Source organism: Erpetoichthys calabaricus, chromosome 10, assembly GCF_900747795.2.
Source record: "Erpetoichthys calabaricus chromosome 10, fErpCal1.3, whole genome shotgun sequence".
NCBI classification, from domain to species: domain Eukaryota; kingdom Metazoa; phylum Chordata; class Cladistia; order Polypteriformes; family Polypteridae; genus Erpetoichthys; species Erpetoichthys calabaricus.
Genome location: NC_041403.2, coordinates 158621575 through 158682169, shown reverse-complemented (window position 1 = coordinate 158682169; position 60595 = coordinate 158621575). Strand labels below are relative to the sequence as shown.

The 60595-nt window shown below is 43.4% G+C and overlaps 1 protein-coding gene across 2 annotated transcripts; it reads left to right on the top strand.

Moving 5' to 3' along the window:
* The first annotated feature begins 3781 nt into the window (after positions 1–3781).
* unc93b1 (unc-93 homolog B1, TLR signaling regulator) lies at positions 3782–60131 on the top strand. Of its 2 annotated transcripts, XM_028812228.2 has the most exons (13): positions 3782–3947; positions 29873–30043; positions 36357–36498; positions 40247–40400; positions 42744–42905; positions 42999–43128; positions 43245–43338; positions 53120–53244; positions 53322–53504; positions 53596–53869; positions 57950–58068; positions 59505–59627; positions 59711–60131. In XM_028812228.2, the coding sequence occupies exons 2-13, from the start codon at positions 29876–29878 to the stop codon at positions 59927–59929; spliced, it is 1893 nt and encodes a 630-aa protein (XP_028668061.2). In that variant the 5' UTR covers positions 3782–3947; positions 29873–29875; the 3' UTR covers positions 59930–60131. The 2 variants fall into 2 exon arrangements, with proteins under 2 accessions (XP_028668061.2, XP_051788526.1); XM_051932566.1 differs by lacking the exons at positions 3782–3947; positions 36357–36498 and having other exon boundaries at positions 29903–30043.
* The last annotated feature ends 464 nt before the right edge of the window (positions 60132–60595 follow it).

The window sequence follows — 60595 nt, the reverse complement described above, 5'->3', positions numbered from 1 at the left end:
CGGTACCCCATACTCTCGGAGTACCCCCCACAGGATTCCCCGAGGGACACGGTCGAATGCTTTTTCTAAGTCCACAAAACACATGTAGACTGGTTGGGCAAACTCCCATGCACCCTCCAGGACCCTGCTAAGGGTATAGAGCTGGTCCACTGTTCCGCGACCAGGACGAAAACCACACTGTTCCTCCTGAATCCGAGGCTCGACTATCCGACGGACCCTCCTCTCCAGGACCCCTGAATAGACTTTTCCAGGGAGGCTGAGGAGTGTGATCCCTCTGTAGTCTTTAAGAAGGGGGACCACCACCCCGGTCTGCCAATCCAGAGGCACTGTCCCTGATGTCCATGCGATGTTGCAGAGGCGTGTCAGCCAAGACAGTCCTACAACATCCAGAGCCTTGAGGAACTCCGGGCGTATCTCATCCACCCCCGGGGCCCTGCCACCAAGGAGTTTTTTGACCACCTCGGTGACCTCAGTCCCAGAGATGGGGGAGCCCACCTCTGAGTCCCCAGGCTCTGCTTCCTCATTGGAAGGCATGTTAATGGGATTGAGGAGGTCTTCGAAGTATTCCCCCCACCGACCCCACAACGTCCCGAGTCGAGGTCAGCAGCGCACCATCCCCACCATATACAGTGTTGACACTGCACTGCTTCCCCTTCCTGAGACGCCGGATGGTGGACCAGAATCTCCTCGAAGCCGTCCGAAAGTCATTCTCCATGGCCTCCCCAAACTCCTCCCACGCCCGAGTTTTTGCCTCAGCAACCACCAAAGCCGCATTCCGCTTGGCCTGCCGGTACCTATCAGCTGCCTCCTGGGTCCCACAGGACAAAAGGGTCCTGTAGGACTCCTTCTTCAGCTTGACGGCATCCTTCACCGCCGGTGTCCACCAGCGGGTTCGGGGATTGCCGCCACGACAGGCACCGACCACCTTACGGCCACAGCTCCGGTCAGCTGCCTCAACAATAGAGGCACGGAACATGGCCCATTCGGACTCAATGTCCCCCACCTCCCTCGGGATGTGGTCGAAGTTCTGCCGGAGGTGGGAGTTGAAGCTACTTCTGACAGGGGGCTCTGCCAGACGTTCCCAGCAGACCCTCACAACACGTTTGGGCCTACCACGCCTGACCGGCATCCTCCCCCACCATCGAAGCCAACTCACCACCAGGTGGTGATCAGTTGACAGCTCCGCCCCTCTCTTCAACCGAGTGTCCAAGACATGTGGCCGCAAGTCCAACGACACGAGCACAAAGTCGATCATCGAACTGAGGCCTAGGGTGTCCTGGTGCCAAGTGCACATATGAACACCCCTATGCTTGAACATGGTGTTCGTTATGGACAATCCGTGACGAGCACAGAAGTCCAATAACAAAACACCACTCGGGTTCAGATCGGGGGGGGCCATTCCTCCCAATCGCGCCCTTCCAGGTCTCACTGTCATTGCCCACGTGAGCATTGAAGTCTCCCAGCAGAACGAGGGAGTCCCCAGAAGGTATGCCCTCTAGCACCCCCTCCAGGGACTCCAAAAAGGGTGGGTACTCCGAACTGCTGTTCGGTTGCATACGCACAAACAACAGTTAGGACCCGTCCCCCCACCCGAAGGCGAAGGGAGGCTACCCTCTCGTCCACCCGGGGTAAACCCCAATGTACAGGCTCCAAGTTGGGGGGCAATAAGTATACCCACACCTGCTCGGCGCCTCTCACCGGGGGCAACTCCAGAGTGGTAGAGAGTCCAGCCCCTCTCAAGGAGATTGGTTCCAGAGTCCAAGCTGTGTGTCGAGGTGAGCCCGACTATATCTAGTCGGAACCTCTCAACTTCGCGCACTAGCTCAGGCTCCTTCCCCTTCAGAGAGGTGACATTCCACGTCCCAAGAGCCAGTTTCTGTAGCCGAGGATCGGACCGCCAAGGTCCCCGCCTTCGGCCACCACCCAACTCACACTGCACCCGACCTCCTTGGCCCCTCCCATAGGTGGTGAGCCCATGGGAAGGGGGACCCACGTTGCCTCTTCGGGCTGTGCCCGGCCGAGCCCCATGGGTGCAGGCCCAGCCACCAGGCGCTCGCCATCGAGCCCCACCTCCAGGCCTGGCTCCAGAGTGGGGCCCCGGTGACCCGCGTCCGGGCAAGGGAAAACGCCATCCAAAATGGTTTTTCTTCATAGGAGGTTTGTTTAACCGCTCTTTGTCTCATCCCTCACCTAGGACCAGTTTGCCTTGGGTGGCCCTACCAGGGGCATAAAGCCCCGGACAACAGAGCTCCTAGGATCATTGGGACACGCAAACCCCTCCACCACGATAAGGTGACGGTTAAAGGAGGGGATTTTTTTTAAATCATTTTTCTAAACTGTAATGGTGATATTTTTCACTTGGATGTTTTAGGTTGCATTGAGTAAGTAAAGCTGGGAAGAAATATTTTTTTGTGTGTGTTTTCATTTAAGGCGGTAAAGCAAAAAAGAAAATGGGAATATTTTGAAGGGGGGATTCTCTTCTATACCCACTGTGTATCTCACTGTGTTTCACCATGGAATGGGACCGTCAGACATTGGTATGGTGCCAGGTGGTGCTTTGTGTCTTCTGCTAAACAGAATTGCAGTTTTCTTTTTTTTTCTGGGTTGATGCTGATTCTCCTTGTTTGAAACTTTTGCTCCAGGTCTGCGACTACCCAAGTTTGGGTGGACTTGTAAAGGACTGCAGTATGGACTCAGGGCCGCTGCTGGCCAAATGGGTGCCCTAAACAGAAATTTACTTTTGTGCCCCCTCCCCCAAATATTACGGAAGTAAAAATAAAATAATAAAAAAAACACCTACTATAGGGGCCAAAATAGAACTTTATTCAAATAAAAGTAAATACATAATTTCACAGGATTATGAACGTAGCTGAAAGTGATGCACGGGCTTCATCTTGGGCTTTTTTTTTCTTTCGTTTCTCGGCGCCGGACTGTTGATGTCTCTTTCCAGGACCAGGCATATTGTTCAATTATTATCATTTTTGGCCAAATAGGCAGCCGTAACAGAGGTGAGGGCGCGCGCATCATCACGTGTGCTTAGCCTACTCTGCGTTCACCGTAAAATGCAATACAGTATATACGTTTATATTTTTGTTTATTTGTATATGTATATTATTAATATTAATTTATTATTATAATATATAAAAACGATTTTTTTGAGCAGCTGGGATGGTGCCCCCCTGGGAGTTGGTGCCCTACGCAGACTGCGTACTCTGCGTATAGGGAGCGGCGGTACTGTATGGACTGCATATTGAGCCAATATTGGACCGCTTGTTTTGAGTCTCCTTCTCCTGCTGTCCATGGGGCCGCTGTATAGCCGACTTCTGCAGGTATTCCTGGCCCACCTGAGGAGCGTGTCTCACATGAGGTCTGGTGCCCTATCGAACCACGCATCCTGTCGAAACCTGCTCCAAAGCTGTTCTGCGCAGGCGCAGTATACCTTTCGCCTCATGCGTCACCGCACCCATCGATTTGTGCAACCTTAGGAAAAAACGTTGGCTGATGGTGTGTAATACCATAAAAATCTTATGATCATTTCGACGTTTTGTCTTTCAAACCTGTAAATGTTCGCTACGGTAGCATATTTCGACAAGGCAGCACAAATCGTCCGAACACCGGACCCAGAGGCGTTGCAGTATTGATAGATAATACAGAATAAAGAATTATGTACAATCGGAGGCACAGATTGAAGTGTGTGGCAGGAAAACAGCGCGGGGAGTTTCTTAATGACTTCCTCAAAGGTGATGGATCAGATTAATAACGAATAAAAAAAGTAAAAGAATAAAACACGCCCTCTCTCGGACGCGGCTGCTTCCCCCGAAAAGAGGAAGTTCGATGGTGTCGTGCTGCCAGCACAGCCTCCGGTCAGACAGCACACGCAGGGACGCAGCTGCGCCTCCGCCTCTTCGTGGTTCTTCTCGGGCATTGGACGGACTCGAGTGCCAAAGGTAAGCGGTGCTTGTGGAGGAGCGAATAGGGGAAGGGGGAAAAAAACGCGGTCGCTTTACTGGGCGATGCCAGGCTTCTCCCTGCTGACTACAGCGGGCATAAACATCAGCCCCGTCACCTGGAGCAAGCGCTCCTCGTCAGCACACCGCTGCCACTCCCGATTTCAACTTCTCTGTCGTTTTTAAAAGGGACTCGCCGTGGCTACTGTTGTTGAATCCTGCTGGATGTAGATCGCACCCTGTATCTAAACGATCGGCCTACTCAGAAATCTGCTTACTATAAAGCTCGGGCAGGTGAGCAGGAATTCCTGGCGTCTGCGTGCACGTTTATCCCCGGTGGATGTGAGCTTTCGCGGCGCAGTAGTTAGTGCGAGGACTTTGCGGCTCGTAGAGACTGCGTCCGAATGCCGGGCTCAGGCGCTTGTTCTGTGTCGCCTGCATTTCATTTGCTACAAGTTTTTTTACGCTTCTCATAAGATTTCTGGGAAGAGTCCGTAGTACTAGGGTGTTGTACCGGCTAACACGGTACAGCACCCTAGTACTGTAGACAAACAAGACACCGAAATGTTCCGCTACTACATGGAACTGAAGACCCGGTGGAAGAAACTGGCACACATGGACAGCGACATCTTCTTCTTACCAATGTTGTTACTTGTCCTAGTGTGTATATAAACACAGGGAACTCCAGTCTCTGTATTACATCTTGCCTGAAGAAGGGGCCTGAGTTGCCTCGAAAGCTTGCATATTGTAATCTTTGTAGTTAGCCAATAAAAGGTGTCATTTTGTTTGGCTTTTCTCTGGGAAGAGTCCTGAATTTTCACGACTCCACTGGTTCCTGCTTTCTAAGTGCAACCCCTGTGCCAGCAGAGATAGACAGAACTTTATTTGTTCTTTGGGGGAATGTTGGCTTTTTGCAGAAGCAATTCAATACACATATAAATTGATACATGTATATATACAGGTGCTGGTCATAAAATTAGAATATCATGACAGAGTTGATTTATTTCAGTAATTCCATTCAAAAAGTGAAACTTGTATATTAGATTCATTCATTACACACAGACTGATGTTTAATCAAATGTTTATTTCTTTTAATGTTGATGATTATAACTGACAACTAATGAAAGTCCCAAATTCAGTATCTCAGAAAATTAGAATATTGTGAAAAGGTTCAATATTGAAGACACCTGGTGCCACACTCTAATCAGCTAATTAACTCCAAACACCTGCAAAAGCCTTTAAATGGTCTCCCAGTCTAGTTCTGTAGGCTACACAATCATGGGGAAGACTGCTGACGTGACAGTTGTCCAAAAGACGACCATTGACACCTTGCACAAGGAGGGCAAGACACAAAAGTTCATTGCTAAAGAGGCTGGCTGTTCACAGAGCTCTGTGTCCAAGCACATTAATAGAGAGGTGAAGGGAAGGACAAGATGTGGTAGAAAAAAGTGTACAAGCAATAGGGGTAACCGCACCCTGGAGAGGATTGTGAAACAAAACCCATTCAAAAATGTGGGGGAGATTCACAAAGAGTGGACTGCAGCTGGAGTCAGTGCTTCAAGAACCACCACACAGACGTATGCAAGACATGGGTTTCAGCTGTCGCATTCCTTGTGTCAAGCCACTCTTGAACAAGAGACAGCGTCAGAAGCGTCTCACCTTTGGACTGCTGCTGAGTGGTCCAAAGTTATGTTCTCTGATGAAAGTAAATTTTGCATTTCCTTTGGAAATCAAGGTCCCAGAGTCTGGAGGAAGAGAGGAGAGGCACAGAATCCACGTTGCGTGAGGTCCAGTGTAAAGTTTCCACAGTCAGTGATGGTTTGGGGTGCCATGTCATCTGCTGGTGTTGGTCCATTGTGTTTTCTGAGGTCCAAGGTCAACGCAGCCGTCTACGAGGAAGTTTTAGAGCACTTCATGCTTCCTGCTGCTGACGAACTTTATGGAGATGCAGATTTCATTTTCCAACAGGACCTGGCACCTGCACACAGTGCCAAAGCTACCAGTACCTGGTTTAAGGACCATGGTATCCCTGTTCTTGATTGGCCAGTAAACTTGCCTGACCTTAACCCCATAGAAAATCTATGGGGTATTGAGAAGAGGAAGATGCAATATGTCAGACCCAACAATTCAGAAGAGCTGAAGGCCACTATCAGAGCAACATGGGCTCTCATAACACCTGAGCAGTGCCACAGACTGATCGACTCCATGCCACTCCGCATTGCTGCAGTAATCCAGGCCAAAGGAGCCCCAACTAAATATTGAGTGCTGTACATGCACATACTTTTCATGTTCATACCTTTCAGTTGGCCAACATTTCTAAAAATCCTTTTTTTGCATTGGTCTTAATTGATATTCTAATTTTCCGAGATACTGAATTTGGGACTTCATTAGTTGTCAGTTATAATCATCAACATTAAAAGAATTTGAAATACATCAGTCTGTGTGTAATGAATGAATCTAATATACAAGTTTCACTTTTTGAATGGAATTACTGAAATAAATCAACTTTGTCATGATATTCTAATTTTATGACCAGCACCTGTATGTGGCAGTGCACTACTTTCCCCGACCTGCTGCTTAAAAGCCCCCCTGGATTGCAACGGCGCCTCAAATTCCCACAGGGCTGTATGGGAATTACTATTTGTCGGCACAGCCCTGTTGGGTTCCGTGAATGCCGCCAGGGGGAGCTGTGGGAGCTGCAGGTCGGGGAAGATAGGAGCCTTCAAAAGTCATCTCCCCAGTCCTACCTGTAAGGAGGTGTCCCGGCCAGGTAAAGATGCTGGCCATCCCTCACAATATATGTATGTATATGTATATGTGTGTGTATGTGTGTGTGTGTGTGTGTGTGTATACGTACATGTGTGTACAGTATATGTGTGTGTGTGTACAGTATATTGGTACAATATATATGTGTGTGTGTGTGTATGTACAGTTTATATATCTATATGTGTGTGTGTGTGTGTATGTATCTGCATTTGCCGGAGATGCGTCACAGGGCAGCAGCCAATCAGCAGCAAGGAGAAATGAATAACACTCTCGGATTGGCTACTTTCAAGCCTCCCGCCTCTGAGTACAGGGTTATTTCAACATCCCAAGCCGCGTTTTCCTCTATGGTTGCTTTGTGTTCTCTGTACAGTACTAAAAAATGTACTGTATACAATATTCTATTTTATATGAAAATTTAGCTGAATTTACATTAATATTTATGTTACAAAATTAGTAAATTAGATAGATAGATAGATAGATGCTTTATTAATTCTATATTCTATATAATTCTTATATTGTTCTTAATAATTTAGCGTTAAAACGCATGAAATATTATATAGAGTGGAACCTTGGATTGCGAGTGTTTTGCCAGACGAGCTAAAATTTTTAATAAATTTTGACTTGATAAACGAGCGAAGTCTTGCAATACGAGTAGCACGTATACGCTTTGTCTGCTGAGCGTCACATGGGGATTGTGGGTAATCGTCTCCCATGCTCATTCTCAGTCGGCGTGCCTCACTCATATAGTCAACATCCGTATAAGTGTATACCATTTACTATAGCAAGGTGACCCCGAACGTGTGAGTCCCTGTCTTGCACCCCAAAACACGAAGCTGAGTCTCAGTACTTTAGCAACACCAGCTTTATTCAGCATGAAACAGGAACAGCAGGGTTGGACTGGCTAGAGGCTCCTTCTTGTGCCATCTGAAATGTCATCCTGCGTGACAGTCCTGTTATTTGTGCTGCTGGGGTGCATGAAGTGACGGCGTCTTGAAGTTGAGGTCCGGCCCAGCGCATTGTCAGAATAATAAAGTGACGTTCAGCTCAGCTTGTGTCTTTGTGAGCTGCGGTGCCAGTGCTCTTGTGGCCGATGTGTGAAAAACTGAAATACAGTCACGTGAAGATAACGGAAGACGTTAGACAGCAAAAGAAGACCATGAGGGTTATTTGGTTTACTAATATAAAAAAAAAATCTGCATGGAATTAACTTTTACCAAATTTGACATTTTTTTTTAGAACATTAGAACAATCTAAACGACAACAGGCCTTTGAGCACAGCAAAGCTCGCCAGTCCTATCTGTTTAATTCATCTAAAATAACATCAAGTTGAGTTTTGAGAGTCCCTAAAGTCCTGCTGTCCACCACACTATGTGATCACTGATTCCAAGTGTTTGTGGTTCTCTGTGTGAAGAAAAACTTCCTAATGTTTGTGCAAAATTGACAAGTTTCTAACTGTGCTCTTGATGAGCTAATTTTAAAGTCACCATCACGATCCACTGAACTAATTCACTTCATCATTTTAAACACCTCAGTCAGGTCTCCTCTTCATCTTCTTTCGCTTAAACTGTAAAGGCTCAGCTCTTTTAATCTTTTCCTCATCACTCATCCCCTGTAGCCCTGAATCAGCCTAGTCGCTCTTCTCTGGACTTTTTCCAGCACTGCTGTGTCTGGTGGGCCCAAAACTGCAGACGGTACTCCAGATGAGGTCCTAGTGAGTTAATAAGCTTCAGCAGACCCTCCTTGGACTTGTGCTACACACATCAAGGCGCTATATAACCTGACATTCTGTTAGCCTTCTTAATGGTGTATGAATACTGTCTGGCAGTTGATATTGTCGAGTCCACTGCGACTCCTAAATCCTTCTCATAAGGTGTACTCTTGATTTTCAGACCTCCCATTGTGTATTCGAGATAGATAGATAGATACTTTATTAATCCCATGGGGAAATTCCCATACTCCATCAGCAGCATATTGATACAAAAAAAACAATATGAAATTAAAGAGTAATAAAAATGCAGGTAAAAACAGACAATAACTTTGTATAATGTTAACGTTTACCCCCCCGGGTGGAATTGAATAGTCGCATAGTGTTGGGGAGGAACGATCTCCTCAGTCTGTCAGTGGAGCAGGACGGTGACAGCAGTCTGTTGCTGAAGCTGCTCCTCTGTCTGGAGATGATCCTGTTCAGTGGATGCAGTGGATTCTCCATAATTGATAGGAGTCTGCTCAGTGCCCATCGCTCTGTCACAGATGTTAAACTGTCCAGCTCCGTGCCTACAATAGAGCCTGCCTTCCTCACCAGTTTGTCCAGGCGTGAGGCGTCGTTCTTCTTAATGCTGCCTCCCCAGAACACCACCGCGTAGAAGAGGGCGCTCACCACAACCGTCTGATTGAACATCTGCAGCATCTTATTGCAGATGTTGAAGGACACCAGCCTTCTAAGGAAGTATAACCGGCTCTGTCCTTTCTTACACAGCGCATCAGTATTGGCAGTCCAGTCCAATTTATCATCCAGCTGCACCAGGTATTTATAGGTCTGTACCCTCTGCACACAGTCACCTCTGATGATCACGGGATCCATGAGGGGTCTGGTCCTCCTAAAATCCACCACCAGCTCCTTGGTTTTGCTGGTGTTCAGTTGTAGGTGGTTTGAGTCGCACCATTTAACAAAGTCATTGATTAGGTTCCTATACTCCTCCTCCTGCCCACTCCTGATGCAGCCCACGATAGCAGTGTCATCAGAGAACTTTAGCATGTGTCAGGACTCCGAGTTGTATTGGAAGTCCGATGTATATAGGCTGAACAGGACCGGAGAAAGTACAGTCTCCGGCGGCGCTCCTGTGCTGCTGACCACAATGTCAGACCTGCAGTTCTCGAGACGCACATACTGAGGTCTGTCTGTAAGATAGTCCATGATCCATGCCACCAGGTATGAATCTACTCCCATCTCTGTCAGCTTGTCCCTAAGGAGCAGAGGTTGGATGGTGTTGAAGGCGCTAGAGAAGTCCAGAAACATAATTCTTACAGCACCTCTGCTTCTGTCCAAGTGAGAGAGGGATCGGTGTAGCATATAGATGATGGCATCCTCCGCTCCCACCTTCTCCTGATATGCAAACTGCAGAGGGTCGAGAGCGTGTTGAACCTGTGGCCTCAGGTGGTGAAGCAGCAGCCTCTCCATGGTCTTCATCACATGTGACGTCAGAGCAACAGGCCGGAAGTCATTCAGCTCACTAGGACGTGATACCTTTGGGACTGGGGTGATGCAAGATGTTTTCCAAAGCCTCGGGACTCTCCCCTGTTCCAGGCTCAGGTTGAAGATGCGCTGTAGAGGACCCTGCATATTATTCACCTGCATAATTAGCCATGTGGTGCTGCACTGTCTGTGCACAGGGATTAGCATTACATATTAGAACAATCTGGATGAGAACAGGACATTCAGCCCAACAAAGCTTGCCAGTCCTATCCACTTAATTCTTCTAAAATAACATCAAGTCGAGTTTTGAAGACCTCTAAAATCCTACAGTCTGCCACACTACTTGGTCACCTACTTTATGTGTTTGTAGTTCTCAGTGTAAAGAAAAACTTCCTAAAGTTTGTGTGAAATTTACCCTTAACAAGTCTCCAACTGTGTCCCTGTGTTCTTGATGTTCTCATTTTAAAGTCACTGTCTTGATCCACTGGACTAATTCCCTTCATAATTTTAAACACTTCAAACATCTCACTTCTTAATCTTCATTTGCGTAAACTGTAAAGGCTCAGCTCTTTTAATCATTCCTCATAACTCATCCCCTATAGCCCTGAAATCAGCCTAGTCGCTCTTCTCTGGACTTACTCCTATACTGCTATGTCCTTTTTGTAGCCTGGAGACCAGAACTGCACCCAGTACTCCAGATGAGGCCCCACCAGTGTGTTATAAAGTTGGAGCAGAACCTTCTGTGTCTTGTACTCCACACATCAAGGCGCTATATAACCTGACATTCTGTTAGCCTTCTTAATGGCTTCTGCACACTGTTGGGAAGTTGATAGCGTAGAGTCCACTGCGACTCCTAAATCCTTCTCATAAGGTGTACTCTCGATTTTCATGCCTCCCATTGTGTATTTGAACCTCACATTTTTACTTCCTATGTGTAATTCTTTACATTTACTGACATTACATTTCACCTGCCACAAATCTGCCCCAGCCTGTATGCTATCCAAGTCCTTCTGTAATGATGTGACAGATTCCAAATTATCTGCTAATCCACCTATCTTGGTATCATCTGCAAACTTAACCAGCTTGTTACTTACTACGACTTCTAAATCCTTCTCATGAGGTGTACTCTCGATTTTTCAGAGCTCCCATTGTGTCTTTGTTTTTACTTCCTATGTGTAATACTTGACATTTATTGACATTAAATTTGATCAGACCCACAAATCTGCCCAAGCCCGTCTGCTGTCCAAGTCCCACTGTGATGCTTTAACAGTTTCTAGATCATCTGCCAGTCCATCTCTCTCAGTATCATCTGCTAACTTGACCAGTTTGGCATTAAGGTTGAACTTGAGCTCCTGTAGATTTGAGCGATTCCCATACCCCCTTGTACAACTGCTAGTCCCTCCAGGCTACCTGAAAGAATAAACTGCAGGAACACTGGGATGTCCATCAGCTTCTTTTCCTGAATCCACTTTGTCGGTTACAGGGCTGCACAAGCTTGGACTGGCACCCTCAGGACTGAATTTAAGGGACGCAGCAAATTATCCCTTCCTGCACTAAATGGGGTCCCCATCTCTGGTCCTGCAGGGTTTCATTCTAACCCTTTTCTTAATTAGTGACCTGTTTGTGCTGCTAATTAACTTCTTTTGAATTCATTTTATTTGACTTGCTCTTGAAGACTCAGACCCCTTAATTGTTTCTTTTTCCATAATTAGCAGCCAAACAATAATGAGATACAAAATGAGCCAAAACTGGACCAGCAAACTGTGTCCATCGTACAATATCTGAAAATAAAGAAAGATGAAGTTCTCTGGAATGCTGGTCTACTTAGTTCCCCAGTGCTCTTAGAAAAGAGAAAATCAACAATTTCAGAAATGTCTGCTATTGCACCATGAGAGCAGCAACAAGCCATGGAATTAAAGAACGAGTTTAATTAACAACAAGAATCAGCGCCTAATGAAGCAACTGGTGGGAGTCTGAGGCCCTGACTTAGCTGGTCTTCTGTTGGGTCACTCACTTCACATTTCATTTCTGTTTGGCTGCGATTTAAGGAAAGAAATGAAGCAATTCAGAGAAACGAGGAAGACATTATGGGAACAAATCTTCAAAAACAAGTCTATTAAAATGAAAGGAAAAGGAGTTAATTAGCAGCAAAAACTGGTCACCAATTAAGAAAAGGGTTAGAGTGAAAACCTCCAGCCATTGTGGCCCTCCAGGACCGGATTTGGGGACTCCTGCACTTAAACCACTCTAATATCAGATACCAGATGACACAAATGAATGTCTTCAGTCAGGGTGTCCTTCACCTGTTTGGAACAAAGAAGGGGGCTTACCTAGAGAAGTCTTGCTTAGACATATTAAGGATGTGTGTAGTCCTCACACCGTCCATGTCAGCCATTGAACTTGAGTCCCTGGGCCTTTTATCACCTTAAATGTTGAACATTAAAATCGGTGGAGGGATGGGAGCCTGCTGACCAATAAGCATGTGCCTAATCTGGGGACCTCCGAAGACTCTGTGCACAACGGGCACTCGCGTTACTACATGAACTTCGGGTTATTGTGCTGTCGGCGTCAGTTCCTTTGTTTTTAACACATTTAAAAAATATTGAAGTGAATACTTCTCTCTATCAGGTACTGTGGTCTCGTTTCAAGTTGAGTCACCCCCAGTGACCTACTGTGTGACCCTGAGGAAGTCACGTAAACCTTTTTCTTCTTTAAAGTGCTTCATTGTTAATTGTGATCATCGCTCTCATCATTTTCACTCGTGATGAGGGGCCGGGTGGCAATGCACTTCAGCTGCCAGGGCCAAGCCACCTCCTGGAGAATCCCCAGACTGCCCCGCGGCTAACTGAGGCAGATCATCTCTCTCTAGCTGAGGTTTGAATATCCTCCATGGAGGTACCTCGGGCAGCTTAACGGTTACTTCATTTATTATTATTATTTGGCTGGCACCTTTACAGACATACAGTTGGTTACATTTCTATTGTTGAAGCACAGCCAGGCAAAGCGACTCACTTATGGCCACACAGCACCAGTAGCAGGATTTGAACCCACAGTCTCAGAACCGTAACCACTAAGCCACACTACCTGCTGAAAGTCAGTTCTCTTTGAATTGCTGTACGGTTTAACTCCGTGCTCTGATGTCACCTTGCTTCAGTTTGTGCCATTGTGACCCATTCTATAAATAAATGAAGTAACGAGCTTTGATATTAGCAAGATTTCCAAAATAATGTCTGCTCATTGTTTCACAATGGTAATCCAGTTCCCCTTCCCTGATTTTGAAAGTTGTACTGAACTGACTGTGACATTACCCTTTGGGGAGGCTCTTCTTTCTAAATGCTCAAAAAAATTAAAGGGACACTTTGTAATCCGAGTCTAGCATCAAGTCAATGAAACTTGTGGGCTATTGATCTGGTCAGTTAAGTAGCAGTTTCAGGTGCACTAGAGGGGCAACTATGAGACGACCCCCAAAACAGGAATAAATAGTTTCACAGGTGAACGCCACTGACATTTTGCCCTCCTCATCTGTTTTGTCACTCATTTTGCATTTGGCTACGGTCAGTGTCACTACTGGTAGCATGAGGCCATACCTGGACCCTACAGAGGTGGCACAGGTAGTCCAACTTCTCCAGGATGGCACTTCAATACGTATCATTGTCAGAAGGTTTGCTGTGTCTACCAGCTCAGTCTCAAGGGCATAGAGGAGATTCCAGGAGACAGGTAGTTACTCTAGGAGAGTTGGACAGGGCCCCTCATAGAAGGTCCTTAACCCATCAGCAGGACCCACCGGTATCTGCTCCTTTGGGCAAGGAGGAACAGGATGAGCACTGGCAGAGCCTACAAAATGGCCTCCAGCAGGCAGGCCACTGGTGTGAATGTCTCTGACCAAACAATCAGAAACAGACTTCATGAGGGTGGCGTGAGGGCCTGACATTCTCTAGTGGGCACCGTGACAGACGTGAAAGGGTCTGGAGAAGCCACGGAGAACGTTAGGCTGGTTGTGACATCGTTCAGCATGACCGTTTTGGTGGTGTGTCAGTGATGGTATATCTGGGGAGGCATATCCATGGAGTGACGCACAGACCTGTAAAGGCTAGAAAACGGCACCTTGACTGCCATTAGGTATCGGGATGAAATCCTTGAACCCATTATCAGACCCTATGCTGGTGCAGTGGCTCCTGGGTTCCTCCTGGTGCACGACAATGCCCAGCCTCATGTGGCGAGAGGATACAGGCAGTTCCTGGAGGATGAAGGAATTGATACCATTGACTGGCCTCCACACTCGTCTCACCTGACCTCAATCCAATAGAACATCTCTGGGTGGGATATTATGTTTCAGTCCATCTGACGTCGCCAGGTTGCACCTCAGCCTGTCCAGGAGCTCAGTGATGCCCTGGTCCAGATCTGGGAGAAGATCCCCCAGGACACCATCCGTCATGTCCTGGAGGGAGTCTCATGCTCCTAATGAGGTTGTCAGGCATGCATACAAGCTCGTGGTGGCCATACAAACTACTGAGTACGATTTGGAGATGCTGCAATGAAATTTTGGCCAAATGGACTCTCCTGCATGCCTGCCACATCATTTTTTCCCTTTGATTTTCAGGGTGTCTTTGAATTCAGCCCTCTGTAGTTTGATCATTTTCATTTCTGTCAAATGATGTGCCGTCCTTTCGTTCCTAACACATCACCATATCGGTAGAGATATCAAGCAGGATTTTTTTTCCCATTGAGACCAGATGTGTTTTCAAAGTGTTCCTTTAATTTTTTTCAGTAGTTTATATATACTCTATATATATATATATATATATATATATATATATATATATATATATAATATTTGCCATGTCAGAGCTCTAGTGCTGCTGACATATCTGAAGACCGACAACATTATGTCACTTCCTCTGTGTCACCCACTAAGACTGAACTGGCAGTGTGGGGCTCTGAAGTCCAGCGCCTCGGCCACCACGTCACACGTCCGGCCTCACTGGGTGCTAAACTCGCCTCTTAACGTCCGGTTTGTCTCACTGACTCTTTTACGGCTCCTTCAAAGTGAAGCAAAAAGAGAGCAGAAAGCTAAAAAGAATAAAAAAGATAAAAGCACCAGTTACTAAATAAAGTGAGTCATTTCCTAACTTAATCTATGGTAGTATTTTTAATTTATTCTGTACACCATCATTTCCTTCCACCTCTCAAACTGAAAATAGAGAAATGGAAGATGAAGAATGAAAAGTGTGAATAATGAATTAAATGCCTTGACGTTTATTTATTTTTTTTAAGAATACTTTCATTTTCCATCCATATTGATTTCTTAAAGCTGGAGTATACATCTAGGATGTGCTCTATGTGCATATACAGGATATTACACATATCAAGTACATTTACTGTAGGGTGGCACGTTGGCGCAGTGACTTCTGCTGTCCCTTAACAGCTCCAGGGTCCTGTTTTCGTACCCCAGGCTTGAGTGCCATCTCTTTGATCTTCTGAGGTCTTCTGGTGCTACTGTGGTTTTTTCCCGCACCGCCAACATCTGCATAGTGGGTTCCTTTTCTCTAATATTACTAGTCGTGTTGTTATGATTACCTGAACGTGTGCCATCCACTGCACTTGTGTCTCATCCAAGACTGCATCATGTCTTCCAATTAGTGCCTCTATGGTTGGCTTTGGCTTCCAGTAAATTGCAGTCCAGGAAGTTGGATAAAATGCAATACAATACAGTTTATTTTTGTATGGCCCAAAATCACATAAGGAGTGCCACAATGGGCTTTAACAGCCCCCCAGCCTTGACTCTCTAAGAAGACAAGGAAAAACTCCCAAAAAAAAATGGAAGAAACCTTGGGAAAGGCAGTTCAAAGAGAGACCCCTTTCCAAGTAAGTTGGGCGTGTAGTAGATGTCAAAAAAAAGGGGGGGGGGGGGTCAATACAATACACAGAATAGAATACAAATAATCCTCAATACAGTATAATAGTGCAATAGAAATATTACAAGTACAGAGCAGAATTTAACAGTAGATGATATCCCATAATACGATTTGGATTTCTTTAGAGTCCTGAAGACCTCGGCCATCAAGCTGCCTCCCCCTATTGGCCATTCCTCAGCTGAGTTAGCACTGGGCCAGCCAATCCGATGAAAGTAACCCCTCTACCTGACAGTTCCTGTGCTCCTCCATCAGAGATGACTTTATCTTAGGCAGGCAGAACAACTTGGCAGGTGGGCCGTGGCACCAAGTGTCACATTTGAGTACCAAGAAGAGAAACAGAAGAGGTGAGAGTTAGTAACAAACTATAACTGTCATGTTACTTATGTTTTAGCGCTAATGACTGACAACAGAGATGCAGTCTGTACAGTTAATCAGCAGCTCTAGTCAGGGTGTCTTCAGCCGGGATTTGTAAGCTGAGTCTGAAGGGGCATCTCTTATAGTAGCAGGCGGACCATTCCTCAGACCATGGATGGATGGATGGATAGATGAATATTTATTGTATATACAGTATTTGTGAGTGTCTGTAGAGTGTGTGTGTGTTTTTTTTCTTTTATACACATAATCTGTCCATTGTTTATATGTGTGTTTGTGTGTATATATACACATTACCCGTCAAAAGTTTTAGCACACCTCAGTTTTTCTTCAAATTTAACCTGTAAGCAGCGCTACATGACTTTAGAACTTCAGCTCCCAGCAGTCCCCTTTGTGGCCCTGATTGGAAGTCTAAGGAAAATGCAGGGGCTGCTGGGGAGAAGACTGGTCAGTGGGAGATTTCAAAAGGAAGCCGGCTCTACGGTGGTTTGTGTCAGAGATAACCCAGCTTTCTTGTCACCTCTGGATCATCACATCTCCATGGATGTGCCTGCCTGTTGTGTGACTTGTTGTTGTTAGGTGCGGTCGAATCGGTTTTGAATCCTAGCGACCCTGTGTCATCTGAGTAGCGAGCCGGATTTATTATTGTGGTTTATCAGAGGGAGCACTCCCAAATCTCACCACCTCTCGCCGCATCAGGAATACCGGTAGCACTGTCTGTACTTTATTTACAGCAAGCTGGCCGCTCACTGGGTTGTCATTTTTCTCCTCCATTTCACCTTGGTTGTTGCCGCTGCATATTGGACTGTGTTATGGACTTTGTCGTTTTTATTTATCGTGTTTGTTGTTGCTTCTGTATTGAGTTACTTTTGTGATCGCCGATCGGGTAGCTTGGGAGGGTTTGGTTTGGTTTGGCCAGAAGTCTGCATGGCCATCATCATCAAGTCCTTCCGTGAGAACCCTAACTACAAAGAGGACTATTTCATTTATGTTAGGTAGAATGCCCAGAGGGGACTGGGTGGTCTTGTTGCCTGGAACCCCTGCAGATTTTATTTTTTTCTCCAGCCGTCTGGAGTTTTTTTTTTTTTTGTTGTTTTTTCTGTCCCCGCTGGCCATCGGACCTTACTCTTTTTTGTTATGTTAACTAAAGTTGTCTTATTTTAATTTCTTATTTTGTCTTTTATTTTTCTTCATTATGTAAAGCACTTTGAGCTACTTCTTGTATGAAAATGTGCTATACAAATAAATGTTGTTGTTGTTTGTTTTAACGTTTGGTTTGATTTTTTTCCTTCTAGTTTTTATTAAATATACTCATTTTGATTATTGTTCAAGCCCTGTGGTTCCGTGCCTCAGTGTGTGAGGGGTGCGAGTCGGGCCAAGGCTGGGTAATTTCCTGGGGTCCCCACCTCCAGTGCCTCCTCATTCTCTAACTGCACTCATTTCTTCAAGGGGAAACCCACTGTTCCAGTTTCAGCCACCCCCCCAAACTTACATTATTTTTATTTAAGAGATACATTAGCTGGCCATAATGAGAATATTAGGAGTACTGCCGCCAGTAGGAACCTTATCAGAACTGGTTGATTTTAAGAGTGGTGTTCCACAGGGGTCAGTGCTGGGCACGCTGCTATTTTTAATAAATATAAATGATTTGAATAGGAATATAAGTAGAAAGCTGGTTAAGTTTGCAGATGATACCAAGATAGGTGGATTAGCAGATAATTTGGAATCCGTTACAGTGAGGAACATAAGTATTTGAACACCCTGCGATTTTGCAAGTTCTCCCACTTAGAAATCATGGAGTGGTCTGAAATTCCCATTGTAGGTGCATTCCCACTGTGAGAGACAGAATGTAAAAAAAAAATTCAGGAAATCCCATTGTATGATTTGTACAGAATTTATTTGTATGGCACTGCTGCACATAAGTATTTGAATACCTGAGAAAATCAGAGTTAATATTTGGTACAGAAGCCTTTGTTTGTAATTACAGAGGTCAAACGTTTCCCGTAGTTCTTGACCAGGTTTGCACACACTGCAACAGGGATTTTGGCCCACTCCTCCACACAGATCTCCTCTAGATCTGTCAGGTTCCGGGGCTGTGGCTGAGCAACACGGAGTTTCAGCTCCCTCCAAAGATTTTCAATTGGATTCAGGCCTGGAGACTGGCTAGGCCACTCCAGAACCTTGATATGCTTCTTACGGAACCACTCCTTGGTTATCCTGGCTGTGTGCTTCGGGTCATTGTCATGTTGGAAGACCCAGCCACGACCCATCTTCAGTGCTCTGACTGAGGGAAGGAGGTTGTTGCTCAAAATCTCACAATACATGACCCCATTCATCCTCTCCTTAATACAGTGCAGTCGTCCTGTCCCCTTCGCAGAAAAGCACCCCAAAGCATGATGTTTTCACCCCCATGCTTCACAGTAGGCATGGTGTTCTTGGGATGCAACTCCTCCTTCTTTTTCCTCCAAACACGGCGAGTGAAGTTTAGACCAAAAAGTTCTATTTTGGTCTCATCTGGCCACATGACTTTCTCCCATGCCTCCTCTGGATAATCTAGATGGTCATTGGCAAACTTCAGACGGGCCTGGACATGTGATGACTTGAGCAGGGGAACCTTCTGTGCAATGCGTGATTTGAAACCATGACGGCATAGTGTTCTAATGACAGTGACCTTTGAAACTATGGTCCCAGCTCTCTTCATGTCATTGACCAGCACCTCCCGTGTAGATCTGGGCTGATTCCTCACCTTTCTTATCATCTGTGATACCCCACGAGGTGAGATCTTGCATGGAGCCCTAGTCCGAGGGAGACTGACAGTCGTCTTTAGCCTCTTCCATTTTCTGACAATTGCTCCAACAGTTCATCTATTTTCACCAAGCTGCTTGGCAATTGCCCCGTAGCCCTTTCCAGCCTTGTGGAGGTCCACAATTTTGTCTCTGGTGTCTTTTGACAGCTCTGTGGTCTTGCCCATGGTAGTAGTTGGAGTCTGACTGACTGTGGGGTGGACAGGTGTCTTTAAAGAGCTCAGACAGGTGCTACTAATTAAGATTACTAAGTGGAGTAGAGGTGGACTTCTTAAAGGCAGAGTAACAGGTCTTTGAGAGCCAGAATTCTTGCTGATTGCCAGGTGTTCAAATACTTATGTGCAGCAGTGCAATACAAATCAATTCTGTACAAATCATACAATGGGATTTTCTGAATTTTTTTTTTATATTCTGTCTCTCACAGTGGGAATGCACCTACAATGGGAATTTCAGACCCCACCATGATTTCTAAGTGGGAGAACTTGCAAAATCGCAGGGTGTTCAAATACTTATGTTCCTCACTGTATATCATTACAGAAGGACTTGGATAGCATACAGGCTTGGGCAGATTTGTGGCAGATGAAATGTGATGTCAGTAAATGTAAAGTATTACACATAGGAAGTAAAAATGTGAGGTTTGAATACACAATGGGGGTCTGAAAATCAAAAGTACGCCTTATGAGAAGGATTTAGGAGTCGCAGTGGACTCTATGCTATCGATCAACTTCCCGACAGTGTTCAGAAGCCATTAAGAAGGCTAACAGAATGTCAGGTTATATAGCGCCTTGATGTGTGGAGTACAAGTCACAGGAGGTTCTGCTCAAGCTTTATAACGCTCTGGTGAGGCCTCATCTGGAGTACTGGGTGCAGTTCTGGTCTCCAGGCTACAAAAAGGACATAGCAGCATAGGAGTAAGTCCAGAGAAGAGTGACTAGGCTGATTTCAGGGCTACAGGGGATGAGTTATGAGGAAAGATTAAAAGAGCTGAGCCTTTTCAGTTTACGCAAATGAAGATTAATAAGTGAGATGTTTGAAGTGTTTAAAATTATGAAGGGAATTAGTCCAGTGGATCAAGACAGTGACTTTAAAATGAGAACATCAAGAACACAGGGACACAGTTGGAGACTTGTTAAGGGTAAATTTCGCACAAACATTACGAAGTTTTTCTTTACACTGAGAACTACAGACATATAAAGTAGGTGACCAAGTAGTGTGGCAGACTGTAGGACTTTAGAGGCCTTCAAAACTCGACTTGATGTTATTTTAGAAGAATTAAGTGGATAGGACTGGCAAGCTTTGTTGGGCTGAATGTCCTGTTCTCATCCAGATTGTTCTAATATGTAATGCTAATCCCTGTGCACAGACAGTGCAGCTCCACATGGCTAATTATGCATGTAAATTAACCAATGTGTCCAACTATATCCCAAAACAAGCCTTAAAGGAGCCCTTCCCTCCCTCTCTCCCTCTCCTCTCCTCTCCTCGGAAAATACAGGACAAGACGTTTCTTCTTAATGAAAGTATTTGCACAGATACAAAGCCATCATTCTAGCTGCATCTGGAGCCGCGTCAAACAATGGAACGAGCCTGTCCCACACCGCCACTTAGTGCCAAGGCCAGTGTGTGCCCCAAGAGGGGAACTCTGTGAGTGCAATGATCTTGAATTTATTTCCTTGTTGCTAGCTTGTCGCCCTTTTTGTATTCCATCCGTCTGCATTTTGTTATGTGAGGCACGTTGATGCAGTAGGTATCACAGCTCAGGTCACATATTTGGCCATCATAATTGATCCAGCATAGTTGGCAGACGTTTCCCTCCCTAGCCCTCAGGGACACTTAAAGGACCATTATAATCCAGTCAGAACCAGTTCACTTCCCTCTTCCCTATCGACTTTAATGTATTTTGAGGAGTGTGGAGAAGTTCATGAACGTTTCCGTAATTTCGATAAACTTTGCTCAACACTATTTACTATATGTAGAAAACTGGAGTAGTTAGGTTTATAACTACGGATGTGTGGGTGTGCCATATGATTGACTGGCACCCTGTCCAGGCTGGGTGATAGTCTGGGCCCAGTGTTGTTGGGATAGGCTGCAGCGCCCCATCCATAAAATGGATGGCTTATCCCCGACTCAAACTCTTGTCCCCTTACTGTGTCACTCAATACTAACATCCTTAGGATTTATAAATTGTTTGACTGCTTTAATATTCAGTGCTCTCATCAATTGTCTGTGTGTGACACTGCAGGTGGTCTCCAAATGTGTGAATTCAAATGGCTGGAAGGCTACAAGTAACTTCACTATTTGAGGACTGTCACGTCCACAAAAGCTGGAAATCGCAGCCCATTTTGGGCTCTGCCAGCTTGCTGGTCATTCTGTACTCTGGAATGGGCATGGAATAGTCGGACCCAGCTGTTCCTCAAGTGTAGGATTGGGTAACCTCCATTGCTTACAGGCAGAATTCCCCTACTGTGCCTCATTCAGATTCTGAGAACCTGTGACACGTCTCATGTGACCGGTGCTCAAACTGGTTTAATCTTCAGTGTGGAAGCAGTGATCAAAATGTGTGGGCATGCTGAAAAAAGCTTTGAGGAAATAAAGCAGCAGCAGCGGTTTTGAAAGTGCTTATAATTATTAATTTGCAGAAGTCAGCAGTAGAGAGAGAAATGGGCCTGGGCTTCCTTCTCAAAATGTGGAAGTGATACCACAGCATGGTTCCATAACTAGGACACCTGAACCTGCACTTCAGAAGGGTGCATATTGTGAAACAACACTTGATATTCTCTGCATTTGTTATTATTGAGTGTTTCTATAAAGTAAAACTAAAAATAATTTATAATGCACTCACTGGCCACTTTATTAGGTACACCTGTTTGACTGCTTGTTAATACAATCGGCCAATCACATGGCAGTAACTCCATGCATTTCGGCCTGTAGACGTTGTCAAGACGGCCCACTGAAGTTCAAACCGAGCATCAGAATGGGGAAGAAAGGGGACTGAAGTGACTTTGAATGTGGCATGGCTGTTAGTGCCAGACGGACGGCACTGAGTATTTCAGAAACTGCTGATCTCCAGGGATTTTGACACACAACCATCTCCAGGGTTTACAGAGAATGATCTGAAAAAGGGAAAATATCCAGTGAGTCTGGAAAAAATGCCTTTTATGATGCCAGATGTCAGAGGAGAATTGCCAGTCTGGTTCGAGCTGAACAGTAACTCAAATAAGCACAACTGAGGTATGCAGAAGAGCATCTCTGAACACACAACACGTCAAACCTTGAAGCAGGTGGGCTACAGCAGCAGGAGACCCCACCGGGTGCCACTCCTGTCAGCTAAGAACAGGCAACTGAGGCTACAATTCACATAGGCTCACGAAAATTAGACAATGGAAGAATGGAAAAGCGTTGCCTGGTCTGATGAGTCTCAACTTCTGCTATGACATTCAGATGGAAGGGTCAGAATTTGGTGTCTACAACATGAAAGCAGGGATCCATCCTGTCTTGTTTCAAAGGTTCATGCTGGTGGTGGTTGTGTAATGGTTTGGAAGATATTTTCTTGGCACACGTTGGGCCCTTTAGTACCAATTGAGCGTCGTTTAAATGCCTCCGCCTACCTTGGTATTGTTGCTGACCATGTCCATCCCTTTATGACCGCAGTGTCCCCATCTACTGATGGCTCCTTCCAGCAGGACAACGTGCCATGTCACAAAGCTCAGATCATCTCAGACTGGTTTCGTGAACATGACAATGAACTCACTGGACTGAAATGACTTCCACACCCACCAGATCTCAATCCACTAGAGCACCTTTTGGATGTGGTGGAATGGGAGAGTCACATCACGGATGTGCAGCAGACAGATCTGCGGCAAATGTGTGATGCTGTCACATCAATATGACCCAAAATCCATGAGGAATGTTTCCAACACCTTGTTGAATCAATGCCATGAAGAATTAGGGCAGTTCGGAATGCCAAATGGGGTACAACTGGGTTCTAGCAAGGTGTACCTAATAAAGTGGCCGGTGAGTGTATATAAAATAAGGCGTTGCTAATGTGTAATGTTTCTTCACTGAAAGCATTTTAAGGAAGTTTTCTTCGGGGGGACTTTTTGTCAGGATGTGCGCACAGCTGCCTTGTGGCAAATATGAAGTCGAAAATTGCAGTCTATTTTAGGCCTTGGTGTAACTGACACCAAAACACGTGCTGCTTGTCCCCACCCTGGCATCATTGAAACCCTTCGGTCCAAAAAAATCATAACAGCATGTATCGGCGCGGTTCACCGTTTAGCTTGAACATCCCTCTGGAAGTCCCTTGTGCTGTCTGCAGATGAACGCAACATTGTCGTTCTCCTTACACACCTCCGTCTTCTTCGCTTCTTCTACTTGCTTCAACAACAACAACATTTATTTCTATAACACATTTTCATACAAAAAAGTAGCTCAAACTACTTTACATAATGAAGAAAAGAAAAATAAAAGACAAAGTAAGAAATTAAAATAAGACAACATTAGTTAACATAGAAAAAGAGTAAGGTCCGATGGCCAGGGGGACAGGAAAAACCAAAAAAAAAACTCCAGACGGCTGGAGAAAAAAATAAAATCTGCAGGGGTTCCAGGCCACGAGACCACCCAGTCCCCTCTGGGCATTCTACCTAACAAAAATGAAATAGTCCTCTTTGTGTTTAAGGTTCTCACGGAAGGACTTCTGGCTTTTAATCCATCAATGTTGGAACATCACGGTGCTTTGAGTAGATGGTGGTGGCACAATCTTTTTGATTGAAAAGATTAATCGGAGCTTCGATTAATTAGCTAGAGGTGCGGGACAAAAAAAAAGACATAAATAGTTTCTGATTAGTTGTTAGCAGCCGTACCACCTGCAGCTAAGCCTGCTCAGGCCCGGCCAGTACTTGGATAGGAGACCATCTAGGAAAAGCTTGGGTTGCTGCTTGAAGAGATGTTGGTGAGGCCAGCAGGGGTCACTTACCCTGAGGTCTGAATGTCGATCCCAATGCCCCAGTGCAGTGATGGGGACCCTGTACTGTAAAAATGGTGCCGTCCTTCAGATGAGACATAAAATCGAGGCCCTGACCCTCTGTGGTCATGAAAGATCTCTGGCACCCTTCATGAAGAGGAGGGTGAACTCCAATGTTCAGACTCTCCATGGCCTAGTCATTCTGGCAACCTAGTCACCCCTCTGTCTCTAATTGTATAATTCTAACCCATTCACTGTCTAATAGCTAATGAATGAAGAGCGTACTGGCACAAAAATGGCTGCCATCGCATCATTACCATGCTGTTTTATTCTAAGACTCCCCGTGAGGGGATGCAGTGGAGTGTATATGCCTGATGAGCCCAAATAAGAAAAAAACACGTGTCGCGTACTCATTGCATTATTTGACAGTAAACTATGTAACCTATACATATAGAGGGAGAGAGAGAGATGTTTTTAAGAACTTGTAGAATAGGAAAATTTGAACCCCTGTTAAATAGCTTCACTTCTGTACTTGGAAAGCCCCTGTTTACTTCATGCACAAGTTCTAATAAAGTATTGTGTTACATTGGAATAAGCAGATGAATAGACTGCAAGCAGGATGGATGGTGGGAGGGAATTTTCTCTCCTAAAGGTATGCAGCCATTTAAAGTCGGGCAGGTCTCGGCACATAGCTGTGCCATTGAATTCCAACGACATGTTTACTGTTTAAAATTTTTTGGCCATTGAATAAATGTCTCACATTCTATAATTATGGTGCCTGTAATTAAGTATACATCCTCTTAGAGGTTTGCACACTTTTTTGTTTTAACACATCAAATCACAGTGTGATTAATTTGGATTTTTTGAAACTGATCAACATAAAAAGATTCTTTAATGTCCAAGTGAAAACAGATGTCTGCAAAGTGGTCTAAAGTAATTACAAATATAAAACACAAAGTGATTGATCGCATGAGCATTCACACCCTTTCAAGTCAGCATTTAGTAGATGGCAGGGCCATCTTAATGTATGGGCACAATGGGCACTGGCTGGGGGCCCACCATGTTTCTGATGCCTATGTAGGTTTCTGTTTTGTTATCAAAACTTTGCCTGGGGGGTCTATGATGCTATTAAGATGGATGGCAGTCATGGCAGCCTTCAGTTTATGAGCACAGGTCCCTCTCTGTCTATCAGCTCTGCCATTTTTACTCCATTTGTCTTTGCAAAACTGCTCTGACTGTCTTGGTGATTCTGAGTGAACAGCCTTTTTTGTTTTCAAGTTCCAGCCACAAATTATTAGTTGTATTATCAGACCTGGACTCTGACTTGGTTAACTCCAAGATTTCCAAAGTGTTTTTGTTGCTTTCATGTTACCCTCACAAGCCTTGTAGGTCCTGCTGAAGAGAAGCATCCACAGAGAAGCATGCTGCCACCACAATGCTTCACGGTGGGGATGGTGTGCTTTTCGAATTACTGACACCCAGTGCATATGATGTTTAGAGCAAATTATAGCTTAAGTCTGAATATTTTTTATCTTAGGTCTGAGTTGCTGTCTGATTGCTTGAGTGTAACCACCAGGTAACACTTGTGTACTCTTTGTATTATTTGGTGTGTGTGTATATATATATATATGTATGTATGTATGTATATATGTATGTATGTATATATATGTATGTATATATGTATATATGTATATATATGTATGTATATATGTATGTATGTATATATATGTGTATGTATATATATATATGTATATGTATATATATGTATATGTATGTGTATATATATGTATATGTATATATTTATTTATACTATGTGTGTGTGTGTGTATGTATGTATGCACATATATACACTGTATAATAATAATAATTCTTTGCATTTATATAGCGCTTTTCTCACTACTCAAAGCGCTCAGCAATTGCAGGTTAAGGGCTTTGCTCAAGGGCCCAACAGAGCAGAGTCCCTATTGGCATTTACAGGATTTGAACTGGCAACCTTCCGATTGCCAGTGCAGATCGCTAGCCTCAGAGCCACCACTCCGTATATATGTGTATATATATATATATATGTATATATCATGGAATTGCCAATGCATGGTCAAAGTCATTCTGTTGAATTATTACCAATTCATTTACCAGGTCAGAATATGATTCAATTTAAAGAAGGTGAAGCAGCACAAGCTTTACAGGTAGCGGAAAAAAAAAATAATAGTAATTGGCTTATTTTGAACTTAATAAAAATGACGTAAATGCAAAAGCATATACGTTTTCTTTCAATTTATTATGTTTGACTATTTTTTACTACGGTTAATTACTTGCTGTAATGTAAACTAGTTAGTTCTATTATGCATATGTAACAGTTCCCATGAAAATAACAATTTGTTTAAATTGTACATCTGCTTCCCCACATGTGACAAGCAGAGCCGTGAAGTGGCTGGGCTGGGGGTTGGCGAGCAGAGGGCAGAGCCCCCTAGTGTGCATGTGCATGTTAATTATATGTATATATAATATAGTATATATATATATAAAATATATATATACTATACACATACAGTGGAACCTCGGTTCACGACCATAATTCATTCCAAAACTCTGGTCGTAAACCGATTTGGTCGTGAACCGAAGCAATTTCCCCCATAGGATTGTCCGTAGATACAGTTCGTACGGTCTGGAACAGATTAATTGTATGTAAATATATATATATATTAATTTTTAAGCACAAATATAGTTAATTATACCATAGAACGCACAGCGTAATAGTAAACTAAATGTAAAAACATTGAATAACACTGAGAAAACCTTGAACAACAGAGAAAACTAACACTGCAATAGTTCGCGCTATAGCACTAGGAACCGCTCGCTAAAAACACTTTTTTTTTAATGAGTTTTAAGCACAGGGGAAAAAATGAACATTTGAAAAATCCGTAATTTAATAAACCACCAAGAAAAGTAACATTGCAACAATGCAGGCTACGAACCGATCACTGTAAATAGAACTGAAAACAAAAACAAGCCTTCTCTACCTTATGCCTCTGTCGCGCGTGCCTGTGCCTGTGCCTGTGCCTGTGCGTGTGTGTGCGAGTGTGTGCGTGTGTGTCTCTCTAGCGTGCTTCTGTGTGTGTGCGCGTCTGTCTCTCTCACGCTGCCTGTGTGTGCACGGGTCTCTCTCGCGTTGCCTGTGTGTGTGCGCGTGCCTCTCTCTCGCGCACTCCTGTGTGTGTGTGTGTGTCGCGCTCTCTCTCTTGCTTGCTGCACAGGAAATGCACAGGGAGAGACTGATTATGTATAAACCAAAAGGGAAACTGGCTTGTTCGTATACCAAGTATGTGGTCGTGAACAGATGCAAAAGTTTGGCGAACTTTTTGGTCGTAAACCGATTTGTACATGTGCCGAGATGTTCGTGAACCGAGGTTCCACTGTATATAATTATGTGCATATATTTCTGTTATATTACAAAAGTTTCCGTTTTATTTAGCCTTGGCCACGCCCCTCCACACTGCTCACCCAATCGTTACTCCACACTGCGCACATCCTCTGTCTGTCCCACCCCGTGACACTCCCAGTGCTGCTAACTCGCCCTTCGACGCAGCCGGTTATAATGGCAGGGCAGAACAGCAAATCATTTATTCAAGAACCTCAAATTTTAGATTGTGATAGAAGAACTGCACAGGAGCTGATAATGAACGTCGAAAAAAGAAAATTAACAAAAAAGAGCTGCATATAATAAAAATCAAGAACAATGAGAACTTACCAATAAACGAGAAAGAGAAAAATATCCCGAACAATATGCGATCAGAAACGCAAAAATGCAACATTTGTAGAATGTAAGTTAGAGGATAAAGTAATTCTTAGTATTGTTTTTGACAAGGCATTCATGTACATTAATTTTTTATTTACTTTTTATTACGTTTTACTTGTTTACTTCTACTTTTACTTTTTACTACGTTTTGTTATTCATTGGTATTTAAAATAAACAGTTGTAGTGAAATACTCAAGTAAGTGATTTTCTCTCTATAATAACTAAGGACCACAGTTGATCTGTAAAGGTTGATGTGAACTGAGATATTAAGCCACCCCTGGACCAGTCTGTCTGTGCAGCTTCATTATTTGGTTTTATCCAATGTGTTTAGCTTCAAATTAAATATCATGTAGTGTTACATTTTTTTTGGCTTGAAAAATTACATTTTATTAAATTTCGTCTTTCTACTGTAAAATATGCAAAACACTAAAAGTACAAAGTCAGAAGTGTAGAAAGTATATCATCACCGGGCAACAAGCATTTTGCTACTGGGATTCTGTCACCTTTACTTTAACAAATTTCTCTTTCCGAATCCAAATCTGAAAACTATTTTCGTCCAGCACTTCCCCTTTTTTTAGTTATGATGTTCCAGGTCTTGGACAACTAAAGTGACTGGACAGTAAAGGTGATGCGTTTCAGCATTTAAGAAATAAGTTTGGTCTCGAGAAAAGTGAAGCCAAAATTAAGGAAGGTGTTTTTGTTGGCCCTGAAATCCGTGAACTGGTTTTTGACGACGAGTTCAAAAGGAAACCGAAGCCAACTGAATTTTCACCCTCATTCGTGCAGGTTGTCCAGAATTTTCTTGACAGTCACAGAGCAGAGAATTATGCTGAGGTTGTGGAGAACCTGCTGAAAGTATTTTAGCTTACGGGAGCCAGAATGTCACTGAAGACGCATTTTTTTACATTCTCATCTTGACTTTTTTCCACCAAATCTAAGCGATGTCGGAGATGAGTATGGGGAAAGATTTCATCAAAATATAAAGGTGATGGAAAACTGATATCGGGGAAAATTCACTCCAAGTATGATGGGTGACTACTGTTGTTTCTTGCAAAGAGAGCTGGATGTGCAATACAAGCGCAAAAGCGAGTGCCTCCAACATTTTTGGGCACGCTGACCTCACTTTTATATCGAGGTAAATTGACATAAATATACTTTAACGTGTCTCTGGTATCGTCTTCTGGTTTGTTTTCAAAATAAACACATCAAAACAATTTTGGTGGGACAGAGATCCAAACTCCAGATATCGTGTTGATATATTATATTGATATTCAAAAGTGTCAAAACGTCAATGATGTGTACAGTATATCATTGCACTGCTCAATCGGTTGTATTGTATTGTAACGCCTTCCATTGAAAGGTATGACTCAAGTGGAGTACTGGATGGGCCATTCCATGCTGATTTATTTTATAGGGTTTCCTGGCTAAAACGTAAAGAAAATAACTAGTATGAACATATGTGAATCCTAGTTTATTACTTATTGTTATCATCTATTTTCCTAGTGATAGGATTTAAAGTTTATCAGAGCAGAAAGCAAACCCTGAATAGACACATTCAAATTGAGCAGATATCCTTCCACACACTGATGGACGACGATTAAGTCTGAACCCTGCAAACCAAGTTCAGCGACAGACTGCTGTCACCGTCCTGCTCCACTGACAGACTGAGGAGATCATTCCTCCATCACACTATGCGACTCTTCAGTTCCACCCGGGGGGGTAAACGTTAACATTATGCAAAGTTATTGTCTGTTTTACCTGCATTATTACTCTTTAATTTAATATTGTTTCTTTATCAGTATGCTGCTGCTGGAGTATGTGAATTTCCCCTTGGGATTAATAAAGTATCTATCTATCTATCTATCTATCTATCTATCTATCTATCTATCTATCTATCTATCTATCTATCTATCTATCTATCTATCTATCTATCTATCTATCTATCTATCTATCTATCTATCTATCTATCTATCTATCTATCTATCTATCTATCTATCTAGAATCTTTAATATTATGTCTTCATTGTTTTCTTTTTGGATTTCTAATTAAATGTTGCCTGCTAGCCGTCACATAACCAACAAGCACAATGAATTCCTTCCTTTGTTTTTTTCTCCTGCAGGCTATGGCAGCACCATGCAGCGGAGTGGACGGTAGGGCCATTCAGAGTGTGGACAACATCTACACTGAGGCCCAGCTGGCGTCGTGTAATTCCACGGATAACTTAGTGAATACACAGGCATCGGCGACAGGTGCCAACGCGTCAGAGTTACCTGAAATTGGCGAGGCTCAGGTACGGAGACGCTTCTTATCTTTAAATGGGGCTTTTCTTCTAGCTAGTGAGATTTTTTTTTTTCTTTTTTGTTCAAAATAAAGTCTTAGCCAGTTTGGGTTTTAAATTAACAACATTTCTATTATTGTTGGCTGTTTTAGTGTTTTATCACGTGATATATTTTTATTTTAACCATACTATATTTGTTAATGGGGAAGCCCAATGCTGAAGTGGTTAGCACTGCTGCCTTATGGACTCATCAACCTGAGATTTGATTCCTGGGCCTCCATGCTGGTCTACATGATGTGCTCAGCATTTTCTTTTGTTGGGGCAGTGTCACCTCCATTATTCCAGCGATTCCAGCTAATAGGGAAAGCCAGAATTTGCTGTCTGAACGCTGACACTTCCAGCAATAATCTTTTATTTGAAAAGATTGAACAACAAACATCACAAAAATCACAAACAATTTATTGATGGGAATAATTAATGAGACGGATGGGCATGTTGTTCACTACGCATCTTTTCCAATCTCGGAATCATTCTCGGTACAGCCACCCTCATTTCCTGTTTTGCGCTGATTTTCGCACAGCATTTGCTTTTTATCACAGACACCGCCGAAAACCCAGCTTCACATAAATATGATGCTGCGAAAGGAATTAAGATTCTCTGAGCTTTACTACTTAGCAGCAAATATTCATCTTTTACTGATAGCCAAAAGTTAGTAAGATCCAAATCATATTATGTGACATCATCTACAGTCAGCCCTTGATATTCGAATGGCCTGACATGCAAACAACTTGATTTACGACCAAAATTTTTGTTTTGAATTACGACCAACATCTTGCGTTACAACCTGAATGCGGTCACGGGTATCCGCTTGTGCGATTGTAAACAAACAGCCGAGAGCGTTTGTAAGTGTCAGTCAGAGCCCAGATACATGTGCTTGTGGACGTAATTTCGGTCAGTGCAGTGATTTATATAATTTATTTTCGATAATTGCTAAGGAAGGAAGAGAAGGTAACGAAGGTAAAGAAAGCGATCACAATCGAAACGAAGAAGGAAATTGTGCGGAAATATGAGAGTGGTGTTCGTGTGACCGATCTCGCTAATATGTTCAGCATGTCGAAATCCACCATCTCGACAATTTTACAAAGAAAAGATTTGTACAAGGAAACTCCTTCCAAACAATAACCACGTTCCATTTCATTCTCCTCCTCCTCCTCCCTTCCTGCAGCCCAAAGATGTCAAATTAAATGGTGAGTACAGTATGAAATTGTTGTTTCTGGTAGGCTAGGCACTTTTTATAACTTAATGGTCGGTACATTAGAAAAATTATTGGTGTTTTGGTAAATTATGCACATTATACAACCCTTTTTTATTATGAAAAGGTTAAGTAAGTGTTGCTGTGGGAGGTTCCGAACGCATTATGGGTATTTGCATTATTTCTTATGGTAAAAATAGTCTTGACTTAGAACCACCGTGAGTTACAACCAGCCCTCGCGAACGAATTGAGTTCGTAAGTCAAGGGTCCACTGTACTGTTAAATTCTGCTCCATATTTGTAATATTTTTATTTTTATACTGTATTGAGGATTATGTCAGGAAGGGCATCCGGTGTAAAATTTTGCCAAATTAATATGCGGACAACAATAGGATGATCCGCTGTGGCAATCCCTAGCGGGAGCAGCCGAAAGAAGAAAAAGAAGAAGAAGATTGAGGATTACTTGTGTTTTGTTCTGTTCTGTGTATTGTATTGTATTGTATTGACCCCCTTCTTTTTGACACCCACTGCACGCCCAACCTACGTGGAAAGGGGTCTCTGTCTTTGAACTGCTTTTCCGGAGGTTTCTTTCATTTTTTCCCTACAAGGGTTTTTTTGGGTGTTTTTCCTTTTCTTATTAGAGAGTCAAGGCAGGGCCTGTTAAAGCCCATTGTGGCGGCTCTTGTGTGATTTTGGGCTATACAAAAATAAATTGTATTATATTATATCCATCCATCCATCCAACCATCCATCCATCCATCCATTATCCAACCCACTATATCCTAACCACAGGGTCACAGGGGTCTGCTGGAGCCAATCCCAGCCAACACAGGGCGCAAGGCAGGAAACAAACCCCGGACAGGGCGCCAGCTCACCACAGGGCACACACATACACACACACCCACACACCAAGCACACACTAGGGACAATTTAGGATCGCCAATGCACCAAACCTGCATGTCTTTGGACTGTGGGAGGAAACCCACGTGGACACAGGGAGAACATGCAAACTCCACGCAGGTAGGACCTGGGAAGCGAACCCATGTCTTCTTACTGTGAGGCATCAGCGCTACCACTGCGCCACTGTGCTGCCCATACTGTAATAAGTATATAAGTTTAATATGCCACTGTGCTCAGTACAAAAAAAAAAGATATATTTTATAAATCCAGTCACATGTACAGCTAACACAAGGCCAGATTTAGCACACAGGGGCTCATCATTTAGTACTGCTAGGCAAGCATTAGAAGACAAGAAAGGGACAACTGCGAAATGGGCATTGTACTATTTCTGGGTGTCAGAGTCAGCATGAAATTGTATTCTCTTTGCCTTGTTTGGAATGGCATGATTCACCGAAGTGAGGGCCTGCACATGAAGAAAGAGTATAAAGCCGTGGGACATTGCCCGGCACACCTTTGAAGCCGACGGACGGATGGGAGATAACGTCATCCGATCTGGAAAATCCTTCCAGTGCAGCGACGAAAATGGCAGACTCTACACAAACTACCCAAAAGGTCTTGTCATGGCTTCCTTCGTCTGTTAATGCAGCGTAAACCGTCATTAAAGAAAGCCAAGTTATTTCTCCTGTGTGATTTCTTACCGCCATATCACTAAGGGAGGGGTATCGCCTTTTTATATTATATCTATATAGTTTCGGGCTATGTAACACGCCGCAATTACAAAACAACAACAACAACTTTTATTTTTATAGCGCATTTTCATACAAATAATGTAGCTCAACGTGCTTTACATGATGAAGAAAAAAAAGACAAAGTAAGAATTAAAATTAGGGAACACTAATTAACATAGAATAAAAGTAAAGTCGATGGCCTGGGAGGACAGAAAAAACATAAAAAAAAACTCCAGGCGGCTGGAGAAAAAATAAAATAAAATCTGCAGGGGTTCCAGGCCACGAGACCACCCAGACCCCTGTAGGCATCTATAGCACATTTTCATACAAGTAATGTAGCTCAAAGTGCTTTACAGGATGAAGAAAGAGAAAAGAAGACAAAATAAAAGAATTAAAATTAGGCAATACTAATTAACACAGAATAAAAGTAAGGTATGATGGCCAGGGAGTACAGAAAAAAAAAATACAAAAGAGAAACTCCAGACGGCTGGAGAAATAAAACAAAATCTGCAGGGGTACCAGGCCACAAGACCGCCCAGCTGCCTCTAGGCATTCTACCTAACATAAATTACCTCAATCAGTCCTCTTTGTATTCAGGGTTCTCATGGAAGAACTTGATGATGACGGTCATGCGGACTTCTGGGGGGTATTTTTCGTACGTGGATTACTCGTTTAGTTGGATGTAATTATTGACGATTTGGCGTGATCCTGGATCTGTCGGTTTTTCGAAACTCTTGCTGGATGTGTTGTCATAGCAACACATCCTAATCCTCAGACCTGCTCAGAGCAGGTTTGTTTGATGTAAACAAGGATTAGCTGACACACTTAATCAGCGTCTGTGCGTGAGATTCATTCAGTCATGACTTCGCTATTCATGAATGAGCAACCAATTGATATCGGTACGCAAATTATAAGTACAGAATTTCATATAGAGAGGGTTTTGCGCGATCAGCAAGATCCTTTATTGCTCCCGGAGGAAATTCTTTTCGAAAGATACCGCTTTAGCCGAGGGGGAATATTGTACCTCAAAAATGTATTAGGACCTTATATTCAAAGTCAAACTCGGCGAAGTCGGGCTTTCACAGCCACACAGACAGTAGGCATTACTTTGAGGTTTTTTGCAAGCAGCACTTTTTTTATATACTGTAGGCGATGCGGAAAATCTAACTAAAAGTGCAGTTTGCCAGGCAATTCGTAAAGTCTGTTTGGCTCTGAAATGTTTCCTTCACGTTTTCATTGTGTTTCCTGGACACCTGCGTGTGCAGACAAAAGAGGCATTTCATGCCATTGCAGGAAGGTAATACACAGGCTAAAACACCCACAGTTCCATAAAGAATCTCACAATCAGCCTAACATTCTCATTACTCAGGGTTTCCAAATGTGATTGGGGCACATGGGACTGATCAGAGTGGAGTTTGATCAAACATTATTTGGAAAATGTACCTCTCCTCCTGATGAATAATCAGACACAGTGTCTTCATCAAATATTTGACCTTCGTCAATATCGTGTTGGTCAGACACAGGTTCTAGGGATATGACATTCCCTGCAACTGACCCAACAAAAAAAGAGGGCTATATGGAACCTACCTATGGCACACATGAAGGACAAATATATGCAATGACCATCCTTTACCTGAAATGAAGTGACCACTGCATCCTGCCACTGGTTCTGAGGAGGAGCTTCCCCCTGGAATGCCCTCAGAAACAGGGCGATGGGCATTTTGCCAGAGAGTCAACTCTTCTGCCGGGGTTAGGTCTGAACTGCGTGGACCTCCACCTGTTTTCTGCTTGTCTGCCTTCTTATTAGCTTTAAAATTAATGTTCTTTACATTATATATGATTATTTATGTCAACAATTCTTTAAATAGTTATATATACCAATATTTACCAGTTTGAAGTATATTCTTGTACTTCACTTTAACCTGTTCCCGTGTTCTCCTTGTGCTCATGTTTGATCTGGAATTATAAGATCTCATAATGCATAATTTGCCAGCCTCCTCACTCACTCACTCACTCACTCACTCACTCACTCACTCACTCACTCACTCACTCACTCACTCACTCACTCACTCACTCACTCACTCACTCACTCACTCACTCACTCACTCACTCACTCACGTCCGAAGCCGAATGCACAGTCACCTTCTGCGCAGCTGCCCGAAAAACCTTCCTTACAAGACTGACATCATGGCAGGCAGTGGATTTACGGCCACGAAAATTCAAAGAGAAAGGCGACTTCGATTAAAGCTCTAGAGGCCTGAAAGGCGATTTCGACTACAGCTCGAGGCCTAATTACGCATTCTGATTCAATTACGCATTCATTCAATCCACTTATATCAGGTTTGTGGTGCTTATACTTATTACTATTCCACTCGTGCCCGTTTCATCTTACGTTGTCGAAACGGGCTCTTTGTCTAGTTAAATAATAATTAATCTGACACATAGGAAATGAAACGCTGCTTTCTGTAAGTACAATGCACACACGTTTAATTTGTTGGCCACTTTTTGCCAGCCGTCTTTTCTGGTTTGGGCTGTTTTTGCAGTGTTACCCCTTGTGCATATTAAATCTTGAAATTCTTCATGTCCTTCGAATAAAATGTTTTGCTCCGCTTGTGTGAAAAAAAAGCTGGGCTCATTCTTTTGTCATTTTGTTACAGCCTATCAAAGACTTGCTGATCATGTTTTCTAGACTCAATATATATGGGCTTTTCAATCAGCGCGGGCGTGCGCATTCATCTCAGATGATTAGATCCATCTCGACTAATCTACTACGTGGCTGTGTTTGAAAAACCGAATTATCCCGGATGAGTTTCACCGGCATTAACTCGTCCAAGATGAGGCATCTGATCTCAGATTATTTAAGCGACGTACAGAAAATACCCCCCTGGCCTCTAATCCATCAATGGAAGGACATCACGGTGCTTTGATCAGGTAGTGGTGGCACAGATCGCACCCCCTGCTGGATTCACATACGAGTACAAACACCAATCAGAAAACTCAAATTGTGACGATGAGGCCTCTTTTATGCTCGTTGATTGGCCCTGACTAGTTCATGCATCACTAATGGAATAAGCCTTTTATATTCACGTGATTCATGCGCATCTACACTTGTTGCCTGATGTTGTGATGAGTTCATTCGGGTCTGTTCTCAAAACCAATTCGGTTCGGTCTTGTCAGTGGCACATCATTTATTATGAATAAACCGATCATGGCACCAGAGAAACGCTTCACTTAGAAAAAGGGTTGGATGTTATTTTTATAACGGTGGTATTATTATTTCTATATATTTTGAATTATTTTTGGATTTGTTACAGTTGCAAAAGATATCTAATATTGGAATATTGTGCACAGTTTGGGACCCGTTGCTGTATACGCAAACACTGATGACCTGTCTGACGACCCAGCATTTCATTGTGTTAAATATGATGCTTTCTGCCTTATTGCAGATCGATGATTTTCTTGGACCCAACCAGAACTACAACGAGGAAGAAGAAGAGCGGAAATATTTTCGAAGAAAAAGGCTGGCAGTGATCAAAAATGTCCTTTCTGCCAGCATTGGGAGCATGCTGATTTATGGGGTTTACCTAGGTATGATGTTTATTTAATTACAGGAAACTTAGTACTATAGAAGAACGGTTATGCCATAAATATAACATTTTTCTCTTAAGGGGTTGTATAAAACTAGGGGGCTTACCCCCTGCTCGCTTCACTCGCCAAACCAGGTGGCCTGCACTACGCGCCACCAACTTCGCATCTCTGCCACTTGCGTTGTGAAGAAGGGGGCATCGGTCGCTCCTCCGAAACCCCCTCTTAAACGGTGATACAATAGGAAACAAATACAGTTTTTTTTTTTACCTCCTCCTTGCTCGATTAGCTGCTGCTACTGCGGCACTTTGAACATTTAAAAGTCTGTACAGCAGCTGTCCTACTCTTTGTCTTTTATTTCCAGCCCTGGACGTGGTTAAATCTTTTGGCACAAAGTCTCATCTCGTGGGATGCAAGTTCTTGATATTTTTTAGTTTATAATTTAAAAATGGAGTAAGAACCCGAAAATCTAACAACATCGCATTAAAGTTCGATAAATTCTGAAAAGAGTGATAACAAACTTATATATGTAGTTTTAAAAATAAGCCGATTTAAAACGTGACATAAAATCGTTACACTTTTAGGCTAAGGATTTTATAGTGTGGCAGAAGAGCTTGGTTGGCGCCAATCTGATACAGACTGACACCAGAGGCACAGGTCAAAAGAAACAAAAATATTTATTTTTGTAGTCTTCTGCCGCGGGGCATGTCTTCCCTGTGTCCCACAGGCCCTATACAGTCCCCAAACCACACAGAAATCTATCATTAGGTTAGAAAGACCACAGATGGGTAACTTATTTAAGGTGCTTTTCTTCTTTCATGGACACCACATAAAAGCCAGTATCGCATCACTTGAATTGGAATCTTTGGGTATGAAAGTTATTGAGGCCTATTTGTGTTCATCTGTTAACTACATGACTTTGGAACATGCAAAAACAGATATTTAATGTAGTCTTAACTAACATATGTAATTGCATTCTGTTTATCTATTTTTGAATGTAAGTCATTGTAACAAAATATTTAACAAACTAAACTTTGATAACTTAGTTTTTTTTATTAAGGTACCAAAAAATGTAAAATGATCCAACTTTCATGTCAGTTAACTTTGTTCCTGAATGCACCTTATGCCATGCATACATTTCCTAACTTTTTTTTTTTTGGGGCACCAATATATCATATATATGTATATGTATGTATATGTATATGTATGTATATGTATATGTATGTATATGTATATGTATGTATATATGCATATACAGTGCATCCAGAAAGTATTCCCAGCGCATCACTTTTTGCACATTTTGTTATGTTACAGCCTTATTCCAAAATGGATTCAATTCATTTTTTTCCTCAGAATTCTACACACAATACCCCATAATGACAACATGAAAAAAGTTTACTTGAGGTTTTTGCAAATTTATTAAAAATAAAAAAACTGAGAAATCCCATGTACATAAGTATTCACAGCCTTTGCTCAATACTTTGTCGATGCACCTTTGGCAGCAGTTCCAGCCTCAAGTCTTGTTGAATATGATGCCACAAGCTTGGCACACCTATCCTTGGCCAGTTTCTCCCATTCCTCTTTGCAGCACCTCTCAAGCTCCATCAGGTTGGATGGGAAGCGTCGGTGCACAGCCATTTTAAGATCTCTCCAGAGATGTTCAATCGGATTCAAGTCTGGACTCTGGCTGGGCCACTCAAGGACATCCATAGAGTTAGAGAACATATATATATATATATATATATATATATATATATATATATATATATATATATATATATATATATATATATATATGTTGCATAGTTTTAATGTCAAATAAAGCAAAGAGTACGCGACACGTGTTTCGCCCTCATTTGGGCACATCAGGCGTACACACTCTACTGCTCCTCTCTCGGTGAATTGAACCTCAGACATCAGTGTCAGAGACGAATTCCCTTTACACTGCGCCACGGCATGTAGTTCATTTATTTGACAGCCTGTAGGTCCGGAGTAATTACATTCATTGTGTTCGTAGTCTGAGTCATATATATTGTGGAAGATGACCCGGACACAGACAGGCGGACACGTTCAACTCACCCAACACACGTTTATTATTGTACTCCATATTTACAATATGTGCACACGCAACCCCAAAGTCCCCAAAATGTCCAGGCCCTTAAACAATGCCTCTTCTTCCTTCAGTGCCCCTCCTTGCGTCCTCCAAGACCTCGTCTTTCCTTCTCTCCCGACTCCAGCCCCTGAATGGAGGGAGGCGGCCCCTTTTATCCTCACTCGGATGTGTTCCAGGTGCCTCCCGACAATCTTCCGCCGGCACTCCCTAGTGTGGCAGAAGTGCCAGCTGCGCACCCGGAAACACTCTGGGTGTCCCCAAACCTCTTCCCCCCAGCACTTCCGGGTGTGGCGGAAGTGCTGAGGTTCAGGGCTCCAAAGGCATTGGGGTGCCCCCTGGCAGTGACCATGGGCCCCTACAGGGTTGAGCTCTGCACCCATGGTCCCCATAGCCATATATATATTGTCACGCTTGGGTCACAGAATTGCACAGAAAACAGAGGAGGTTGAAGAGACTGGAATTTTATTCAAACACTGCAAACAAACATTTGTCTCTTTAAAGGTTTTCAAACGTGCTCTTTGAAAGGAAAGAGTTGACACCTCCGTTTGTCATTTAAAAGTAAGCTCGGACTTCTTCGGAGGAGGAGGAATACGTGCCAGGAGCAGGAGAAGTCTGAGAGAGAGAAGGAGAGGCAAACAATCCATTTAACAAACTGAAAGAAGCCCTTAAAGGCTATTTAAGAAGGCGGAGCACCGCGCGAGAGGCATATTACACGACAGAGCTGGCCAGAAGGGAAAGGAGGAATGTGAAGGTAGTCTGTCAATGTGTTTTAGGGGTTTTCCCAGGGGCGTCTGTATTCTCTGGAGGTGCGATCAGCTCCGCAGCTCACAATATATATATCTCAAGCATTGAAAACTTGACAGAGGAGGGGACACTGGCACACGCATGCTGTTGCCGCTCTTCCCTGTTAACAACACTTTTAGTGCCTTGAGCATGGGAAAGGCGCTATTTAAATAAAATGTATTATTATTATTATTATTATTATTAAATCAAAAACACCCCGAAGATAACTCCTCATCCTCCACTCCTCCCAGGCAGCTTTGTCGTCCTCCTCCCAACTCTGGCGCCTCGAGTGGTGGCCGTAGGCTCCTCTTATAGCCCACCCGGAATTGCTTCAGGTGGTAATTAACCTAATTCAGGCTGCAAACGGGCTCGTTAAGCTGTGCAGCTCCTCCTGGTGGTGGCCACGGAGCCCAACAGGGATGAGCTCCAGTGTTCTAAGAAAGTTGCCCTGATGCAACCCAGGGGGGCTGCCACCAAGTGTTCCGGGGGACGTAGTTTACATCCTATGGCTGCTCCCCTGGAACCAGTGTCAAAGGGGGCATCCGGGCCGGGCATGGGTCCCGGCCTTCCGCCACAATATATATAGAGTAGATAACAAGAAATACATTTATCATAGTGAATAACAAAATAACAGCATCAGCTTTTAAGCATAAGTTCAGAAGGATATGAGACTCAGACACATTCCAGGTGCACATTGGACCAGGGTTCAAATTCGACTTTTACATAACCTTAATGGTGTACCTGATGTGCTCAGTGGCAGTGTCACCTCAGAAAAATGATTCCAGCAAATAGAGAAGGGCAGAATCTGCTGTCTGAACGCTGGCGCTCTGTTATCTTTTTTTTTTTTTCCTTTAGGGCTCCTACAGATGCAGCTGATATTACACTATGATGAAACATACCGAGAAGTGAAATATGGAAACCTCGGTCTTCAGGACATTGACGACAAGATGCTGATGGGCATTAATGTTACTCCTGTAGTGGCTCTGCTCTACACACCGGTTCTTATCAGGTGCACTTTGTAACTGTAGGCTTCCGGGCAAATATTTCTACTGAGATGGTTGGTTAGTTAGTTTGCTTGTTCTTTTAGGAAAATTCATTTTTAATAGAAGCTAAAGAAATATTATAATACAGTAAATAACAACAACATCCCCCCACCAATCATGCTCAAAAGTCTGCAATGTTGTAGGTATGAACGATTGATTCCCAGTCGCACTTCTTGACACACTTCTGATGAATAATTTGTTAATTAAAAGTCGTCAGTGCTGGTGTGTCAGAGACAGGATGTGTAGCATTGCTCGTAATTTCACTCAGTGTTGTCTTCCTTCTCTTCTCCATTTCTGCCTCCAGCAGTCCCCGAGTGTGTCCTATAACTGAGCCCACCTTCTTTATCAGCTTGTTGGTTTGGTGGGCGTCTCTTAAAGTGATGTTCCCAGCCTAGCACACCACAGTGTAGAACAGGGGTCCCCAGCTCCAGTCCTGGTGGGCCGCTCTGGCTGCAGGTTTTCATTCTAACCCTTTTCTTAATCGGTGACCAGTTTTTGTTGCTACTTAACTCCTTTTCCTTTCATTTTAATTGACTTGTTTTCGAAGATTTGTTCCCCGGAATTTCTTCATCGTTGCTCTGAATCGCTTCATTTCTTTCCTTAAACGGCACCCAAACAGAAATGAAATGTGAAGTGAGTGAGCCAACAGAAGACCAACTAAGTGAGGGCCTCAAACTCCCACCAGTTACTTAATTAGGTGCTGATTCTTGTCGTTAATTAAACCCGTTCTTTAATTCCATGACTTGTTGCTGCTGTCATTGTGCAATAGCAGACATTTCTGAAATTGTTAATTTTCTCTTTTCTAAGAGCGCCATTAAAATGTTTTGGGGACCTGAGGAGATCGACATTCCTGAGACCTTCGTCTTTCTTTATTTTCAGATATTGTATGATGGACACAGTTGGCGGGTCCTGTTTTGGCTCATTTTGTATCTCATTATAGTTTGGCTGCTAATTAAGGAAAAAAGGAACAATTAAGGGGTCTGAGTCTTCAAGAGGAAGTCAAAATGAATTCAAAAGAAGTTAATTAGCCGCTCAAACCAGGTCACTAATTAAGAAAAGGGTTAGAATGAAAACCTTTTGGGGACCCCTGATATAGAAAATCACACTGGCCATCACAGAATTGTAGGACATAAATGGAGTGCGGTCTACTAAGGAAACAAAGAGTCTGCTCTGCCCTTTCTTATTTAGTTTCTCTGTGTTGCTAGACCAGTCCAGCCAGTCACTGATGTGGACCACCAAGTACCAGTAGCAGTGTACCACCTCCACATCCCCTCCCTGAATAGTGATTGGCTTAGAGGCTCTTTGGTGTGGCCAGAGTCCCCATGCGGTTCCTTGATCTTACTGATGTTCAGTTGTAGACGAGTCTCAAAGCTCTCCAGCTGTCTATTATGCTCAGTCTTATCCCACCTTGTCATTGCAGCCCATCAGTGCAGAATCATCTGAGAATTTCTGCAAGTCACATGGTTCCGTTGTCATTTTTATAGTCCGAGGAGTACAGACTTATCCCTGTAGTGCTCGAGTGTTGCTCATTGAGCCTTACAAACTATGGTCTTCCTGACAAGCGATTTATTATCTAGGACACCATTGGCTCGTCCACCTGCGTGTCTCTGAGCTTTCCCCTTAATGGGATGGCTGGATGGTGTCAACATCACTGGAGAAGTCGAAAGCCTAATCCTCACAGTGCTGCCAGACTTGTGGAGCAAATAGATGATTGCATCTTCCACTCCACTCTTAGTCCAAGCTGTTTTTTCCAGAACTTTGTGGATAAATAATCAAGCCTTGACACACAAGGAGGTTTGAAGAGAGGTTGAGAAAATGGTCTTTACAGACAAGAGTCCAAAACAGAACTGCCCAGGTTAGTAAACATGGCGGATATATAGTGGAACGGCAGGAAGGGGAGGAGGAATCTTGGGACCGGAACCGGAAATGAGGTCATCGGGTTGCAACTTCTTGGAAGGTGGAACCAGAAGTGACGTCTTCTGGGGCGAAATCAGGCGGAGTTTCCCGCATTTGGTCTATGGGGAGATAAGAGAAAGGATTAATGCACTCTGCCACCTCCTGGTGTGACCGGGAATTACCTTCTTTTGAGCCCTTTAGCTGCCTCCCATGTGCACGTGTGTGACAACTTCTATTTGTAGATTGGTAGAATGTCTGAGGAGTGAAATTTCATCTTGATGGTAATGCCTACCTACTATGTAATGTTTTTTGCACTTAATTCTTAAAACGACTTGAGGTTTATTCGGTTCTGTCTCTGTGAAGTAAAACAAAGGTTTTGTACTGCATGTCATTCTGCTCATCTTATTTCTCAGGTTTCTGGGCACAAAATGGATGATGTTCTTGGCAGCTGGCATCTATGCATTGTTTGTCTCCACCAACTACTGGGAGCGTTACTACACACTTGTTCCATCAGCAGTTGCCATTGGTGTTGCTATAGTCCCATTCTGGGCATCAATGGGCAATTATATCACCAGGTCTACCATTTATGATCATCTTTCCCCATTTTCACCCTTTTAGCTGTGACCGTCCCTGAATTGACTTTTATTGGTCTTTGTTCCCTGCACCAGAATGGCCCAGAAGTATTATGAATTTGTCAACTATAAGCAAGAAAATGTTCAGGAACAGAGGCCGTTGCCCAAGGGTGCATGCCATCGTTACATTATCATTTTTAACTCTGTCTTCTACTTCTTTTTTCATGTAAGTCACCATCGCCATGCCATCTGTTTGTTCCTGTCTGCCTGTGTTGGTAGCAGTTCTTAGACGTGGCGCTGAGCACATTTCCATTGACTTGTGTTTCTGTGTACCATTCACAGCTCAGCTTTGTGTGTGCAGAAATGCCCATGGTCTTCTTCCTGAAGTCCTACCTCAGCAATGGGAATCACACCCTTTTCGGCGTTAAAAATTGTGGTGAGTTCTCCTTTCATTCTGCTTAAAAATTGTAAAGAGTTTGATTTGTCAATGAGTTGATCTGTTTTGAATTTCAAACGAATAGATCAAGAGTTCAAGGTTAAAAAAAAAAAATGAAATGGCCACTTCGACAAAAAATATAAAGTACAACCTCACAAAAGTATGTCAGCTATTGGACAGAGGTTTGTGTCACTTTGAATAAACCATTGAATGCCAGTGTTCCTATTTTTATGATTGGAACGTCACAATATTAAACTTCTTTGTATAGACGGAAAGCAAAATCTGAGCAGAAAGAGTGCAATGCGAAGCCTAAAATTGGCACTCTGGAGTGTTTTTCATCTCCACATGTGGTGCAAGATGGAGTGAGAGGCTCACCTCACTTTGCCTTGTGGCCTAGCAGGCAATATGGAGACATGCGCTTCCTGTACTCTTCTGTCTCTGGCATCTGAGAAAAAGCGAGACGTTCTCCTCCCTCAGTGTAATTCTGTCACGATTCTGTGATGTGACACAACAAAAGATGGAGGCGTGAGGCCTTCTGTACTCTTGTTCTGTTCTCGCCTAGTGCAGTGCACGGTGTTGGTAGAGAGGGGGAGGCAAACGTCTCTCATACTTTGGCCGTTATTTTAGCCATTTATTTCATTTTTGTTTCTTCTTTCCCCTAGTCATCTTTGAGAGTTCACCCACTGAAAGTGGGGAGTTTTTGAGGTTGTAGATCACATTTCCTTCATTAGTGTTTTGTTCATTTACTTTTATTCTTATCTAGAAGCAGTGATCGGCATTGCCTGGTGAAGTCGTTTTAACCCTTAAACTGCCACCTACTTGGGGAGTTAATGCACTCCTGGACACCAAATACTTTTTTGCTACACTTTTTTTATGGAAATATCACAATTCACCAAGAAAAAGTGAAATTTTAATGTAACACATTTTTTTTCATGCAAAGAGCATCACAATTACTGCAACACTGATCATTTTACACACTGCCAATGAAATGTAAAAACTATAAAAAAAAAAAAACCACTGCAACAATCTATTACTATATGCACAAGGTGGAACTGACACCATTGACGAAATTCAGTAAATCACCGAGGCACTTGAACTGGCTGCACACAAGCACACAGAGGCCAACGCTGATGCTGGCAGGCTAGTCTAGAGCAGCGGCTGAATCCCAGGGACAGTGATGCCAATTCGCTAGGGGGTGCCAGTGGTCATGAGCTGGCTGCTCAACAAATGTACGGCATGGACTGATCAGCTCCAGCGTGCAGGCAAATTGCACTGGGAACCGACTCATTCAACAAATGTACATCGCCGAATATACTCGACTCCTTCGTGCTGGAAATTGCATTGGGAACTGAATATAGCCGGTTACGGCGATTTAAGGGTTAAGCACTGGTCCATTTCTCTGCCAGTCTCTTCTGGTGTTTCACCCGGTGGCGCTGTCGTTCAAACTGTAGTTAAAAGGAAAACCCCACAATACCCTCGGGGTGAAAAATTTGGATCTGGCCATCATCTACGGTCTTCCTTGAATCAAATGAGGGAGGTGTGTGCAGATTTTGTGCTTTAAACATTAGATCTTACTGCTACTGTCATCGTCTTGTGTAGCTAGAGTTGGCACCATTTTGTGTTTCGGGTACTAGTGTCGCTCCTGTGATGCTAGGGGTGTGCCCTTAGAGGTCGTGACTTCTGATCAATTAAAAGTTGTTTGGAAAGGCTAGTTCCTTATCCAAGTTGGCAGCTTCCATAAAGCCTTTTGCCTTTTGCTTTGAAAACTAAAACCTTTACTTTGTCTCTCTGTTTTTGAATCTTGCCTGTATTTTTTGACTTTGATCTTTGCCTCACATTTTCTCTTTGGTTACCATTTTCTGACTTTTCGGTTTCGGCCTCATTTTAGTATTTAATTTCGTCTTTTCTCCTAGTCACTTCTAAAAAACAATCTTGCTAAGTTACCTCGCAGAGTGTTAGTTCTTTCAAACTTACAGTAACGTCCAGTGATAGTGAGGTGCACAACTCCCATTTTCTCCCTCATCTTACCACTGCAGCACAAGAAGAAGCAACAGATGGTCGCTCCTGTACTAACGCTGTGTCTCAGTCGCCTCTGCTTGAAGTGATACAAGAAATGGGGATACGTGCACCATTGGTACTTTTGCTCTCACACACACACATTGTTTTAGCTCAGTTACACAAATTTAGCATGTCTGCAACATTAAGCGGATAAACACACTAAGTTCAGTTAAAGTGAATTTTGTGTTTGTGCAATTTGCTACGTGATACGATCAGTCTTAAATTATACAGTGGACCCTCAATTCGTTCGCGAGTGCTGGTTGTAACTCAAGTTGGTTTTAAGTCAAGACTATTTTTCCCATAAGAAATAATGGAAATACCCATAATGCGTTCCGAACCTCCCACAGCAACACTTACTTAACCTTTTCATAATAAAAAAGGGTTGTATAATGTACATAATTTACCAAAACACCAATAATTTTTCTAATGTACTAACCAAAAAATTATAAAAAGTGCCTAGCCTACCAGAAACAACAATTTCATACTGTACTCACCATTTAATTTGACATCTTTGGGCTGCAGGAAGGGAGGAGGAGGAGAATGAAATGGAAGGTGGTTATTGTTTGGAAGGAGCCTCCTTGTACAAATCTTTTCTTTGTAAAATTGTCGAGATGGTGGATTTCAACATGCTGTACATATTAGCGAGATCAGTCACACGAACACCACTCTCATATTTCCGCACAATTTCCTTCTTCATTTTGTTTGTGATTGCTTTCTTTACCTTCGTTACCTTCTCTTCCTTCCTTAGCAATTATCGAAAAAAATTATATAAATCACTGTAATGACCGAAATTACGTCCACAAACACGTATCTGGGCTCCGACTGACGCTTACAAATGCTCTCCGCTGTTCGTTTACAATCGAACAAGCTGATACACGTGACCGCATTCGGGTCGTAACGCAAAATGTTGGCTGTAAATCAAAACAAAAATTTTGGTCGTAAATCAAGTTGTTCGCATGTCAGGCCGGTCATATATCAAGGGTCGACTGCATATTAAATTGAAAACCGTCTATCATAATTGCAAAAATGTTCCAGGAAGCAAAACATTTGGGGAAAAAAAATGTGTGCCGTGTTACTAGAAAACGTATTTGGAGACTCCTAAGTGTGTGACTTTTCTTTTCAGTCTTGCCCGAGGACGTCTTGACTCTTGTATCACTCCAGCAGTTTACTCTGAGATCTTAGAACATCCATGATGCAGCCTTCGCTGGGCTCCCATCCCTTTTCACTTATCGAGACCCCTGAAAGACTGTTTAAGAGGTTTACACAAGAACTTTGGAAAACTGGAAAACATTTTTACTTGCTTTTACAAATCCAAATCAGTATGAAAAATGCAAGTAGTATAATCTGATGCTACACAAAGGTTTTTCCCTTGTAATTTTTAAAATGCGTAATGTGCTATTATATTATACGTCTGGATTCAGTGAGACTATTAATGTAGACGACACCTCAAGTGAAACTCTTCCTGTTTTGCACCTCATGGCCTTGTGTTAGGCTTTGTCACCGTGTAGTGAACTAAACAAACGGACTTTGACCCTTTTCCTGATAAATAAATACTGGCATATTACAATGGCTACTGATAATGCCTTGGCCAAGTAGCTCAAAATAATTCTTTATAGTCTTTTAAGAATTAATATGCAAATGCCACTAAGTGAAACAGGCTAACAGCCCATTTCCCTGCAGTGCTCATCCTGCTGTTTGCTGCCATGTTAGCTTTAAGCAGATTTGACTGAAATTGTTAACTTTAGAGCAGACTGATTAATAATTAATCTGTTGTTTGCATACTACGCTACTCTATCTCTAAAAAACTCATCCCTTAATGTTGATAAAGTTTAATGAAAGAAAAGAGGAGGTTCACTCTTTTCTACCTATGGCTTTATCACTACTATTATGATTCCTTATCTAATGCAGCAAATAAAATCACTGTGAGTATAAAGTCTTCAAAGTAATATCTGGTCCTGTGCACATGTAAGTACATCCCATGAAGTGTTTTTTCTTTTTAAATATATGTGGCCATATCAAAATTTGATCTTTATTCGAAACAGTATTTTTAGGTAAAGGTGATGTACTTGTAAACAAAAATAAAATGTTGATTTTAATGAAGAAAAAAAAAAATTAACCGATACAGTAAGCTACTTCCATCTGTGGAAAAAGTAAGACCCCACCCATCCCTCTTTGCCTCTAATGGCTGGCATTGGCCCCTCAAGTCGGCATTTCCTTTAACTGCCTAAAGGTCCCTGACATCGACTGGGAGAATGTTTTTCCCACTCCTCCATGCAGTTATTCCAGTTGTGTGACATTTGAGTGGTCTCTCTTGTGTGCTCAGTCCCTTTTATATCCCCCCAAAAGTACAAGGTACACTTTTGGTTGAACTTTGACTGTCTGTCTTGATGGTGTCATATTATCTTCAAGCACCCTCTGGTTAAATGAAGAATTCCTAGTGGATTCTGTAATGGTGAGCGGCCCAGGCCCTTATGCAGCAAAGAAACCCCATAGTTTCGTTGGCTTTCTTTAACATGCTGACTGGCACAGAGCGACTGGCATTCTGAATCAAAAGAGTTACCAAAATTATATCAGCAAAAGGTGACTACTTTGATGAGTCAAAGATTTGAATAACAGTTTGTACACTTAATGATTCCATGACTTATTTTTGCTTTGCGCCCTCACCCACCATACCACCACCATAACCTATCGTATACTTCCCCATGGGATTAATAAAGTTATCTATCTATCTATCTATCTATCTATCTATCTATCTATCTATCTATCTATCTATCTATCTATCTATCTATCTATCTATCTATCTATCTATCTATCTATCTATCTATCTATCTATCTATCTATCTATCTATCTATCTATCTATCTATCTATCAGGGTGAAAGGTTTAGATTCGTCAAAAACGTCAATCTCTGTTTTTCGACGAATCTCAACATTTTATGGTCCCCTGATACAGAAAATATCGATATCTCGATGATGGTAGTATTTCTGTCTGTCTTTGTGAGTGTGTGTCTGTGTGTCACAGTTTCTCGTTGACATTCTAGAGTTAGAACAGCTGAACAGAAAAGTACCAGATTCGAAACTCTAGCCTGTTATGAGATGACGATGTGCTGGTTAGCTTTTGAGCCAAATCGTGCAAGAGAAAGAGGCACTCTAGAAGAACCCTCAAATACTGTAATTCTGAAATTAATTATGAATTCTTTTTGTCAATTCCTATCGTAATCACCTATTTTATGATCAGAAAGATCAGCATCAGAGCGGTAAATGATTACTGAAATGTTAGAGAATAGTTCACGTGACTTGGTTCCTAGAGCGCAAAGCCTACTGACGCTCACGTCCACATTTTTTTTTCTTTGCCATTGTTTATTTGTTCACGCGAGTGTAATATTGTCCAAGTAGTGCTTCAGAAGGTGTAGTAACACACAGTCGGGTTTAAATCTGCTTTAAGACAGACAGAGGAGTTTTGAAGTAATCAACACAAGTTGGGACACCTGTGCAAATTGTTTGCTTCAGCTTGCAAGGCTTCATTTGTTTTCATTGTTGCAGAACATCTGTACGTTGTAACCTTTTAGTTGTTCCCTGAAGGAGGCCCATTTGTAATATTCAGAAATTTCCTTTTTTTAGTTTTTGCTATGCTAACATTAAAATTTAAACATCTGGGAGTTTCCTGCTTGCATTTTCACCATTTTAGATCATTCCTTGCATTTCAACTGATTAAATTTGAAGAAAAACTGAGAGAAAAGCCAAGCAAAATGACACCTTTTATTGGCTAACTAGAAAGATTACAATATGCAAGCTTTCGAGGCAACTCAGGCCCCTTCTTCAGGCAAGATGTAAACTTTCTAGTTAGCCAATAAAAGGTGTCATTTTGCTTGGCTTTTCTCTACATTCATAATGGCTAACACGGTACAACACCCTAGTACTAAAGAAAAACTGAGACACTCTAAAACTTTTCACTGGTAGTGCATGTCTACATATCTCTCTATTATAAAGACAAATCTTTGTGAGGGAGACTAGGGAGACGAGACGTGATCTTCGCGGAAGACAATTTGAAGTCCCGCGAGAGACACTTTAACTTGCTCCCAGCTCTTAAAACAACGACAAGAGACAAGGAAAACATGCAGCTTGCCAGCAGCAGAAACCCAGCAGATGATCTGACTGCTACTCCTTGCGTGCATTCAGCCGCCCTAACCTGCCCCCCAATCACAGCGCGAGCGGCAGAGACACGAAGTGGCAAAAGAACAGCTGCCGTACAGGCTTTAAAATGATCGACGGGCAGCGCAACAGCAGCAGAAAGCCAGCAGATGATCCGACGGCATCTCCTTAGCATGCGTTCAGCCGCCCCCCTTTCCCCCTTGACAACACGAGCAGCATTATACGTCTCTGCGAGAAAGAGATTTAACCACGCCCTGGGCTGGAAGTAAAGGACAAGTATTGTTTTAACAACGTCACGCGAGACAAGTCAGTGAGACATCATTTAAAACAAGTCCACGGACATCTAACCTAGCAGTTGTTGGATTGCTGTTGGCAGACTCGCTTCATGTGCTCCCAGCTCTTAAAACAACGACAAGCGGCAAGCAAAACACGCAGCTCGCCAGCAGCAGAAAGCCAGCAGATGATCCAATGGTATCTCCTTAGCGTGTCTCCCTTGACAAGCGAGCAACGTTATACGTCCTGCGAGAAAGAGATGTAACCACGCCTGGGGCCGGAAATAAAGGACAAGTATTATTTTCATTTTTACTTTAAAACTTTTGTAACAACAACACATATGTAACAATTCCCATGAAAATAACAATCTCTTTAAATTGTATATCCAGTTAACCAAACTCGTGGGTGGGCGAGCAGGGGGCAGAGCCCCCTAGTATTAAGAAAAGAAAAGTTACTTTTTCACATGACTGCATAATTCAGCCTTAATAAGCAGTTGAGATCCCAATTCAGAGCAAAGCACATGAAACGTAATGCTGCCGTCGGCCTCTTCCATTGAAACTAACCCAAAATTGCTGACCCCACTGACCGGCCCAGTGAGAATGGGTTAGTTGGTTCCCAAGGCCAATCAATGTCTTCTCTTACGCAGAGCCTCCAACACACTCACGTGACACACATGTGTGACAACTGAAGCCGTCAAGTTTGACATCCCCTCTGACTAGACGCTGCATAATGTGACGCTGTGTGAAAACAACAATAGTGAAATAAAAAATAACTGGTGTACGACATGTGAAGGAAAAATTAACTGCTTGCAAGCTACTTAGGGTTAATAGCTGACAAAGGCGTTTTGCTCTAATGGCAGGTTATTCACACAGGCGTCTGTCATAAGACAGGGTGCAGTATGCTGACCCAGGAAAATTTCCAGTTTCTTTAGGAACGCGTCTATTTGACACAGGAAAAATGACCTTTCCTTCTTTAGGGTCTATCTGACAAGTAAAAAAAAAACATAAGAACAGATGGCCCATTAGCGTAATAAAATAAAATGCTTAAGTAAATGATATTATGTTTTTTTTTTATAAATAAGGGGAAGGGGGAGGAAGAAGAAATGATTAAAAGCCAATAGAAAAAAAAATGTAACTTTGCTCTTCTGCCTTACAACGTAGAATCCAGGTACTCATCTGTGACTGAATAAAATTCGAATTGATTAAACTTGTCCTGTCTTCCTCGGGGGGGTTTCTTCCACAGACTCAAGTAACTCAATGCCACATTAAATGAACGAAAGTAGAAAAGAACGAAGACGTGCAAGTGATTAATCACTTGTTCTCAATGGGCTGAGAAGCAGTGGAGGTGTTTTTTTGGAAAAACGATTTCTCTTTTAGAATTAACACCGACTGTTGATGAAAAGCAAGCGAGTTTTTCCACGCTGACGTTCACTTTAGCGCAAGCACACGTATAACGCATTCACTCGTACACAGCTCGCTCTACATGAATACATACATTAAGGCCTGATGCGAGACGCAACAGCGGTTGTAAGATCGCACATTAGACATTGTGAAAGAATGAGTCTCAACACACTGAAAAAGGTTTGGGGCAGCCACCCGTATATTGTTCCTGGCTGCAAAAGGTTTAAATTGAACACAACGATGTTGCTAGTTTGAGTTCCCAGAGTGAACTGAATTAGTTTGGCAAGATGGAGATTTTATAGTCTGTGAACAGGAAGTGACGTCCGTCTGTGTGCCGAAACAAGAAGTGACGTCCGTCTGGGTGCCGGAATAGAAAGTGACGTCAGTCTGTGTGCCGGAATAGGAAGTGACGTCCGTCTGGGCGCCGAAACAGGAAGTGACGTCCGTCTGGGATGCTGGAACAGGAAGTGACGTCCGTCTGGGTGCCAGAATAGAAAGTGACGTCAGTCTGGGTGCCGGAATAGGAAGTGACGTCAGTCTTGGCGCCGAAACAGGAAGTGACGTCAGTCTGGGTGCTGGAACTGGGAGTGATATCAGTCTGGGCACCGTGACAGGAAGTGACGTCGGATCAGGCAGGTTTTCCCGTACTTGTTCTGCAGAAATAACAGATATAGGTTTAGAGCACCCCGCCACCCCCTGGCCCGGCGGGTAATCACCTCCACTTGGACCATTCAGCTCGCTCCTAGTCGCACGTGTGTGACAACTTAAATAAATGAAAGACCTGCCTGTCCTTTTTCCAGTTTTCTGCACCACCTCCACCCGATCAAAGCACCTTGAAGTCCCTACATTGATGGATTGAAGGCCAGAAGTCCACATGACCATCATCATCAAAATCTTCCATATGAAATCTGAAAACCATGAGGACTGATTGAGATCATTGATGTTAGGTAGAATGCCTAGATGGGGCTGTGCGGTCTCGTGACCTGGTACCCCTGCAGATTTTGTTTTATTTCTCCAGCTGTCTGGAGTTTCTTTTTTGTTTTTTTTCTCTGTCCTCCCCGGCCATCAGACCTTACTTTTATTCTGTGTTAATTAGTATTGCCTAATTTTATCCTTATATTTTGTCTTTTTTTTTCTCTTTCTTCATCCTGTAAAGCACTTTGAGCTACATCACTTGTATGAAAATGTGCTATAGAAATAAATGTTGTTGTTGTTGCTGTTGTGTGTGTATGGAGCAGTCCACTCTGCTCACGCTGTACCACAGCCACTAGATGGCGCTTGCATGCACTTTTACATTTTTTCAGCACTTGCATGCACCTCACTTCTCACTACAAAAGCTCTGTGTGCAGCAAACGCCGCCGTGCAACAAAGACAACGTGCTAATAACACAGATGAAGAGGATAAAACATCGATACGTAGCAAAAGCCGCGGCTTAACAACATGCAAGTGAAACACCTCCGCAACAGAGGCCAAGGCTTGAAGTTTTCAGTAAACACATTGTCTTTCTGGAAGCATTTTCTCGATTAAGAAGACTCGTATGCCAGCGATACGGCTAAGATATGGTATCGCTAGGGTCTTCTTACAAAAGCCAGTGGAGCAGCGAGCACATCCTCTGCACTGGGTAATTCTTAAGAGTCAGCTGGCACGACTCCAAGTTCACCAATATAGTAAAACCTCTGGGCAGTCATTGGGTTGTTTTTTTGTCCCAAAGACTACACGCAGCTAGTAGACAATATGTAACATCTGAGTAATACAGAGGTACCGGACTTATTCGCTCATCGACCCAGTAAAGCCTTAATGAATCGATGAGATGACGGTTGTCTTCCGGTCAGCACACCTCTCCTGTTAATCACAAATGGAATCTGATGTTGTCTTCCTTTCCCGCTTTGTGTTCCTGCAGGTGCCAACAGTGTAGGAATGATTGAAGGACTGAACAAGACCATCTTATCCAGCCTGCCTCGCAGCATTAGTCTGATTGAGGTGGAAAGTGTGCTGATGGGAGTGGCCTTCATCTCGATGTTGATGGTGAGACCCGTAACGTTTGTGCAGTTACCTGTAATGAAGTTCCTTCCCCTGATGGGTCCTGTCTTCTCCTTCGTCAGATATTGATTCTTTGTGGTTCAGCCTATCAGCCCACGGAGGAGATCGACCTCCGCAGCATCGGCTGGGGGAATATTTTTCAGCTGCCATTTAAACACATGCGAGATTACCGCCTGCGGCACCTTTTCCCCTTTTTCATCTACAGCGGATTTGAAGTTCTCTTTGCCTGCACTGGATTTGCCTTGGTATGTGACCGGTGCTTGCAGCCATACTGGCGGTGACTGTCATTATGATTATGCTTAACCTGATCTTCTCTCCTCTCGTTTCTAATCACAGGGCTATGGGGTCTGTGTTTTGGGCCTGGAGTCGTTTTCCAATATCATCATCACCTTTGGATTATCTGCCTCCGTCTTTTCATTGCTGTCTGTTTCTCTGCTGCGTCTCCGCCGCCATGTGATTCTCCTGAGTGGGGCCTTGGTGCACGTCATACTGATCATCATTCTCTTCATCTGGTCACCGTCTCGTGGGAAGGCGTTAAATGAGCCATTTATCCTCATCTTGGCGGCTCTGTGGGGCCTTGGAAGTGCACTGAACAAGACTGGACTGAGCAGTGCGTCATGGTCCATCTAGCTGGGTGACCCCCTTGTGTGTTCGTACCGCTTAGCTGTAGTGTGGGTCTGAGCCAGGCAGCATGCTTGTCCTTTCTGTTTGTCTTTTTCTGTTTATTTTACCTTTTGTGTTCTTGAGTGTGATAAATGTAAACCTACAGTGGGATTCAGAAAGTATTCTGCCTCCTTCATTTTTCTGCACGCGTTATTGGGCTGTAGGCATAATTTTAAAATGGTTAAATTTGCCATTTTTGTCAATCAGTCTAACCCATAACGACAAGGTGAAAGCATGTTTTCGGAAAGTTTTCCAGATTTATTGAGAATCAAAATATGAAATCTTTCCATCATAGAAGCAGTCAGACCCTTAATTCAGTGCTTTGCAGAAGCCCCTTCGGCAGCAGCTACGGCTTCAAGTCTTCTTGGGTAAATCTCTACAAGCTGTGTACACCTGGATTTGGGCAATTTATCCCATTCTTCCTGGCAGATCCTCTTACGCCTTGTTAGGGTGGATGGGGAAGCGTCTGTAATCTTCAGGTCTGTCCTCAGATTTTTATAGGGTTTTAAGTCTGGCCTTTGGCTGGTCTACTCAAGGACACTCGGAGACTTGTCCCAAGGCCACTATCCTTATATATCCTTCGCGTCATTGTCATCCTTATCATTCCGTTTTCTATAAGAACCTCTCTGTGTTTGGCCACATTCATCCTTCTCTCAATTCAGACTGGTCTTCCTGTCCCTGCTACTTAGATACCCAACCCCTAAGCATGATACTACCACCACCATGCTTCACCGTATAGATGGTATTAGGTAGCTGGTGAGCAGTTGCCTGGTCTTCAACAGACATGGTGTTTGAAGTTCTGCCCATAGCGTTCAGTGTTTGCCACATTAGACCAGAGAGTCTCTTTGTCCTCTTACTCTCAGGGTCCTTTGGACTGTCATATGCCATATGGCCTCCATAAACACCCGCTTGATGGAGTGCTGTTGAGAAGGTCCGGGTTCTCCCATCTCCGCAATTAACCATTGAAAGACCATTGGGTTCTTGGTGGTCTCCCTGTCCAAGGCCCACTTTGCCCGGTTACTGAGTATGGGAGGGAAGAGTCCTGATGGTTCCAAAGCCTTTCCACAGTTGTTTAGGCCACTGGTTCCAAAAGTCAATCCTGGGGGACCCCCTGTGGCTTCCATTTTTCATTGGACTCCTAGCCTCATTAAATGAGTCATTATTTTCCACTTTCTGTGTTTGGGGCCACTGTAGGAATTACAAAAGTAAGTTTGGTAGAGTTTTATTTAAATGTACTAAGCACTTATACGGAGTATATGTAGTTAGTGTTTTTCTTTTAATTAACAGTATTTTTGGCTTGATTTACATTCTTCTTTTCTGGTTATTTAATCGATTATTTACTAATTAGTGGGGATCTCAGTTGCTTTCATCATCCCGGGTGTCTGCTGTGCTTGTTGTTAATTATCACTGTTAGGGTTAAATGAAGGGAGCAAACTACACAGAAAAAGAGGGAAACAATAAAAGAAAGTTAAGCGTTTGTAGCTTTAGAAAAAACAGAAATATATCTAAACCAGTAACTGCCCACTGCACGATAACGTGACTTGAGAATTCCTAGTTCTCATCCTCTTTCTCTGTACGTTTACCATCTGTTTACTCAGAGGTTGATGCCCTTGCTGCTTCTTGAGCAGCTCTTCTTTTCTCCACCCTAGCGGCCCACTTCTCCTCTTCTTCCATTGACATCTTTTCGCATGAAAACTGATTAAGTCAGCATCCATCCATCCATTATCCAACCCGCTATATCTTAACTACAGGGTCACGGGGGTCTGCTGGAGCCAATCCCAGTCAACACAGGGCGCAAGGCAGGAAACAAAGCCTACCGCAGGGCGCACACACACACACCAAGCACAATTTAGGATCGCCAATGCATCTAACTGGCATGTCTTTGGACTGTGGGAGGAAACCCACGCAGACACGGGGAGAACATGCAAACTCCACGCAGGGAGGACCCGGAAAGCGAACCCGGGTCTCCTTACTGTGAGGCAGCAGCGCTACCCACTGCGCCACCGCGCCGCCCTTTAAGTCAGTGTCTGTGTTGCAATTATTTAGGATGTTTTCCTTAATTTTTCACTTAAGCTGGCACTTAAGTCTTCAATCTGCCTCAAGAATGATTTAAGATATGAAGAGGTAGGGGAAGTGATGGCAAAGGTGGTAGGGAATGAGAATGGCGCCCGTACGCATGCGCCACCCTGCTGACCACTGCCGAGAGTTGATTCTAAAATAAAATAAAATAAAAATAAAAAGCGAAATAAAAATCATCACCCCGAAAGTGGATAGTAGACGTCACGTAGTATGTGTGTACCAAATTTCAGGTCAAACGGTTTGCGAGCTACACGTGATTTAAAATCCTGGACAGACAAACGGACAGCTACGGTAACGTATTATATAAGAAGATGTCTTACAATTGTAGACATCATACTGCTGTGCTTTTCTGAATGCAGAATAAATTTAAATGCCAATTAAATGAGATCAGGTGTTATCGATTCTTATTACCGATTGTGAATCTAGTTGGAATAAAAACCTGCAGCCACTGGGGATCCCCAGGACCGAGTTTGGGAACCACTGGTTTAGGCCATTGTGCTCCTCGGACCCCTTCAGAGCTTTAGAAATACTTTAAACCCCTTGTCCTGCTCTATGCCTCACCACAATCTGATCACGGCGGTCTTCAGAGAGTCCCTTGGACTTCACGGTTTGGTTTTTGTCCTGACATACGGTGTGAAATGAGGGACCTTCTATTAGCAGGGACTCACGTGTCTTTCTAAACGGTGCTTGGTCCGTTCAGTTTGCCGCAGGTGGACTCCAGTCGCGTTCTACAAACATCTCAAGGAGAATTAAAACAAACGGGATGATCTGACCACAATATGACGTGCCACAGCCAACGATCTGAACACTTATAAGAATGAGAAATTTCAGTTTTTGCTTTTTAATAAATTTGCAGACCTTTCTGCGGTTGTGTTTACACTTTATCCTTATGGGTTATTGAGTGTAGATGTTTGGGCAAAAATGGCAAATGTATTATTTTAAAATTAATTCTAAATCATAATAAAGTGTGCAGAAAGTGAAGGAGTCGGAAGACTTTCTGAATCCACTGTAGTCTTGTCATGTGCCTATCGGTAGCTTTCATTTGATTGAGCTAGAAAGTGCCTTGGTGGGCCCTTAGCTGCCATCCCACCAGGGACGTCTTTCCAGCATCACAGGCCTCCGGGGAAAGTAGTGCGCTGGGGTCCCTGTTTTGATAGCAAAACAGTAACAGTCATAGGCATCAGAAACATCGTGGAGCCCCCAGCCAGTGCCCATAAGTTAATATGGCCCTGCATCCCACCACTGATATACAGAAAAATGTGGTACCTAAAAGCAGTGACTGAGTTGATTTTGAAAACTGGTCATCCAAAAGCAGAGTACAGGAGTAGACAGTCTACAGCGGTTAAACGTGTAGGTCCACCAGCACGGCTGCCGATTCAAGCGGCTATTTTGTTAAAACAAGGAGTCCTACAGGTGTGTTCTGTGGCTGAGCGAGCTGCAGAGCTCCAGCGTATCGCAGAGAGTCCTAGAATGTCCCCTCCATGCTCTGTTGAACATCAGGCTCACATTTGAGGAAGGTGATGGCTCTGAGGTTTTCAGGAATTGCCTGTTGGAAACTGTGCACCAGGAGATCAGTCACAAATTGGTGGGGTGGTCTCCTTGATGTGCCTTTCGTTGCTGTGATCAGAGAAGGCCCCCGGTGTATATCAACAAATGATATAATTAAGGCCAGGGGGTTCCAAACTCTTGCATGGAAATGTAATCTGCTCCACTTCCTTAGGTAGCTTGGCCCTCGATGTCCCGGTGTTGAAGCTTTGAGTAATTCCTGCCATGGACTGGCCCCACTTTTTTGCCTGTTTTCATGGCCACTATCCTCCCTGTAGTTCCATATTCTAGGGTGGTGTGCTGGTTTGATGGAAGCCCTTGAAGGTGTAGTTAGTCTTGGAAACTTACAGATGACTTTGTGCATGTCAGTCTCATCTACAGTAATGTCCATTTCTGTCGGCAGCTCTTCTTGGAATGCTGTATGAAGATAAAGAACGGCAAGACTTCATATTCACCATTTACCACTGGTGGCAAGCCATGGCGATCTTTGTGGTGTACCTTTGGGCTGGACTACCAATGAAGGTAAAGTGACATTGCGACTTGTAATGGATTGTTCTAGAAAGCTGAGTGGGACTTGATTGGATCTAATAGGCACTTTGATGTATTTGATGGGGTGGGGAGTTGATGGCTGAACCCTGGCACGAGCCAGTTGAATTGTCTGATAATTTCACTGTACAGTCGTGACCAAAGTTTGCTGCCTCAGTTTTTATGATGGCAATTTGCATCTACTCCAGAATGTTCTGAGGAGTGAGCAGATGAATTGCAAATAATTGCAAAGTCCCTCTTTGCCATGAAAATGAACTTCATCCTAAAAAACCACGGCACATCAGCCCTGCCACAAAAGGACCTGCTGACATCATTTCAGTGTTCCTCTTATTCACATGGGTGAGAGTGTCGACGAGGACAAGGCTGGAGATCACTCTGTCATGCTGACTGAGTTAGAATAGAGAGGTGAAGAAGGCGTCAGGGTGCCCAAGAAAGTCCAGCAAGTGCCAGGACTGTCTCCTAAAGTTGATCTGGGCACCACCAGTGCAGAACTTGCTCAGGAATGGCAGCAGGTAGGTGTGAGTGAGGCGAAGACTTTTGGAGGATGGCCTGGTGGGTGTCAAGAAGGGCAGCAAAGTAGTCAAGAAAAACATCAGGGACAGACTGATATTCTGCAGAAGATGTAGGGATTCGACCGCTGAGGGAAAATCATTTTCTCTGATGAATCCCCTTTACGATTCTTTGGGGCATCCGGAAAACAGAAAAGGTGAGCAGCACTACCATCAGCCCCCTGCGTCAGGCCAACAGTAAAGCATCCCGAGACCATTCATATGTGGGGTTCCTTCTCAGCCAAGGCAGTGGGCTCACTCACAATTTGGCCTAAGAACACAGCCATGAATAAAGAATGGGACCCAAACATCCTCCGAGAGCAACTTCTCCCAACCATCCAAGAACAGTTTGGTGACCAGCAATGTATTTTCCATCATGATGGAGCCCCAGGCCATACAGCAAAAGTGGGAACTAAGTGGCTTGGGGAACAAAACATCAAAATTTGGGGTCCATGTCCAGGAACCTCCCCAGACCTTAATCCCATTGAGAGGCAGGTGGACAAACAAAAACCCACAAATTCTGAGAAACTCCAAGCATTGATTAGGCAAGAATGGGCTGCCATCAGTCAGGAGTTGGCCCAGAAGTTGACTGACAGCACGCCAGGGCAAATTGCAGAGGTCTTGGAAAAAAAAGAAGGGTCAACACTGCAAATATTGACTCTTTGCATAAACTTAATGTCATTGTCAATAACAGCCTTCGAAACTTATGAAATGCTTGTAATTCTACGTACCTTCAGAATACCATAGAAACATCTGACAAAAAGATCTAAAAACACTGAAGCAGCAGACTTTGTGAAAAGCAACACTTGTATCATTCTCAAAACTTTTGGCCACGACTGTAGCTGTCTTTGCATTCTCCTGTAGGCAAAGTTGTCCATCATGCTGGTGACGCTGATAATCTCCTCACTTTCCTACTGGTGGATGGAGCGTCGCCTGGCACAGAGAGATCCTTTCCGCATTCCCCGCATCCCTCGGCCAAAGCACAAGGTTCTTCTTCCCTTCTTGTCTTAGAGAGTTGCATGCATTCGGATCTAAACACTCGAGTAACAAACACACTGTTGTCTCAACAGGTCAAAGGTTATCGGTACATGGAGGAAGAGAACTCCGATGAATCGGACTCGGAGAAAGATGGAGAGAAGGAAGGAGATGATGGTGACACCAGTTCACTTGTGGGTGGAGAAGAAGGCGGAGGAGGCCTCGAAGGACAAGATGGCCACAAACGCAGGAAAGTCGCCGCTTACGAGCAGGCCCAGGAGACCGAGGAGCAAGAGGAGGCCGCTGTGGCCTAACTTGAAATTGACTGCACCCGATACCTTTCAGGCTCCACGTCGAATCTTCAAAATGACGATTTAACCCTTGTCTCTGTTTGGACCAGGCAAGCCAACTGGTCCAAAAGAAAATGCTTGAATGCAAACTTATTTTAATTTTGATGAGACGTAACTGTGCCTTACATTATGAAGAATTTTGCATCTGGAGGTTTTGTATTTTTTTTTTTTTTGTTAAAGAAATTTGGTATAAAGGTAACACGGGAAAGAGCTAAACAAACACTGCTAGTTTCGCTTTGCATCTAACGATCACTGAAGTTGTTTTCTCGTCTTCATGAATCTGTGACGGTGGGGAGTCGATGAATTTCTTCATACTATGGAAGACATCGAGCTCACCTGGGCAGTTCCACTGGTGCTGCTTGTCATTGCAGCTCACCAGACTTTGAGATGGATGCCTTTTCTCGTCATCACCTTTCGTGGACAGGACACTTGGCTGCCAGTTGTTCAGGTCGGATCTCTTTCGGTACATCGCCAAATAGACTCCTGCTGGCCATTGGGACCAAATTAAATGGGTAGAATTTGTCAGTGCCATGTTGGGTGGTCTCCTTCTAACCAGGAGGTTTTCATGCTCTCTCTCTCTCTCTCTCTCTCTCTCTCTCTCTCTCTTTTTTTAAGAAAAATTCAATTAAA

Excerpts from the sequence above, each read along its gene's own strand:
- unc93b1 (XM_028812228.2), top strand. The coding sequence starts at position 29,876 with ATGGCAGCACCATGCAGCGGAGTGGACGGTAGGGCCATTCAGAGTGTG. Across the intron at positions 42,906-42,998 it reads ATGGGCAATTATATCACCAG|AATGGCCCAGAAGTATTATG; the intron begins GTCTACCATTTA and ends TCCCTGCACCAG. Across the intron at positions 53,245-53,321 it reads CCTTCATCTCGATGTTGATG|ATATTGATTCTTTGTGGTTC; the intron begins GTGAGACCCGTA and ends CTCCTTCGTCAG.